Source organism: Hibiscus syriacus, unplaced genomic scaffold (genome assembly GCF_006381635.1).
Source record: "Hibiscus syriacus cultivar Baekdansim isolate YM2019G1 unplaced genomic scaffold, ASM638163v2 tig00111582_pilon, whole genome shotgun sequence".
In the NCBI taxonomy this organism is placed as follows: Eukaryota; Viridiplantae; Streptophyta; class Magnoliopsida; order Malvales; family Malvaceae; genus Hibiscus; species Hibiscus syriacus.
In genome coordinates, this window is record NW_024063126.1 from 7,967,284 (window position 1) to 8,039,372 (window position 72,089).

Consider the following 72,089-nt stretch of genomic DNA (forward strand, 5'->3'; position numbering starts at 1 on the left):
GTATAAAATCAAATGTGACCTATATTCCCTCTAATTACACTTGTACCGTACTCTTTATTCCAAGCTAAAGGAACTCCCATTATAGATGTCGGTAGTTGCGCCAGATCAATTCTTTTAACTTGAAATTGAGAGTAAAAGAGTGCGCTTTGGGAAGCTCAGAAATACATAACTACCAAGTGATGCTGAAGGACATGTAGATAATAGGCAAAATTTCCTTATTGATTCAGACGTCTATAGGTTTTTGGGATGAGCTATAGTTCCACTTATATTTCTTCGAGTAAAAGAAATGAAGATTTTCGTTCAAAGGAAACATTCAGAGGACCAAGTTTAGGAGATCGAAAAAGGATGTCTAGTGTGTTCCAACAAAACAAAGTAATGTATACAAATCATTTAAAAACATTAAGAGTTTAAAACATATTTTAAAACCACAATAATACCCTTCAACCGAACATCTTTATGTAGTTTCCCCCGGAACTGCATCCATAAGGACTTACCCTAAGAACATAGCAAAGGAGCCACCCTAAGGGAATACCTTTGGGCCTATGAGCCTACCCAAGGGTCTCCTTAGGTCCGTAAGGAATTACCAACTTGATCAGAGTTGAACCTCTATACTTCAAAATCTTACCCATACATTATCCAGTTGAAATCATTTTTAACGATAAACTGTAATACCAAGATCGTGATCTAGTAAAATCTCGTAAGAGTGATAATAAAATAAACCACATAACCGCCCTCCATCTATAAACCATATGCAGTCCCATGATTTACCCAAGGGAGTGCCTTGGGGCCTTAAAGCCTACCCAAGGTCACCTTAGGTCCGTAAGCAATTACCAACTTGATAAGAGCTGAACCTACATACTCCAGCCTACCCAAATGATACCATAATAATCGTTTCATACAATAAACAATAGATTCCATGATCTATAAATCATGAACGATTATATTTTCCACTGAAAACATGTAACCAGAGAACACATACTATGTAGCCATAGTTCATAAGCCTGTAAATCAGTAATTTCAGAAAATCACGTTTTAAAACAGGTAAAACATTTACATGTCACATAAGGAACACAATAGAGGATCCATATATTCTTCGGAGGTACTTGGTATTTATAATGTAGGGAGCCATGAAACTTTTGTAATTTAATAGGATTTCATAATCAAGATCTCTATAAAAATGGGTTTGATAGTTAACTGAGTCATCAGTCATTCAGGGAGTAACTTATCAAAATCATATAGTATTCAAATATTTTTTGGAAGCACTAAATAATCAGGAAGGTATTCAGAATCTATTACATCAGAGTTACTTGAGATTTTCAGGTATGTCAGGAGCGATTCCATTATTCAAACAAAGAGGGGTATTTCAGACATTTTGGTTATTGGAGAATTTAACTCAATAAGGGTAAAGCGATGATTCATGGTATTTAAGATTCATTTCAATTTATATGGATATCGAGTCAACTTGAACTGAACAAATCCCAGCACTATGATACTTGTCAATCAGTCAAATCGATGTAATTCAAGGATATATATATTCACACTTTAATACTGACATTACTAGTCAAACTGATCATCTTCAGAATCATCTTTGAATGAAGTTTATGGAGACGAACAAGTATTCCAATTTTATTTATTTAATTTATGTATTGCAACATTATCAAGAAATATCAGCGTACTTGATTTCTGGTTCAAAACCATTATGGATGGTACAACATGTAAGTTCATCAGCGTTTTTAGACTTATTCTAGTCACTCGCTTAATTCCAGGTAATTGAGGGTACTTGGTCATTTAGTAGTCAAGTTTATCTCGATCACTTCAGAGTTTCTAGAGTAATTCAGTCATTTCCATAATTCAGATATATACAATACTTTCATTCAGTTCAATTTGATCATATAATATAGTCATTACGAGAGATTCAGAAGTGTAAGGTACCATCGATAATTTATTCTCTGGGTGTTATCTCAGGAAATAGAAATTTTAGGTCATTTTGGTATTCGAGGTTGATTTATTCATTTCAGAGCTTGATGGTATTTATTCATTCTAGGGCTTGGAGGTACCTTGGGTCATTTTGCACTTCAGGGACATTTGGTCATTTATTTCAATCCAATCTTTCCATTTAATTCAATTTCCTGAACAATTCAAACATAAATAACGCTCTCGATGTTTTAGTCTTTAGCTGTTTGCTGATAAATCAATAATTCTAGGTCTTGTACCTTCACAGATGCTAAGTTCTGATTATCAGCGTCTTTCTCAATATATCAGGAATTTAATAGGTGAAATAGTAGTCTTTCAGATCAAAATAAATTCTCAGGTTACTTTCACTATCACAGTCAGTCCGATACATTTTTACCTCATAGGGGTAATTTTGTAATTTCTTAATCATACGATTCCAATATTAAACCTTTTAATGAAAATAATTAGCATTTAAAGATTCTAAGGTTGACTGCTTTATTGGTTAATCACTAAACCTAAAATTATTCCTTATCAATATTTTAGTGTCATACGTCGAAAAACATAAAATATGACTTTCTGAAAATTTTGACTTTTCGGTCAAAGTCAACGGTCAAAGTCAATGGGTCAAAGTTAACGTGTTGACTCGCACAAGTTGACTCAGTCGAGGTGACTCAGTTTGGGTTAACTTGATTCGTTCAGAGTTTACTCGGACTGGATTGACTCGGTCGGGTCAAACAAACCTAGTTCAGACTGATTCGGGCTTATTCAATTGGGTTGAACCATTTTTAGAAGGGTTCTGGGGCGGGTATAAGCCCCATGCGCATACAACGACGTGTAGCGACAACAATGAGCTCGATCCAGTTGACATATTACTTCACGAGTAGCTAAACACCATTATCAAGCCATAATCAACTCAAACATTAGCCAAAATTCATCGAAAATAAAAGAAAAGGACCGAAACGCTTACCCACACTGGTGGTTGACAAAATTGGCGATGGTGATGTGACCCACCGGTCGAATATTGATCGAAACTGTCCAGGGAGTCTAAAGGTGGCTGGCGTGAGGCTAGCCGATGACTGGAACGATCAGAATCAAAGAGAAAGGCGACGACGAATCTATGGTTTTCTCCTTTCGATTAGGGTCGTTGAAGACTGGGGGTGGATCGCCAGAGGACGCCGGTTTGATTAGTTGGGTCGGAACACTGCAACGCTGGCCAGAGCAGGTGAATTACGGTGGGGGAAATGTTTAGGGTTGGGAATTAGGGATTAATTTAGGGATTTTTGCTTCCGATCGAGGGGATTGGTATTAACTAATCTAAAAAATTGGGAAAATTCAGGGGTAAGTTCCTGAACTTCCTATATCTTTGAAACTAGCCCAAAAAATTCAGAAACGTACAATTTAATCCCTAAAATCACTTAATTTATTTAATAAATTTTCATTTAACATTCAAGGGTGCGACATTAATTGCCTCTTCAACTGAAATAGCCATCAAATCTTCATCTGAGAAATCAAAACTCAATGGTTAATATTCTTTAGAATCCTTACTTGCGATAGAGTCTGCTATATCACTCCCTTTAACTACTTTCGGGCTCACATATTGGATGTCAAACTCATACAATAAAATCTGCCAATGAGCCAATCTTCCAGATAGAGCAGGTACACCCATAAGATATTTCATAGGGTCAAGCCTGGATATCAACCAAGTAGTGTGATACAACATATATTGCCTGAGTCTTTGAGTAGCCCAAACCAAAGCACAACATAAGTTTTAAATCAATGAGTACCTTGTCTCGCAGTCAGTAACTTAGATAATAAATTGCTCTATCTTTTTTTTCCAGTTTGGTCATGTTTCCCTAATACACACTCCCATTGAATTCTCAAAGACTGACAATTAGAGAATTAATCATTTTTCTTAGATATGTGGCACTAAGACTCAGGTATTTAACAAATATCATTTGATTGCTTCAAAAGCTTCTTGGCAATCATCACTCCATACCCCCGAGTTATTTATGTGAGATAAATCGAGCAATGTAATTTAATCTCCCCAAGAATCCTCGTACTTTTTTTGTGTTTGTGGGGGGTGGTAAATTTTGAATATCTTTGACTTTGTCTGGATCTATTTCAATCCCTTTTTTGCTAATTATAAACCCTAAAAGCTTCTCTAACATCATCCCAAAGGTACACTTACTTGGATTGAGTTTCAGTTGGCATTTCCTCAATCTTTGGAAGAGTTTCCTCAGATTCTTAACGCGTTCTTCCTCTATGTTGGTCTTTACAATCATGTCATCGACATAAACTTTTATTTTTTTTATGCATCATGTCATGAAACAATGTTACCATGGCTCTCTGGTATGTTGCCCCTGCATTCTCCAGCTCAAATGGCATTATGTTGTAGCAAAATGTGCCCCACATGGTGACAAACATAGTCTTTTCCATTTCTTCAGGGTACATATTTATTTGATTATAGCCAGATAACCCATCCATGAACGAAAACAGGGAATTTCTAGTTGTTTTGTCCACTTACGTGTTTACATTTTGTAAAGAAAAATTATCCTTCGGACTGGATCTATTGAGATCTCTATAGTCAACACACATGCGAACCTTCCCATCATTCTTTGGTATTGAGACAATTTTTGCCACCCACTCAGGGTATTTGGCCACCTTGAGGAAACCATCATCGAATTGTTTCTTTACTTCTTGTTTAATATTTAACAACATCTCGAGTCTCATTCTTCTAAGCTTTTGTTGCACTGGTATACATTTTTGCTTTATCGACAATTTGTGTACTACTAATTATGTGTCCAAACCCGAAATGTCTTCATATGACCAAGCAAATACATCTTTGTACTCTCAAAGTAGTTCAATCAAACTCTGTCGTCCTTCCACATATAGAGTGGTGCCAATCTTTATCTCTTTTCTATCTTCATATGATCCCAGATTCAAAGTTTCAGTAGGCTCCTAATAAGGCAAAATATGTTTATTCTCCATTTCCACCATTTTCAGCAGTTAAGAAGGTAAGTCACATTCTTCATCACTATCACAACCCTCGATTTCCCCTTGACATATGGGAACTTGAAATCAATCTCTGGGTTAGTGTCATTGTTCGCGTGTTGTGAGTACTATAAAATATACGCAAATAATGTGCAAGTATACATAATCGCCCAAGTAATATAATGATGAGTGAGTATCGTCTCCACTGGGATTGGGTGAAATTACGAAAGTCTAACCAAAGTAACGCACTAAATTATCTAAGTATAGTTAGTCTTGATATATACAAATGTCACTGAGTGAGTATCGTCTCCACAGGGATTGGGTGAAATTACGAAAGTCTAACCAAAGCAACGCACTAAATTATCTAAGTATAGTTAGTCTTGATATATACAAATGTCACGGCAATGGATATGTGTATGCTGGTGGATGCGGATTGATGGTGTGATAGTGTAGCAAATGGAAATGCAGTGGCAATGATGGATGTTTAATATTGAGTATGGTGAAATGTCGAGGAAATAAAAAATGGTAAAAACAGTAAATAAAAAGATAAATAAAATAAGAAGAAAATAATCCTCACGTGATAAGCTTTCAATGAAATGAATGGTAAGGACTGATCTAAGGTTGCTAAACTTATTTCTCAAGTATATTTAAGCTATCTTGTCTTTACTTACTCGACAGGGCTTTCCTAAGGTGTTCAAAAGAACCTAACAGAATAGGATGCCAAGGCATCTTCTCTCACTCAACGATGTTGGACAGCCTACCCTATTGATAAAGACACCCTTTTTAGTCGTTGAAATCCTATCCTAGTCTCTTCCGAGATCTAAGGGATTAAGTTATAATATTCCTAGGCCGGTTCAAAGCCCCTTGAAAATACCATAACCCATTGCTTATGAGGATCTTATCTTGCGTTTCTTCCGAATACTTACAAGTATTTTTAGTTTAGGATTCTTCCGAATACCTAACCTTCATCTAAGAGATGGATATTTCCATGCCTCTTACAAGCCTAGATGGTGAAGCATTCATAAGCAAAGCAAATAAAGAACCAAAATAAACTTAAATATACCATTAACAATAAAGTTTAAACAACCATTAAATCAACCACCACCAAATAAGTTAGTTCATGGTGGGGTTCGAAATATCCAAACACAAAGTCATGAAAATATTCGTTCCAACAACCCACAAAATAATATAAAAATAGCAGCAAAAAGGGAAGTGAGAAGAAGCCTTCGACGCTCCACCGGAGGTCTCCTTTCGGCCACCATGAACCACCTATCTCCTTTCGGCACCTAGCTTGCCACTCCTTGGAGCTTTATCAATGGAGGAATATCCCAAGGAAGAAGAAAGGAAAAAGAGAAAATAAAAATATGATTTTATGCTCTATGCGTGTGCTATCTGTCTTTTTTTTTCTCTCATGAGGTGTCATATATAATAAAAATATCTAGGGGTAATGATGAGGTTGTTGGGTGCAAAATACCCATCATACCCCTAGAATCACATGTTGTGCATGAACCTTATCCTCCAAGTGGCAGTGGTCCATTGGCAGCTCTGGCAGGCGGTTACAGCAGTCCTTCACGTGCAGAGACAGCTGTCCAGTGCCAGTTGTCCTTATGCAGAAATATCTTTTTGTCTTTTTCTGCGCCAGAAATGCCAAGGCATTTCAATCTGCTTTAGCAACGTGTGATGCCGCGGCATTACTTCCCAAAAAATCCTTTTTCTTGCTATTCCCTGCACATCATAGACAAACTGCACCTTTCCCTCAAACATCACCTTTCCCTCAAATAGCACCATTAAGAAATAAAATAGCACAACCACCACAAATGCAACTATATGCAACTACATGATCCTAAAATGACTAAAATGAGCTTTTAAACAAACAATAACTTAAGTGAAAAAGGCTTTAAAAGTAGCCTTTTTAGGAAGTTAACACACCCCCAAACTTAAGCTATTGCTTGTCCTCAAGCAATGGATAGCAGTTACATAAGCATAATGTCATGGCAAAGTTCGATAGTAAGACAGTAGGACAAAATTGAATTTCAACCCTCAGAACGATAGGCTTCAACATGCTAGACTTATCAAGAATTCAAGTACTTTTCCCTAGGTCAAAATCCTTTGTGGTAGTGTGTGTGCGTGATTGTATCCAATCTATACTTAGCGAATTTAGACAGTTTCTAATCAAGTCCCCTAGTTTTTTGTCAAGGCATTTACTTATCATTAAGCACATTTTTACTCCATTTTATTTGATTTTTTTATGCTGTTACGAAGGGAGTCAGTTCATCACACCTACTCTCCCACACTCTAGATGAAAGGGAGCATATCTTCCATCCCCGAGCTAGTTAAGTAGAGTCATCCCGTGACTTCTTTCATTCACTCATATGCACAAGGCTTCCATTTATTAAAGAAAGTTCCAGGAAATGCCACGGCAAAGAGGAGTGTCCCTCTACAGCTATGCTTAAGCATTTGTTCACAGTTTCATTTCTAAGGGAGTTTGTTTTTGATTTTTCTTTTAAACACCATACTATATTTCAATGCCAAGACTAACTAAAGTTCATTCATAAAAATTTCCTAAATTTTCTAAGTATAGAAAGCATACAAATCGTGTAAATATTTTTCATAAAACATCAAGCCCTAGAGTGAGTTCTATCATTCTCAACAGTCATTTACATTCAGATTCTAGCCTAACAAAATTATCATCATCGGGTATCCTCAAAACATTTTATCTAACTGTCCTACCATTTACTGATGCCATGACATAATACTATGCTAATGCTATCATGCATATGACCTAGCAAGAACAATACCTCCCCCAAAATTAAGGTAAGCATTGTCCTCAATGCTTTAAAGAGAACTAAACTAACTATAAACTATATGTTATGCAATGAAATGCAACTAAATGAAAATGGATGCAAGAGAGGTACCTCAATGTTTACGTGGTGGTGGTGCTTTGGAGGTGCTAGCAGCTCCTCGTCGGGTGCGCTTTCGGATAGGTGCTGGGCTGGACTCGGAAGAAGTGGAGTAATAGTGCGTAATGCGTCCAGCCGTGGTCTTGGTGTGGCGACCACTACGTTGTGCATGAGAAGGATTGGGTGCTGGGACGGGGCTGGGTGTTTCTTCGACAGGGACAGTAGGCGGATATTCAGGAGTCTCGGACCGGTGTGTATCCAGAGTAGGGTCAGCAGCAGGAGGATCGGGTGCATCGTGCTCAGGCTCTGGAGATGCCTCGGCATTGAATGCCGGTAGAATTTCGTCTGGGAAACCAGGAAAATTCCATTGTCCGTGGGGAATGATTTCTTGAAAGAATGATTCCACCACAGCATCTCTATGCTTCACATATCCAAAGAAGTTACGGATGTCACTGTGTAAAACATGCATTTGAGCTTGAGTCTGCGTCACAGCTTCCTCGAGAGCAAGTAACCTTGCCTCGGCATTCGATTTTGTAGCACCTTTTTACCCAAACAATCGTGAACTTGCTGAACAATGATACGACCCACATCGATCGGACGAGATACCATTATAGAATGTAAAAACTTGGATGTATTTCAGCTATGGAGAGAATAAGGGAAGAAGATGAGTAAAAGAGAGAGAAAAAGTAAAAGTTAACATGAAAAAGATAAAATGAATAAAGAAAGAGAAAATAAAAAGTTAAAAATTTGGGAGGGAAAAGGGGTGATAGGACGGTTAAGAGAGGAATTAGTGGGTGGGGGGTTGTGCATGTATAGGGAAGGGAAAAAAGTATTGCCAAAAGGTAATGATGGTGATAGGACAAGTCTGTGGAAAGAGAAAAAGAAATGTCAGAAATTAAATTAAAAAGAAACAAATCAAAAGAATATCTCTCCAATTAATGTTTTGTCCTTTCCTCCCTTTGGTAACCGCTCCTTGTACGGTTTGCAGCAATGTGGTCCCTACAAATCAGATCAAAAATTAATTACAAAATAAAATAAAACTAAAGAAAAAAACTTGAATGTTAAATTTTATTTATGCACAGACACAAATTCAATGCTGAGGCATCGAATTTTGGTTCTCCTCTGAGCACGCTTCAGTATCGTGCAGCCGTAACACGTCCTTGTTGTGCGGTGGTGGAATTCCATTGTAGGCTTTCAGACGCTGGCCATTGACCTTGAAGATCTTCCCATTGTCTATTCTCTTGATGTCAACAACTCCATGGGGATAGACATAATGCACCTTAAATGGCCCTGACCATCGAGATTTTAGCTTCCCAGGAAAGAGTTTAAGTTTGGAGTTGTAAAGCAAGACTTGTTGCCCCACATGAAAATGCCGTGGCATCAGTTTTTGGTCATGTCACTTCTTGGTTTTCTCCTTGTATATCCGAGTATTCTCATATGCTTGTGCTCTAAACTCTTCCATTTCATTAAGTTCTAATAATCTCTGCTCCCCAGCTAGTTGAGCATCGAAATTCAATCTCTTGATAGCCCAATAAGCTTTATGTTCAAGCTCAACCGGGAGATGACAAGCTTTACCATACACTAACATGAAGGGTGACATCCCCAAAGGAGTTTTGAATACTGTTCTGTATGCCCAAAGTGTTTCATCCAACTTTGGCGACCAATCCTTTCGCTTTGGGTTCACCACTTTCTCTAAACCGAGTGAAAATATACTTGTGCAAAAACTTGAGTACGGTCTTGGAGTCATTCCTTGATGTTGCTATTGCTTCCACCCACTTTGACACATAATCCACAACAAGCAATATATATAATTTTCCTTCAGAAGATGGGAATGGTCCCATGAAGTCGATGCCCCACACATGAAGTTGATGGTGTGATAGTGTAGCAAATGGAAATGCAGTGGCAATGATGGATGTTTAATATTGAGTATGGTGAAATGTCAAGGCAATGAAAAATGGTAAAAACAGTAAATAAAAAGATAAATAAAATAAGAAGAAAATAATCCTCACGTGACAAGCTTCCAATGAAATGAATGGTAAGGACTGATCTAAGGTTGCTAAACGTATTTCTCAAGTATATTTAAGCTATCTTGTCTTTACTTACTCGACAGGGCTTTCCTAAGGTGTTCAAAAGAACCTAACAGAATAGGATGCCAAGGCATCTGCTCTCACTCAACGATGTTGGACAGCCTACCCTATTGATAAAGACACCCTTTTTAGTCGTTAAAATCCTATCCTAGTCTCTTCTGAGATCTAAGGGATTAAGTTATAATATTCCAAGGCTAGTTCAAAGCCCCTTGAAAATACCATAACCCATTGCTTATGAGGATCTTATCTTACGTTTCTTCCGAATACTTACAAGTATTTTTAGTTTAGGATTCTTTCGAATACCTAACCTTCATCTAAGAGATGGACATTTCCATGCCTCTTACAAGCCTAGATGGTGAAGCATTCATAAGCAAAGCAAATAAAGAACCAAAATAAACTTAAATATACCTTTAAAAATAAAGTTTAAACAACCATTAAATCAACCACTACCAAATAAGTTAGTTCATGGTGGGGTTCGAAATATCCAAACAAAAAGTCATGAAAATATTCGTTCCAACACCCCACAAAATAATATAAAAATAGCAGCAAAAAGGGAAGTGAGAAGAAGCCTTCGACGCACCACCGGAGGTCTCCTCTCGGCCACCACGAACCACTTAGCTCGCTAGCTCCTTTCGGCGCCTAACTTGCCACTCCTTGGAGCTTTATCAATGGAGGAATATCCCAAGGAAGAAGAAAGGAAAAAGAGAAAATAAAAATATGATTTTTCTGCTCTATGCGTGTGCTCTCTGTCTTTTCTTTTTTTCTCTCTCATGAGGTGTCATATATAATAAAAATATCTAGGGGTAATGATGAGGTTGTTGGGTGCAAAATACCCCTCATACCCCTAGAATCACATGTTGTGCATGAACCTTATCCTCCAAGTGGCAGTGGTCCATTGGCAGCTCTGGCAGGCGGTTACAGCACTCCTTCACGTGCAGAGACAGCTGTCTAGTGCCAGCTGTCCTTATGCAAAAATATCTTTTTGTCTTTTTCTGCGCCAGAAATGCCAAGGCATTTCAATCTGCTTTAGCAACGTGTGATGCCGCGGCATTACTTCCCAAAGAATCCTTTTTCTTGTTATTCCCTGCACATCATATACAAACTGCACCTTTCCCTCAAACAACACCATTAAGAAATAAAATAACACAACCACCACAAATGCAACTATATGCAACTACATGATCCTAAAATGACTAAAATGAGCTTTTAAACAAACAATAACTTAAGTGAAAAAGGCTTTAAAAGTAGCCTTTTTAGGAAGTTAACAGTCATCGGCATTCATGTTATTATCTAAGGTCCTGAAAGGATAACGAATGAGAGGATATACACATACATGAGAATCTATCCCATATCAAGATAAATAGAATGAAATAATATATACATAAATAATAAAGAATGAAGAAATGCATGGGAGAACGTTTGCCACTTTGTGAATTAATAGAATCACATCTTTCATTAAAAATTAAAATAGATAGATTAACCCTTTACAAAAGATCACCTATTACCTCGGGTTTAAACAATAGGGAAAGTTTTTGTGTATTACTCAGAAAAAGTTTTGTAAACTACATGTAACTCCTCTGCAGTCCAATTGTTAAGCATAAAGCCTGGCGGTGCGGGATAGATGCCTACATCTCTTCATTCTTCAGCCTCATCATCCAGTATCACATTAATGCTCATGTCTCCCAAGGCATCCTATTGAAAACATTTTGATGTTTCGATATAACAAATTATGGTAAATAAATTTTAAGATTTTACAAAAGATTTTCTAAGTATATTCGACATAATTATTCGAATATCAAAATATTACTCCGAGTATTTCAAAGTTAAATTTCAATCCTTACTAATGTGTAAAATTATGTTTTATACTTAAAATTTTTTGAAACAATTTTCACAAAGTATTTCGAACAAAAAACAAGCCTAAAATCAATTTTTTCAGGTAAGTGTACCGATGCAAGAATCAATGCATCGATGCACCCTTGTTTTAATTGAACATCAAATGCCTTTTGTGTACCGATGCACATACCATGCATCGATGCTCTCCATATATATTAAAACATCGAATTGATTTTATGCACCGATGCACAAGCCATGCATCGATGCACCCAGGCTTTTTCAAAACGTCGAATCATATTTATGCATCGATGCACTATCAGTGTACCGATGCACTAAGGGTCCAACGATCGAAATATTTGAATTTTACATATAGTGTACCGATGCACTAGCCTTATGCATCGATGCACCAGACGCTCCCACTGATTTTATTAATTATTTTCACACAATAACGGCTCCATTGACTCCACTAATCATCCCCAACGTTCAGAATCAATTGAAGGAGTATTTAAACAAGTTTAGAAGCCATTGATTAACAACAATAAACAACAATCAACAAGAATCAAGAGAGAATCAAAGAGAAAGCATCAAACCTCAAGTTTAAGCATTTTCAAGCCTATTTCATTCAATATTCATTTTTTCTTTCAAGAACATTTATTGTGCTCAATTTTATTATTCTCGAGTGTTCTTTCTTTGTTCTAGAATTATGCAAATAGATTTTCCTTGTGAGGTTTTTCATTAAGTTTGCGAATTTGTAATCTTCTCTTTGAGAAAGAATGTTCTCAAGAATTGGAGTATATTCTTGAGGGAGTTGTAAGGTTATCTCTTTGGCCTCAAAAGAAAGAACAAATTAGTGAATTTGTTGGAAAATCCTTAGTGTGGATAGCTAAGGTAGTAAACGTAGACTTTGGTTGAGAAAGTCGAACCACTCTAAATCGCTGTGCAAATTACTTTCAATTTTCTGCAAAAGCTTCCACCAAATTTTTAATTGCCAATTCACCCCCCTCTTGGCCGATTCCATCGATCAATTAACTCAACAATTGGTATCAGAGCTTGAATCATTTGAAGGTTTAATCGCCTCTTGATTAGATCCGGGAAGAGTTACATCAATAATCAAGTCATCAATGGCCTCCACTTCAAACTCCGACTTCGGTCTTGATTCATTGCCCGTTAACAAGCCTCCTTTCTTCAATGGAGCTAATTATGCTTATTGGAAGAATAGAATGATGTATTTCATTCAAGCAAGTGACATGGGAGCATGAAATATTATAGAAGACAGATAATTCAAACCTTCCACTCATCCAAGATTGTGGAGTGAAGGAGAAACAAGAATGTTCCAGCTCAACTTCAAAGCCATCTAACTTATCTTTTGTGCTCTTGGATTGAATGAATACGGGAGAGTTTCATCTTGTACAACCGCCAAGGAAATATAGGACAAACTACAAGTCACTCATGAAGGCACCGACGAGGTAAAAGAATCTAAAATTAGTCTTCTAACTCATAGCTATAAAAATTTCAGGATGAAACCGGATGAAGACATCAAAGCTATGCCGAATAGATTTTCCACGATTGTCAATGGTCTCAAATCATATGGAGAGATCATTCCAAATGAAAAATTTGTGAGGAAGTTAGTTTACTCACTTCCAAAATTGTGGCAATCAAAGAAGACGACTATCATCAAGGCTAAGAACTTAAAGTCGTTAACCCTTGAAGAACTAATTGATTCACTCCTCACTCATGAAATGATGCTTCAAGATGAGGTAGACCTCGAAAAAACTGATGAGATACCAGAGGAGAAGGAGAAGAAGAAGAACGTTGGAGTTGCTCTCAAATCCACAAAAGATGAGAGTGATTCGGATGAAGATGACGATGACGAGGAAATGACATTATTTGCCAAACGGTTCAAAAAATTAATGAGGACCAACCGAGGAAGAAAATTCAAACGAAATGAAGGCTTCAAAATTGAACCAAAGGAGAAGGACCCGATCATTTGCTACGAATGCAAAAATCCGGGGCATGTCAAATATGATTGCTCTCAATTAAAGAAAAAGGGTCAATCCAAGAAGAAGCACAAGGCTCATGTGGATACATGGAGCGATGAAGAAGGTTTCGATGAAGAGGAACAAGAAGTAGCAAACTTGTGCTTGATGGTATTCGGGGAAGATTCTCATGTAACCTCTAGCTCATTTAATTTTGAAGATTATTCGTTTGATGAGCTATTAGAGGAATATAATGGGTTGGCTTCGGATTATGAGAAATTATTTTTAAAATATAAAAATGATATTTTGAAATTGAAAAATGAAAATAATCTCATATCTAAGACCAACAATGATCTTGAAAGTAAAATAAAAAATTTGCAAATCAAACTAGAAGAGTTTGAAAAGAAAAATTTTGATTTGCAAATTTACTTTCAAAGGTCAATGATGATCATCAAAAGAAAATTGATGATCTTAAAGCTTCTTTTGATAAAGTTGGAACAAAACGTTTGAAAATGGAGAAAATTCAAAATCCAACTTTGTTAGAAAAGTTTTAAAATCTACAATTATAGAGGTCCCCAAAGAACCTCTAATGGAAAAATCGTTAGAAGTATATGGGTTCCTAAAGAACTCATTACTACTAAAGATAAGGATATCCTATACAAATGGATACCTAAGGGGACTAGGATTTTGGAAACTAATGAATATGGACCCAAAAGAATTTGGGTACCAAAAATAAAAAATTAATCTATGTTTGTAGGAAAAGGAGCATTGCTACAAGGCACGGGAAACAAATTCAAACTCATGGTACCTTGATAGTGGATGCTCAAGACACATGATCGGTGACAAAAGCCGGTTCATAGAGCTCAACGCCAAAAATAGAGGAGAGGTGACTTTTGGTGATAACTCAAAAGGTCACATTGAAGGTATAGGCATTATAGGTAATACCTCTTCCATGCAAATTAAGAATATTTTATATGTGAATAGATTAATGCATAATCTATTGAGTATTAGTCAATTGTGCGATAAAGGATTCAATGTCATGTTTGATATTAATGGTTGTAAAGTCATTGACATTGCATCTAATCGGATTATGCTTGTTGGTCATAGAATATGAAACATTTACATGGTGCATTTAGATTCCATAAATATGACAAATTTATGCCTAGTTGCTAAAGATGAGCATGATAGTTGGTTATGGCATAGAAGACTAGGACATGCTAGTATGAGTGTTTTGCAACGGTTAATTCAAGGAGATTTAGTTTGAGGGTTGCCTAAACTAAATTTTGATAATGATAAAATTTGTGATGCTTGTGCTAAAGGAAAACAAAAGCGAATTTCTTTTAAATTCATTAATGACGTATCCACTAGTAGGGTATTACAATTGATCCATTTAGATCTTTTTGGGCCATCTAGGACTACTAGCTTGGGTGGAAAATAATATGCATTTGTATTGGTAGATGACTATTCTAGATATACTTGGGTTCTATTCTTAAGTACTAAAAATAAAGAATTAGAAAAATTCATCACGTTTTCAAAAGTAATCCAAAATGAAAAAGGTTACCTTTTAACTAGTGTTAGGAGTGGTCATGGAACTGAATTTGAAAATCTTGGATTTACTGAATTTTGTAATTCTAACGGTATTAGCCATAATTTTTTAGCACCTAGAACCCCTCAACAAAATGGAGTTGTTGAGAGACAAAAATTGAACTTTAAAAGAAATGGCTAGAACCATGCTTTGTGAAAACAATTTACCAAAATATTTTTGGGCGAAAGCCACAAATACCGCTTGTTATGTTATTAATCGAGTAATGATTAGGCCTATTTTGAAGAAAACTCCATATGAACTTTTTAAAAATAAAAAGCCTAACATTAGCTATTTTCATCCTTTTGGATGTAAATGTTTTGTTTTAAACAACGGTAAAGACAATCTTGGCAAATTTGATGCTAAAAGTGATGAAGGAATTTTTCTGGGTTATTCTTTAAATTCTAAAGCTTATCGAGTATTTAATAAAAGAACTTTAGTTGTAGAAGAGTCTATACATGTTGTTTTCGATGATAATCCCCTTCCAATGAAGGATTCTTGTGTGAATGATGATGTAGGCATTATAAACATAAATGACGCTGGACATGACATTGGAGAACCATCATCAAAAAAAGAAACGAAAGATGAGGAAACTCATGATCCCCTCGAGAATCCAACCATTGAAGAAAGGGAAGTATCTTACCCAAGAGAGTACAACTATGTCAAGGATGGTGAGATTATAGGTGATTCATCCAAAGGGGTAACAACTCGATATTCTCTTAGAAATATTTGTAATTATGTTGCATTTATCTCATGCATAGAGCCTAAGAATATTAAAGAAGCATTAAATGATGAACATTGGATTATGGCTATGCAAGAAGAGTTAAATCAATTTGAGAGAAGTAGAGTATGGACATCAGTTGAAAGGCCTAGTAATAAGTCTATTGTAGGTACTAGATGGGTATTTAGGAATAAGCTTGATGAAAGTGGTAATATAGTGAGAAATAAGGCTAGACTTGTTGCTCAAGGGTATACTCAAGAAGAGGGCATAGACTATGATGAAATATACGCTCCCGTAGCTAGGATGGAAGCAATTAGAATGTTATTAGAATTTGCATGTTTCATTGAATTTAAATTATATCAAATGGATGTTAAAAGTGCATTTTTAAATGGTTTTATAAAAGAAGAAGTGTACGTGGAACATCCTCCTGGTTTTGAAAATTCAAAATTTCCAAATCATGTTCTTAAATTGAAAAAAGCGTTTTATGGTTTAAAACAAGCTCCTAGAGCTTGGTATGAAAAAATTTCAAACTTTTTAATTGAAAAAGGTTTTTCAAAAGGGAAGGTTGACACTACATTGTTTTTAAAGCATAAAGGTAAAGATTTATTAGTAGTTCAAATTTATGTTGATGATATAATATTTGGTTCTACTAATGATGTTCTTTGCCAAGAATTTTCCAAGCTAATGCAAAGTGAATTCGAGATGAGCATGATGGGGGAGCTCTCATTTTTCTTGGGACTCCAAATCAAGCAAAGAAAAGATGACATCTTCATCAATCAAGCTAAGTACGTCAAAGACATGCTCAAGAAGTTTGGACTGGAAAATGGGAAACGACAAAGATGAAGAAGGTAAATATGTGGATGTTAAATTATATAGGTCAATGATTGGTTCTTTGCTTTATTTAACCGCAAGTAGACCGTATATTATGTTCAATGTTTGCTTATGTGCTAGATTTCAATAATGTCCTAAGGAATCATATTTACTAGCTGTTAAGAGAATCTTTAGATACCTTAAGGACACTTTTAGTTTAGGACTTTGGTATCCTAGAGACTCTAGCTTTAGCTTGCATGCCTTCTCTGATGCAGATTATGGAGGATGCAAATTAGATAGGAAAAACACCTCCAGACTTGCCAATTCCTTGGAAATATGTTGATTTCTTGGTTTTCAAAGAAACAAAATTGTGTTGCATTATCTACCACTGAAGCATAATAAATTTCAACCGGTAGTTATTGTGCACAAGTTTTAGAATAAAACAATAACTTTTTTATTATGGAATTGAAGAAGGTACCATTCCTATCAAGTGTGACAATACTGGTGCTATTTGTCTCACTAAAAATCCCATCCAACACTCTAGAACTAAGCATATTGAAATTAGACATCTCTTCATTAGAGACCATATCGCTAAGGAAGATGTAGTTCTAGAATTTGTTGATACTTTGCATCAATTAACGGATATCTTTACAAAACCTTTACACAAAGAGAGATTTTGGACACTTATGAGAGAATTAGGTTTAACTTACCTATCTTCACTTAGTGTTTAAAATAATTTTAGCACTTTTAAATTAGATGTTGATAAGAATCACACTTTTAATTGGATTCTATACTAATAGTTAGGGGGAGTTTATCATCTTTGGTGAAAATTGATTATATGTTCAAATGTAGTTTAATGATAAAATTGATTGATTGAACATGATTAATTTTCAATATATGAGTTGCTAATACCACTAGAGCTAAATTATTTAGCATTTTAAGTGTTTAAAACAGATTTTTGTCATTTTTGTGCATAATGCATCGATACACTATGAAAGTGCATCGATGCATCCCTTTGAATGTGCATCGATACATCATGAAGATGCACCGATGCACTCCTTGAATATGCATCGATGCACAAGGCCATGCATCGATGCATCCGTCGGGTTTTAGGTTAAAACCCTATTTCTTCTTTATTTTCTCAAACTCTCTTAAACACTCTCAACTACCGCCGCTCATCTCCCTCTCCTCACTCTTAAAATTGCTCCAAAACATACGTTTTTGATCGGAAATCATTCATATTACTTATCCAAATCCTGCTAACATCATTAAATCGTGTAAAACATCATCACATTCCACTCAATCCGAATTTTTCAAGGTATTTTTCCAAAAACCTCTATTTTATCAAATTTTGATTTTAGAACTAGTTTAGATTAGTTCTAGGATGAACATTATATCGGGCATTGATTATAGTATGATTCTAAACTATATTTTACAGTCAATTTTGACAAAAAATAAACAATTTTTCAAAATTTTCTCTGAAATTTCGAAATATTTTTTTATTAGTTTAAAAAATTATTGATGTTTTTGATTTAATTGTGTTATTTTCATAAAAAATATACGTAGTATGATTATGTTTTTATTGCGGACTCTTTTGAGTTTTAGGATTGATTATATTTCATACATGTTTATAAATTTGCAGGTTACCCATCTAATCCCGATTCCTAAACCATGTCCAACCCGAAACTCCCTAGGACTTCTTCGAGTCGTTCTAACCGACCTCCTAATCCTATTCCTCCTCACCCTCCAAATCCAAACGATCCCAATATGACCATTCTAAACTCCTGTTATAATGTGTCTGGTCGTCATAGAGAAGAACTCTACCATAGGTACATGGATTCTTTCCGAACATACAAAATCTGGGAAGAACGTATTCCCTCTATTCAAGCCATGGTAGATATTAACTTTGAATACCTTCCGACTCTCAAATCCTGGAAGTTTGATAAATTGTTTTACCTTAAACCAATTGTATATCATCAATTGGTCCACATTTTTTACTCTAATACGGTATATATTCAAAACGAGAGTCAATGTGGGACTATAGGAATCAGATCCTACCTTTTAGGACAATATATTCATATTGACTCTGACACTATAGCTAAACAGTTTGGGCTAGATGACAGTGGTTTATATAATGAGAAAGAAACTATGGCATATCCCTATCTTCTGAATACTAGTGTTAGTACCTTACGTACACATCACGATCATTTTCTGCATTTAATGATCTCTTGGTGGTTTCGACCATCCGGAGGTAGGTACTCCACTCTTCATGTTAGAGATTTATGGTGGATACATTGCATCCACCATAATAGAAAGATAAATTTGCCACATATCATTTTTAGTGAACTAGTAGATATCATAAATGTAATTCCATACAAACATGTAGAAACTTTAGTTTATGGGTGTTTCCTTAGTAATCTTTTTATCAAACTCGGTCTTAGAGTCTCTCTTGACAATCTCATCCCTCTTCAAAATGAAATCAATCTCACTTCTTTGAAGAAAGCTGACTGGAAACAGGATGAGGAGACTGGCCGATGGGCTTATCGACCCAATAAGCAAACTCCAGGAGCCAGTTCTTCACGAGCTGCTCCTAGCTCTTCTCGTGCTCCTCCTCCTCTGGCACCAGCTACTGACGATGATCCTGAGCTTCAACATCTTATGCAAGATATTGACGATCACGTACCAGATGATGAGCCAACACCAGATCCAGCGCAACAAGAAGATCAAATACCTCCATATTTGCGATCTTTCGTAGAATCGTTTGATCTGAGGTTTAATTCCATAGAGTCTAAGCTAATTGAATTTCAACGAGAGATGTGTGAACGTATGGACACTCAAACTCTTGAAGTGCGAGCACATTATCCTCCTCCTCCCGACCCTCCGATGAAGTAGATCTTTATTTTCCATGCTTTCTTGGTCTTAAAACTTGGATTGATAAACATTTTGATGTTCTTGGATTGTTTTTATTTTGGATGATTATATGTTTAGATTTATGTTTTGATTGCTTGGATGCTTGAACTTATATTTATATATTTGGTTGTTAAACTCATATTGGTTTATCTTAATTTTTGCATCATTTAGACATATATGACCAATTCTCCATTACACATTTTATATGAATATTGTTTTATGAAACTAATGGCTAACATTTCTCTTGATTGTGATCTTAGCAACTTAAGCTTTAAATATCTAAATAACAATTGGCTAATTTTTCAAAACATTGTTTAAAAATGTTTTTAGAGTCTTTTTGATTTAATAAAAAGGGGGAGAAGTGTTAAAGGGGGGGGGGAAGTGTTAAAGTAAGGGGAGTAATTTCAAAAACTTTATTTCAAAAATCTTAAAATTACTAAAATGGTTTGTTATATAAAAAGGGGGAGATTGTTGAAAACATTTTGATGTTTCGATATAACAAATTAAGGTAAATAAATTTTAAGATTTTACAAAAGATTTTCTAAGTATATTCGATATAATTATTCGAATATCAAAATATTACTCCAAGTCTTTCAAAGTTAAATTTCAATCCTTACTAATGTGTAAAATTATGTTTTATACTTAAAATATTTTTGAAACAATTTTCACAAAGTATTTTGAACAAAAAATGAGCCTAAAATCAAATTTTCAGGTAATTGTACCGATGCATGAATTAATGCATCGATGTACCCTTGTTTTAATTGAACATCGAATAGCTTTTGTGTACCGATGGACATACCATGCATCGATGCACTCCATATTTATTAAAACATCGAATTGATTTTATGCACCGATGCACAAGCCATGCATCGATGCACCCAGGCTTTTTCAAAACATCAAATCATATTTATGCATCGATGCACTATTAGTGTACCGATGCACTAAGGGTCCAAAGGTCGAAATATTTGAATTTTACACATAGTGTACCGATGCACTAGCCTTATGCATCGATGCACCAAACACACCCACTGATTTTATTAATTGTTTTCACACAATAACGACTCCATTGACTCCACTAATCATCCCCAACGATCAGAATCAATTGAAGGAGTATTTAAACAAGCTTAGAAGCCATTGATTAACAAAAAGAAACAACAATCAACAAGAATCAAAGAGAATCAAAGAGAAAGCATCAAACCTCAAGTTTGAGCATTTTCAAGCCTATTTCATTCAATATTCATTTTTCCTTTCAAGAACACTTATTGTGCTCAATTGTATTATTCTTGAGTGTTCTTTCTTTGTTCTAGAATTGTGCAAACACATTTACCTTGTGAGATTTTTCATTAAGTTTGCAAATTTGTAATCTTCTCTTTGAGAAAAAGTGTTCTCAAGAATTAGGGTATATTCTTGAGAGAGTTGTAAGGTTATCTCTTTGGCCTCAAAAGAAAGAACAAATTAGTAAATTTGTTGGAAAATCCTTAGTGTGAATAGCTAAGGTAGTGGACGTAGACTTTGGTTGAGAAAGTCGAACCACTCTAAATCGCTGTGCAAATTACTTTTAATTTTCTGCAAAAGCTTCCACCAAAATTTTAATTGCCAATTCACCCCCCTCTTAGCCGATTCCATCGATCGATTAACTCAACACATCCTCGATAATCAGTTTCTTAACTTGCTGGCTTCTTTGAAACATATGACCTCCAGATACAAAGGTATCATGCAATGATTGGAAAGTCATTGGCTCCCACTTAAGGTCCTATATAGTTAATATTGCTCTTCTCATTTCCTGGCTTTTTTGGATTCCCTTCAATTTTTCCCTCAAGTTTGGCTGATATCCCAAGCCAAAGAGATCAATTTTGGTAGTAGGAAAAACAAGATTAACATATCCCTGTAGGCAGCTCCCTAGTCCTCTTCCAACCTTGGCTCCCATTCCCAATGTTAGCTTTAGTTCCATCCGGGTACATTTGGAGAATCTAGGCTTTGATATCTTTCTTCCCTTAGCCACGAACGTGGCATTGACAAATTTCAGAGATATGAAGTAGCATTCTACAACTTCTTCATCTACCTTCACATAAGGGGCAATAGTGGACATAGAAGCAATAATGTCTTCCTCAGCATTGATGCATATCAATCTCCCCCTCAATCATGAATTTGAGTTTCTAATACAGTGTGGATGGAACTATCCTCGCCTGATTGATCCTAGGCCTTCCCAATATGCAATTGTAGTTAGGAATGATATCCATGACAAGGAACTCGACCTCATAAGTAGATGGGCCAATAGTTAAAGGGATGTAAATATTTTCTAACACTTCTCTTTTCGTTCCATTAAATGCTCGAACGATGCTCTGGCAGTTTCTCATACGTGTACTGTTGACTGGCAACTTCTTCAAGGTTACTAATGGCATTACATTCAGCGCAGATCCATTGTCAACTAGTACTCGAAATAAAATATGCCCCTTGCACCTAATAGTTGTATGTAGAGATCTATGGCTACCAATCATCCCATACGTGATCTCGTCATCAGAAAAGGAAATAAAGTTATCGACTTGAATATTTGCAACCAATCTATCTAGCTTATCTATGGGTATGACCTTTGGTACAAAAGTCTGATTCAAGACTTTCAACAGAGCGTATCGGTGTGACTTAGAGCCCAATAAAAAGAGCAAGTATTGAGATGCGAGCAGATAGCTTGTGCAACTGTTCAACAATACTATATTTATTGTGTTTCAAAAATTTCATAAATTTCACAACCTCGTTTTTTGTCACAAGCTCGTTAATGACTGGCTCATTTTCTTTCAGTAGTAATTCAACCTTATTTCCCTTGTCATTGGTAGGTCTCTTCTCAAGTTCTTTGGCCTGATTGGGAGAGTAACATCTCCCACTCCCGATGAAATAGCCTACTTCACCCACTTCTTCATTCTCTTTCTCCACATTGCTCATCTTGCACTCATACTTTCATGGAACTTGTTTGTTGTCATTGTAAGGGAATGGGGATGGGGGTGTAATAACTACCTTAGGAGTTATTTTTTCTTCCACACGCATTTTTGGTGTGATTATTATTGGAAATTGGCATTGTAAACTCCCCTAGAAGAACCTTCAGATGCACAAACCTCTGTCTCTTCTTCTTCAATAGATTCTTTGTAAAATTCCATCTCTTTGTCATCCATCATTCTTTGCACCAAAGCTCAGAATTCATAACAATATTCTATGGTGTGTCCCTCACAATTTTGATATTGACATGCATGCTTGCTATCAACTTGTTTAACTGCCACGTTAGAGACCAACATGCCTGCCTTGAATATCTGACCCCATATCCATAACATAGGTGATTTTACCTTGCTCACCCTTGTTATGATTTTTTCCCTTCACTACAACAAAACTATTCTACAACGGCGTTTTGAGTGGTGTTTTGAGAGTAAACACCACTAACTTTAAACATATAGCGCCGTTTACATTCCAAATGCCACAAAATGGTAACTTAAGCGGCGTTTTTATACAAAACTCCATGATAGAGTAGTATTTTAGCATCGTTTTTATATAAATGTTGTAATAGGGATATCTATAGTGGCATTTTTTCAACAAACGCCATAATAGAGTATTATTGTAGTGATGTTTTTTATATAAACACCATAATATGGTCATCTATTGTGGCGTTTTTTCAACAAACGCAACAACAAAGTAGTACTTTAGTGGTGTTTTTACACAAATGTCGTAATAGGGTCATCTATAGTGGCATTTTTCAACAAACGCCATAATATAGTAGTACTTTAGTGATGGTTTTACACAAACACCGTAATAGGGTTAATCTATAGTGGCATTTTTCAAAAAACTCCTCAATTTATCAGTATATTAGTGGTGTTTATATACAAACGCCGCTAAAGACTTGTACTTTAGTGGCATTTTTATACAAACGTCGCTATAGACTTGTACTTTAGTGGTGTTTTTATACAAACACAGCTATAGACTCCTACTTTAGTGGTCTTTTTATACAAACACCACTATAGACTCGTACTTTAGTGGCATTTGTGTTTACAAAGGCCGCAAGTTTACAGTTTCCAAGTCTCGTGCCCCTTTAACCCTTTTTCATTTTTCCCCTTCTCCTATTTTTTCATTCATGTCTTTTACCCAAACCCATCTGTTACTTCTTCTCCAATGGAGGGCTCTTCTTCTCAGCCCTTCGATCAATGTTGACGATTACAACACACAACTTCTCCCTCATCAACAAGAAATCTCGTCGTCTTCTTGGTGTCTCAACCTCGACAAGTTTTGCCTTCCCCAACAGCAATGCCTAGACTCCGATCGCGATTCTCTTTCTCATCTCCTTTGTACCCCTAGTAAGTTTTGTTTCCATATTCAGTTTCTACTTTTATGTCTTGGAACTTAATTTTTTACACTTGATTAAAAAATTCTGGTCAGTTGAAACATTGAATTTTGATGTATCTTGGAAGTTACCTTTCAGACCATGGATGCTATAGATCTCATTCAATGAAATAGAAAACTATCACTTGAAAGTTAATCTTTATTCTTTTCTCAACCTCTATTTTATTATTGGTTTATCTGTTTGTTAATATTCTCTTCATTTGTTGTTTTTCTTTTTTCCCTCTTTCTATAATGGCTTGATGTTTTTAGCCCATCAAACTAGAGTCCAAGAAGGTTTATTATACCTATCTATTGATTAGCAAGATAAGATATGTTGTTTTATTTTGGACTAATCCAAAAAAAGTATGACAAAATGGACACTAAAGGTAAATAAGATATTTCTTAACCATGTTAGCTTATAAAAGTTTATTGAACTTGAATGCTAATTCATCTTTCATCATGAACATGCATTGAAACCGTTCGAAGAGACAATTATTTATTGTTCAAAAACCTTGTAAATGAGTGCCTGCACAAAATATTGATTGATAGGGATATTCATGGTGTAGTTCAGTATGTTAAGAATACCTTTTAAGATATTCTCATGAGTCGAATCGATTTGTCACTTTTGGTTATTACTAAGGTGAGAAAAATATCCTTTTTTCCTCGTTTATTGGTACTTTAGTCACTATGAAGTTTTTGTAACGCCATTATATGACTTAACATTTAGCGGTGTTTTTGGGAACAAATATCACTATATGTCAGAAAATTTAACGATTTTTTGGACAAAATGCCACAAAAGAAAAGATAAATAGCGGTGTTTGAAAAAAATGATGTTAAATATCATAACCTTTAGTTGTATTTGTAAACAAATGCTGCTAAATATCATTACCTTTAGCAGCGTTTATAGAAAAATGCCACTAAAGACACAACCTTTAGCGGCATTTATGAACGATAAATGTCACTACCTTTTATGGCATTTGTTTCAGCTGAACTTTTTGCTGCGTTTTTTGCACCACAAAGGTTTTTAACGTTACTTAAAAATACCACTATATGACTAAAAATGCCGCTAAAACCCTATTTTGCTTAGTGCTTTTTCTTTAACATTTTCATTGACCACCAAAGTTGATGATGTTCTTTTACCTTAGCTTTTGAACAATCTTTTTAAAGGTAGTGCAATTCTCTATTGAATATCTCGGAACCCCTGCGTGATACACGCATTAGACATTAGCATCATACCATTTAGGGTAGGGGCGTTGTAGAGGTGACACATGGTAAGGTGACACCACATGTCTATCATATAAGATTTGAAATAGTTCTTTGTATGACATGGGGATCAGGACAAATTGAAACTTCTCTCCCACTTGCCTTGGCTTCCTTGTCCCCTACCTGAGAGAATTCTACGTGGATGATCCTGTGGCTTGAGGTCGAAATACAGTGATGTTATTAGAGTCATACTTTCTCACGTTATTAACTTCGTTATTCTTCTTTTTCACTGGCGGTTTCTTGCTAGATTCACTTCTATCAAGACTCCCACTCTTGATTATCATTTCTATCATCTTCCCTGTTGTAACCAAATCATCAAAACTCTTGGATGAGTTTTCTATAAGGTGTTCAATGAAAGGATATCTTAAAGTGTTTATAAAGAGTGTGTTGGTTTCCTCTTTCTCAAGTGGTAGATAGACTTGTACAGCCACATCCCTCCACCTCTGAGCATACTGTCTGAAGCTCTCATTAGATCTTTTCTTCATGCTTTGCAGCATATTCAATTAGGCCTCACATCATTCACATGCTTATATTGCTCTAGAAAAGATTTAGCCAAATCTTTCCATGACAAGAAGTGAACTCTGTTCAACTGATTATACCATCGAATGGCTAAACCTGTTAAGCTCTCCTAGAAGTAATATATCAAAAGTTGAGTATCCCCCTACTTAGCCAGTCATTTTCTTGCAAAACATAGTGATGTGAGCAGAGGGACATCTCATTCCATCAAATTTTTTCAAAATTCAGAACTTTGAACTTGGGAGGTAGCACCAAATCAGGAACTAAACTTAGCTCCTTGGCATCGATCCCATACATTCTAGTGTCCTTTTTCATAGCTATGATTTCCTCTTTTAATTATTTCCATTTCTCTTCTATCTGTTTATTTTTCTTTTTTCTGTCATCCTCATCAAAATCATGGATGTCTTCAACTTGGTGTGGGTTTACGGAGGTACCAGGTAAGTTTATATGCACTATTCACGATTGAGTAGTTGCTCATTGTTGTGCTCTGACATGAGGTGGTGTAAAGCTTGGAGGGTATAAGGGTTCTTCGGTGGTAACACCAACAGTTGGAACCTTTCCATGATCCGCCCATGGTATAAATCCCGGGGGTACAAAGGTTCTTCGACAGTAGCACCGACAGTTGGAGTCTTTTCTTGATATGTATTTCTTCCATGTAACATGCTTACAAGTTTATCCATCATATCATTTTGAGATTTCAGCATTTGTTCACGCATCTCTTCTTGAGCTTTCCTTATTTTCTCTTGTATTTCTAGTTGGGTTTTCTCAATTTGGGCGATTCTCTTGTCCATTACCTTTTTCCTGGTATTGTACGGGTGCTTGGAAGTTTCCAGTATTATGCCATACAATCTTTTTATTAATGTTGAATATTTTATTAATGATTATGAAAAATATGACTATTAATGAATAAAATGCAATGCGAAAAGTAAATGCAATGCAGAAAGTAAAATGTAGATGCAAAGTGTTAATTCTGGAACGATTCCTTATAACAACTTTTTATATTAGAAACGAATTTTAGTTACAAGGCTTAAATATATCACATATAGATCTGAGCTATCTCCCCTAATTTTTACATATGCCCAAGTAATTCCAAAATCCTTTGAGCTTCTTCAGTTTCGGGTTCCAATCCTTCACTTACAGTAGTAGCTTCATGTGCTAAGTCAACCAAGTACAGAGCCACTCCTTGAGCATGTTCCAGGTAGCTTGCGATGAGGCCATCCCTTTTCTAAACTCTCCACTGAGCATGTTCCCAACGATATCGTCACTGTATAGCTCCTTCACAAGGGATTATTGGCAATTCACTTGCCCTTTTCTGAAAATCTTAAACCATATTCTCAAGTTCATTCACACGCTTCCTCAAGTTTTCAACTTCCCCATGACTTGAATTACCTTCTCAACTTTGGTATCATCTTAAAGATGCCTCTAAACTCCAGACCCTGCCCTTCAGTTTCTCATTTTGGGTTTACTCTCTTGTAGTTGTTGCTTTAATATACTCTTTTCTTTTTAAAGTAGTTTCACATGATGTATTCTCTCCTTGAGCTCTTCTTTTCTTTCCCTAATTTCTTTTTAAAATTGTCACTTCTTGCCTCTATTCAACAGACGATTTACTTGAGCTAGTGGCCAACTAAGTTTTTACCATTCGTTGGTATGATAACTGGAGATCATTAAAATCCAATCAAAGGTTCTTTTCTACCTTCTCAATTTGGTCAGCCCGACCCTTGTGGATATCAATTTCTACTCCTTTTTGGTACACCTCATCCTCAATCTTTTGTAACGTTTCCTTCCACTACTTTCTTTCAACATCAAAATACGCCTGACTAATTCTAACGGAGATAATACAATTCTAAGATGTTCTTCCATGGGCTGAGTATTTTCGGGATTGACCATCAAGATATTATTATTAACTCGATTACTTCTCCATTCCTCGTATTCTTGTGACATCTTTAGATCGAAGGTGAAGAGATTTACACAACGAGTCTACTTCCATGCATCAACAAGCCCTTTGACTTTACTCTTATATTGCTCTACTTTGAATGCGAACTCTGACCCAAATAAATCCCAAGTTGCAGGAATAAACTGTCTTGACCCATATTGCATAGAGACCAGTAAATGAGCATATCCTATAGAACCCCATATACTTAGAAGAGGAACCTAATCTCATTTTTTAAACCTATAGAGTACGTCTGAAGATATATTCCACGAAGCACACCATAATATACCACTATCTCATATATCTTTGAAAATAACCATCTATTTCTCTTCAGTGAAACCCCTAGGCCAATCTTAAGAAATGAAATCTTTAAAGGGCAAAAACCCTTCTAGGAAGAATCGACCAGGCGCCCTCTCATCGTGTTTGAAATGATTAAAGATTCAAACTAGCAATAGTGGTGCACATCCTATAAAGCGCCCTTCTCATTCTCGTTTAAAAGAATTTAAAGAACGAAAAGTCTCGGCTAAAATAGTTAGAACGGGGTCCTCATGTCTGTCCAATCTCTCGAACAAATCAACCACTAACACATCAACATGCCCAGTACCTTGGGGAGTATGAATAACCCATAAATACCCAGAGCAAATAGGTCTATCTTTTTTCTCTCATTGGGATGGCGATCAATTACCTCTCAAATAGTAGTCAAGGTGATGCATTCACTATCTTTTTTCTTCTTGATGCTTCTTATGATCCATTTTTCACTCATCCCAGTCATCAAAAGTAGTTTTTTTAAGGAGTGTTTGGTGATTTGGTGTACACCATGTCTACTTGAAATCTCGGACAACGAATCAAAGCATGATACTCCTCTATGGTAGGTGTCAGATCCACTCTGCCAAAAGTAAAGAAACTATAGGTGTGATTCCAGAATTGAACAAAAGCTCTAAACAAATTTCGGTCAATCGGGACGTATAGGAGATAGGAGATGTCACCATGTAACTGATAGAACAACTACTTATCAACTGCTTCCCATCTTCCCTAGATCTCTTTTAGCTCACTCAAATCATTTTGACAGACATTGATGTGGGTTAAACCAATCAAATCTGACACGTATCCATGCTATAAGCTATCTCCATTGGTAAGTTGGGACTGCTCGGACCATCTCAAAACATCAGCATTATTTTTTACCTCTTTTTGGACCTTTCATTTCATATTACTAGCCTTCTATATGGACATCGATCATAGATCAACACCATGGAATGAATAGTGTAATGCAAAAATGAAAATAAAATAAAATAAAAAGGAAAAAGAAAATTAGTCAATAATCATAAAGAAATCAAGCAGACATAATATAGTTTGTCAATAAAACCTACCAACACATGCTGACTACTCAATCATGCTTTAGCAAATCCTACCAAAACATGATTTCTAACCCCATACTTTATTTAACATAAAATCCTAACCTCATGCCATCTAGTTCGCATGTTTATTCAGAAAAAAATAAACTTAACCACATGGTCTCTAATTCTCATACATTTATCCAGAATGAAAAATTACAATACAAAAATTAAAAGACTCAAAAGAGTTTTTCCTTGTGTACTCTCCTCACGGGATTCTTAAGGTTTGGTTTAGGCTCTACCTAGGTTCAGATTCTAGGTTTACTATATGTTAGGTTTGACTTTAAAGTAAAAGGTTTTCAAATTATAGTTGTCGGGTGCCCCCTTGGGCCGCCAGACTCTTCATCCTGACCCATCATAGGCTTTCATATCGAGTTCAATTCGAGGGGAAACACTCCTTATGTCCATACAGAGGTGAAAACCATCACGATGACCATAAGGCTTGAGCCCCAGAAGGGATCCACTATCCCATATGGAGGTGAAAACCACACAATGGAGTAGTTTCTCACTCATACTTAAATTGAACGGAGCAGAGTTTTAGCTCATGTTATGACAATCAAGTGCACAATATGTGAGGAAAAGCGAAAAAACACACAATCACACAACACACAAAACTCATTTCTCAATTCCCATTAAGACACGTGTAATCTGAAACCATTAGCTAACAAAAAGTACAACTATTTAGTGGTTAATAAACATAAATTTTATTTAAACTAAACAAGGAATCAAAAACTAAATTAGAAAGAACTTCTAATTTTCATTGCAAAGATAATTAATTAATTGACTAACGACATGACTCTCTAAAAAAATCTCAGCAGAGTCGTCGAGCTGTCGAAACGATTTCTTAAAAAATAATTTTTAATTGATTTAAAAATCTTGTTTTGATTAATTTGGGGTTTTATTTTTAAAAATCAAAATAAAACATGGTTTGAGAAGTCACCACCAATCTTTGATTAGGGTGTGATTAGGCATCCAAAATGTTTTATCATTTTATTAAAATTTAATTTAAAAATTATTAAAACAACATTTTAAGGTCTGCGTACCAAAAAATTGAGTTCAGGAGTCGATTATGCGTGAGGAATGATTAGCACCCCCACAACGCCCTAAATTGGTACCTAATCGATTAACTAGTTGTCTTTGCAATGAATCTTACAAATTCAAATTTAATTTAGGATCCCTTTTTAAATACATTCCTTGAATTTTAGGACAGAAAATGACAATATTTAATTATTTCCTATCGAGAAGAAAAGGCCTCTCATGCCTTAAAGCAACCATTTCTTAATACAATTGAAATAAAGAAATATTATTATTCCATTAAAAAATTCATTACTAATTCAAGTTTCAAATGCATGAATAATGATAAAAATAAAGATTAATTAAACACGATTTACCAATCCTTTTAGAAAGAAGAATGATGTTCGATTATTTAAAGACATAGAGACCGAACCTTTTATAAGTTCTAAAGATATTTTCTCGAATAATTTAAATAGACGAACATTTATTTTTCTCTCATTTCCAAATTTTATGAGTAATCAAAATTTTAGGGTTTTTATTTAATGGGATACACTTTCTTTTTAAAATCATCGGAAGTGGCTTTCTCATACATTAAGACAGTTACTTCACAACGATCTTAAAATGAAAAGGTATTGCCCTTAGTCCAATTATTTGAATTGAGTTGAGTTATGCTTATGAGGGTTTCATACAAATTGATCAAAGGATGAACTTAGATCGAATTAAATGATATTTAAGGGGCATACATGAAAAATATAAATTTAAGATCATTTAATCATGTGACATATTCACCATTAACACACGAACAATAAAATAAAATAAACTCATAAACATGCATCAATACCTACTTAAAATTCTCTAAATAAAGCACAGAATACACCTACCATATATATATTTTTAAATGTACATTATGCTAAAAGAAAATAAAGAATCCATGGCATGATAATAACCATAATGTAATATTAATATATGTATTAAACACAGGCTAGGCTTAGACAATTAAGTAATGACAGATAAAAACGTGATCGAATATATAAAAATACATAAGAAATAATATACATGTAAAACAAATGTATGTATTAATATATGCATACATGTATAAATAGTAGAGTCAAAATATATTAAATATATGTATAGTACCAACAAAAAAATATGTGTAAAGGCTCAAATATATTAAGTATAGATGAACATATATTATATGGTATACGCGTGATATGCATCAACAATAAAACGTAACTTATATATTTATATATATAATGTGTGAAAAATAGAACAGATTTAATCACAAATTCAACAAGGTGATATATATGTAATATACATGTACTAATATATCATGATGACCGAACTTAAAAGTAGGAATTATAGTCATAACAGCAACTATGGGAAAGAACAAACACCAAAAGCAAGATAAGACCAATAACACACATGATCAAAATGAGAGTGTTGAGAAATTAAGGTGCATAAACAGAAAATTAAATACTGAAAATTAAATGACTAAAATGCAAGTGTTATAAATTGAAGAACAAAAATTAAAATAATCATAAAATAAAAGGATGGAAATGTAAATAACATATGGTAAAACCACTGAAAGTATAATAAACTCGCAAGTATTTAGGACCAAAATAAATGTATTTAAAATTACATGCAGAAAATTAAAATAAATAAAAAGCAAATAAGTCAAGGTGACTAAAGTACAACACACATAAAATAAAAAGGCAAAATCAGAAACTAAAAACACTTCAAACAAGAACTAAAATGAAACTTCACAAACTTAGAGACCCCGATCGAGTAGTTTACCCATGCACGAAATTGGTGGTTGCCCTAGAGCCCTAAACGATATCGTTTTGACTTTCCGTTATATATCTCTTTTTAACCCTTTAGAAATCTTTCCCATTTTTTTTCTCTCTTCAGCCGCTCCTCTCTCCCTTATCTCATTCTCTCTCTTTTCAACTGAAAATGGGGAGAAATAAAATCTCCAGCCACCATCTCGGACGGCTCAGACGAGGGGTCGGTGACCCCCATGACCTCCTAATCTCCTCTTTTTGAACCCTTTTTACACAAAGCTAACACACCCAGATGAAACCCTTACAAACCCTCACCAAATCTAAACCCGAAATAAAAATACTACCTTTGATGGTTCCTCACTTCGGCGAGATTAGGTTATTCAAACCCATAAGGTATGACTTTTCTTTCCTTTTTTTTCTTTTTCTTTTTTATTTTTTCGGTTCTGATCTCTCTTTTTTCTTATTTTTTTCTTTTTCCTTCTTTTTAAAACCCCTGCCCCTAATGCCTCATGTTGCATGTTATATTTCTCACATTCTCTACTTGTTTAGTGATGATTTGGTGAGGCAGATGGTAAGGGAATGATTTCCCTAAGTCCCCTTTAACAAATCCATATTTTACGGTTTTATAAAAAAAATTAAAGGGCATTTTCAGGTTTGGTTTAGTTTGGAAGATTATCTGACAATATTGATTTATTTGTTCACTATTTTGCTGGATTTGTTGATGTCAGTGGCTCGAAATCTTTGTACACGGCGACTGGAGTAACTCTGGTGATAACACGGTGTGAATGGATCTCTTGGCAGCGACTACAGTGGCGACGACATGACCTAGAAATCCTAGGGTTCAAAAACCCTAATTGTTTTAGTTCTATTAGACTAGGGTTTAGGCTTGTTGTAGGGTTTGTTTGGGTCTCGGTTGGGCCTCCTGAGTTGTAACTGGGCCCAATTTGGGCTTTTGTAATGGCTTGGAAAATAAGGAAGTAATATTAATATTTAATATTTAATAATTATAAATAAAGATAAAGATAAAAATAAGAAAAGATAAAAAAAAACCCGGACAAAACATGTATCTACAGGTTCATTTTTTTGTTCAAAAATAAGTTCGGTTATTGACTCGTTTATAAGTTTGTCTACTTGATTCTCCTTTTTCTTTTTTATTTTAAAAATTAGTGAATCTATGGATTAAATTGAATATAAGTGAACTTTGGGATTCAAACTACGAAGTCTAAGGAAATTAAGGATTAATGATGTAATTTTACATTTTTGGCTTGCAAATAAAAGATTAAAAGAGTGTTGGTTGTCCGATATTAAACAAACATTAAACCAATATGTTCACGAATGTTAAACAAACAAATACATCTCAAGATAAATAAACAAATACGAACACTAGTGGTAAATCCAAATATATTTTTCAGGGTTGACATATATATATATTGATAATAGACTTTTTTTATGGGGTAGGCATCAATAAAATTTCAAGTTGGTATCACTAGTAAAATGAACAACAAACATAAAAAAAATTTAGTTTTTAGGGTGTGCACGTGCCCACCCCGGGAGTATACATGCATCCACCACTGTGGAACACGATACTAAAAATTTAAACAAACACAAACTAAATATAAACACCTTCAAAAATAACAAACGAATAAAAATATAATTTTATTCGTTCAAATCCGATTTATATTCACTCCTAGACCCTAGTGATCTTACTATTGTAAACAATATATCAGTCGAAAATGTTTTGAGATTTCCATATACAATTCACTGTTGTTTAGGTGTCATGATAGCAATGTTATTTTGGGTGCAATTTGAGTTTGTTTTTGAGACAGATATAGGTTACTTCTCCTTGGTTCTCATGCATGCAATCATAAAGCTAAATGCTGTTCATCCTTGAGTGAAATTACAACAGCCAACATGACATTTAAATAAAGCAATCAGGCCGTCCATGTACATGTGTAGTTTATGACACATCACAGGAATTCAAAATTTGAAGGACTCGTATATTAATGTTATTCGGGCCCATCAAGTATAATTTGTGTGCCTTAACGATATTTTCGTTCGAATGAAAAACACGGAAAAGTATAAGAGAAAGTTACAAACGAATATTTTGACAATATCTTTTAATCGTTTTTCATTATGAATTTTGATAAAATGACCTCGTAAATCTCTCATAACTTTAAATTTGAGAAATTAATCTTATTATAAAATATTTGAAAACCTCATTTTAAACAGTAGCACATGACTTGTTCGTCTTTTGAGTCAGACCTAAAATGAATAAATAGGGTTTTTAGGGATTATTTTCTTTCCTTTTCTCTTATAATAATTATTAATCAGTAGCTTTTCAATTTAGTAATCATCTAATTGTAATGCACACACCGTTAATTTTAACTATCTATTTCATCTAACGATCATAAGTATGTGTAAAGCTAAAAGAGTTTTACATTGTGTAACAACATTTTATCATATATATATATTAAAATTAAAACTCTTAAATTAAAAAAGATATCTTAATTTTTCATAAAATATTTTATTTTTTTAATATTTTTTCAAACATTTATTTTCAATAGTCTATCTATTAAAAAATCATATAAAACTAAAATATTTTATATTATATCACTGAATCATACTATACATTTTTATTTCTAACAAATTCAAGCTGTCGGTTGATATTTGATTTTTTTGCTTTATGAAAAGTAACTTTACTGGTAATTAATTCAAAATACATGCTCAACATTTCTTTTGGTAAAAGTACTCTTCAAGTCCTTTCAATTTTGAAAGTAGGCAATTAAGAACAATTAATGTTAGCGAATTTTACATAGTCAGCTAATTTTAAATAATTTTGATTAACATAATAATACATTTTGTACTCAACGTTGAAGTATTATGTCAATTTCATTATAATTCTAAAAAAATCCAACACATAATGTATACATTTTGGAAATTAATTTTATTGAACTGTTTAAAATAAGGACTAAATTGACAAAGCATATAAATAGTTAAAGTCAAATTTATTACTATATTAATAAAAAAATTACATAAAATTTATTATTATATGTTCATATTACTTCTTGTGTGGGTTCGAATTTTAACATTTATCTTAAAAATATAATATATATCTACTTAATAAAAAATATTTATATTAAAAATATTGAGTTTGTTGAACTTCAAAATTGAAAATAAGATAATTTGTTGTTTTAATTTCTTAATCTATATATTTATGAAGAAATCCATTAATATAAGGCATAATGTGAAAATTAGCTCTCAACGTTTATCAAAATGATCATTTTGCCCATATTCTATTTTTTGGATCATTTTGGCCCCCCAAAATTTCATTTTAGGACAAAAAGACCCCTAACATTTGACAGAATGATCACTTTGTCTCTTATTCTTTTTAGGGCATTTTAAACCTAAATGTTTCATTTTAGGTTAAAATGCTCCTAGGTTGGAGTGTTAATCGTGTGTTAACTAATAGTTTTCATCTATAGATGGAGTTTTTTACCCCAAAGTGAAACGTTGGGATCAAAATGCTCCAAAAATAAAAAGAATAGGGACCAATATGACCATTTAATAAACATTGGGGGCTATTTTTGATATTATACCTTAATATAAATTAGTCTTGCTGACTTTGTTTCCACTTTATTTTTTCCCTTTTCCCTTTTCTTTCTTCCTTTTTAATGAATTGACCTGCTGCTCCTTCTTTTAACTTTAATAGCCTCAAAATATGACCATTTTAGTAAATGTTGGGGGTTATTTTTTATATTATACCTTAATATAAATTAGCCTTGATGACTTTGTTTCCACTTTGTTTTTTTCCCTTTTCCATTTCCTTTCTTCCTTTTTAATGAATTGACCTGCTGCTGCTCCTTTTAGCTTTAATAGCCTCAAGCTTGGGATTCAAGCTTGGCATCACCACTTTTTATGAAGGTTCTTCACCAGTTTCCATCATTCCTTTACCTGCCAATAAAAAACTCGTATACACACTTATAAGCATGGCCTGATTCGTTTTGGATCTAATATGAATTCGAGGGATTTAAATTGCAGTTGTGGTCATGTTTCTGGTTACTTTGTGTTTATCAGGATTATAAACATAGTAGATGTTATTGTGGTCATTGTGTATCACAATCGTATAATAACAATTTTGACAACACCATTACTGTTATATAAAGCTCGCTATTCCGGTAGCAACTATTTAAAATTTTAAATCCTTGATGAATTCCAACTTTATTTCTACTAATATTAATGACATTTTAAACCAAGCTTTGCAGATCATGCATGTTAAACCAAGCTCTTTACCCTTGCAAAATTCTATACTAAAAAGCAAGTAGTTGACAGTACACTAATGGCGGTGCCTAATAGTCTAAAAGTGACTTTTCTCCTCCTTTTTCATCAGAATAAGTGACTGCTTTCAGTTGACCTGAAAATATTCAATGGAAAAGATGAGAAAAACATTTATATGCACCCAAGAGGGAAAGCATTGGTCAAGAAACGTGTAGGACCAGAACAAGAATAGAGCCAAGATTCTAGTTCAATGGGAACAAAGTATAATTAATAATAAAAATTAAAATAAATCAAATCTTGAAGGTCTAATTAAGTATTAATCATCGTATAAATTTTAATAATAAAAAATTGAGGGGACAGTAACCCCTCGGACTACATATAATTCCGTCCCTGAACGAGAAATTCAATGGCATTCTTGTGAAGTAGGTGTGCAGTAGTGTTTAACTTGTTTAAAGACCCTCCTCCCCAACATAAATTATATACCAAAGGACTTCTGAAAGAATTCGAAGCATTTTCGAATCTCCGATGCCTCATGAAGACATAAAGGAAATGTCTCTCTAGAGAGATGATCTCGAAGATTTAAGTCTCGGAAAAGTGCGACTTAACCTACCAAAATCAAATTCATTGTCACTTAATCGTATCCATTTCGTCTGCTAAACCTACAAGTAGTTATTGTGACCCTACAGCTAATACATACGTTAAAGAGATGTGACTTTCATGAAACTACCTTACCTTTATTCTGGTTTGTTCTATCTCCTCATAGAGACAAAATATTTTGACACCCGCCATAATCCATCTTATCTCATCAACAAGTAGTAAAGTATATTATATTTGCTTATAGATAATGTTGTTGAAAGTATAAACATGAACTCTGGACATGAATGGTAAAACATACAAGAATACACAAAAAAAAAATTAACTCTCCCTTTGGTGTGTGAAAACAAGATGGTTTAGGGTGACTCTATCAAGCATGTGAACCCTTGAAAGAATCTGCCTTCATCACAACGTATATATAAGGACCCCATGGGGAAAAAGGTAACGCATTGGCATTCTTCTTATCTCTCTATCTCTGTAAACTCTTCTTCATTATCCCATCTTTGTTATGCTCTTCGGGCAATCTATAACATGAACTGTTGCGGGGAATGTTGTTTGGTTTGAAAGCATTCAAATGAAATCTTAATTGTGTTTTGTCCTTTGAATGATTTCGGACCAGGCTTCATTCCCCCCAACTTGGTTTTATAGCTATGTCTTTTCACAGCTTCACTGTCCCAAGGATCGATCCATGGCATTGGAACCAGTGAAATGAAAGGTAGAAGAAATCCTTCATCCTGTTTTGCCATGTTTTTCTCTCTCTTTCTACTAATTAATATGTTATCCCATGATCGTACTCAGATCTGCCGCAGGTTGTCAGTATGTTTTCCTTAGAGCTGATTGAAGAGAACATATGCACTACTAGCAGTATTTTGTAACAGATGAGATGATGATAATGATGATGAAAAGACCATTCATATATAAAATTCCATGCAATAGACAGTTTTTGTTGGACATCACTATCAGTTGAAGGCATTGTTATAAGAAACAAGTAGGTAGATGACTCCATCATAGCTCTTTCCATGGTATAAGTTAACAAAGAATCACATGCTGCATAATCAGATTACATGCAACTGTTCTTAAACTCATGCTTTACATTACATCTGACCTCAGCAGCAGTAAAGCTTAGCCATGAGAGCTTGATCATAAAGATCAGTAGAGAGAAAGATCGTAAATGATTGATAATTAAAGGACGGCTGGTCATATACGTGGCCCAAGTATCATCAGCAATAATCTGTCGAAAAGATTAATCAATCTAAGGACCCCCACTATTATGAAGAACTTGCATAGTCCTAGCTAGTTTGGCAACAGGCAACAAACTTTGAAATTTACAGGGTTTCTGAGAGCAGCCATGGCCATGGGTTGTCCTTTCCAGTAGTGGGTCCTTATCGGTATTGGCATACGAGGACTTCGATAAAATTTCATTACTTGCATGACAATATTTTTCCTCGATAAATATGATTGAAGAGTAAATGAAGAAAAACCTTCCTAGTTCCTAGTCCTAAATGAAGGGGAAAAATACAACTCAACCAAACGAGAATTCTAAAACAATGAAGAAAACACCCAACCAAAGAGCTGCTGATGGTCTTTGCACCACAAAACAATGAAAACAGTATAAAAAAACTAAATATACAACCAGGAACAAAGCAAAAATCTACTAGTACAGATTAATAACACCGACTAAATATACAACAAAGAACAAATCACGCCGACTAGATCTCCACCACGCCTTGAATAACACTTCTTTACTCATACTTTCCTTTGCTAGACTTATTACCATTCCATTTCTGAAGCGTTGAACATGGTAGGAACTAACATTTTCAATCCTAGAGCAGACTTATTGCAATTCCATTTCTGGAGCTGTGTGGTGCGCACAGAGCAAACAATTCTTTCACCTTTTGCAGGTTCGTATTCTTTTGTTTATTTTATGAGGTATTCATATTCGGTTTATATTCGTTTAAATTTTTAATATTGTGTTCGTATTTATTTATTTATTGTTCGTGAATATATTTATTTAATTTTCGCGAACGTGTTTATTTATATATTCATTAATGTGTTCGTTTAGCATTTACGAACATATTCATTTAGCATTTAGTGTTCACGAATATGTTCGTTTATCGTTAGTTTATATATTCAATTTTTAGTTTTATTCTTTCATTTACAAGCTAAAAAAATAAAATAAAATTACATCACTAGTGCTTAAATTCCTTAAAATCTACAATTTAAATTTCAAATTTTATCATGTGTTCAATTAGTTTATTCCTTTCACCAATATTTGAAGGGTAAATTACACGCTTATTCATTGAATTTTACTCTCTCTCCTATTTCACTAACTGTATTTTTAATTTCTTTTAATTTATTCATTGAACTTTATACATTGAATTTTTTACATTCGATCGTTACTTAATTACAACTTCATGACGTGAAATTATTTATTATTAAAAGGGTCACATCAGATTGGCCATATCAGATTTTCAATAAATAATAAAATAATTTTGGTTAATATAAACATTTGTGGATCAAAATCCCTAACCCTAAAATTATACAGTATATAAAAAGAGAATAGGATAAGGAGGTGAAATTGGTAGCTTCACCCTTTCAACGGCGGACGGTGACTCATTGATGACCTCACCTGTGGGATGGCTAATGACGGACGGTGGCTCCCGCTCCTCCTCTTTTTCTTCTTTCATTTTTCCATTACTATATTGTTTCGTAATTTGGTGCTTTTTGAATTCAACATGCATTTCTAATGCAAACAATGAATGCCCTTTTAAAATTGCAGTGGTGATTGCTGCACTGTTTCTATTGCATTTCTAATGCCATTGTTTTGTTTGTGACTCGCGAGTACCATGTGGTTATTGGAGTTCAGGTTCCTCACTACACATTGTAAAATCAAATTTGGTAAATTACACGTTTACTCACCGTAGAAACGATTTTTCTTAAAAAAATAAATTTAAATTTTTTAAAAATGTGATTTTAAAAGATCATGTATCGATTAATTTGGGGTCTCCTTTTAAAAATCAAAATAAAAAGTGGTTCTAGGAGTCGTCACCAATCTTTGATTAGAGTGTGACTGGGCACACAAAACCATATTTGTCATTTTAATAAAAATATTAATTTTAATTAAAACAACAATTTTACGGCATGCATTACCAAAAATTTGAGTTCGGTAGTCGGTTACGCGTAGAGAATGATTAACACCCCACAACGCCCTAAATTAGTACCTAGTTGATTAATTAGTTGTCTTTGCAATGAAATTTACAAATTCAAATTTAATTTAATTCAAGGTCCCAAACAAATAATATTCCATGAATTTTAGAACGAAACACAATAATATTTAATTATTTCTTATCGAGAATAATCGACCTCTCATGCCTTAAAGTAGTAATCCCTACTCCAATCGAAATAAATAAATATTATAATTTCATTCCTAAAGTTCATTAATTTTAAATTCAAATGCATAAATAAAATAACATAAAACAAATTAAATCTAACACTTATTTTTTTAAACCCGTTCTTTGAATTTTAAAAGGGAAACCGGCAATATTTAATTATTTCCTACTCCAATCATTTCTTACTCCAATCTATATAAAAAAATATTTCTATTTCATTATAAATTCATTATTAATTCAAGTGCAATTTATTTTAAGATTCCATTAAAACACATACAAAATAAAACAAAAATTAAATACATACGTCAAACAAATATGATTAATTAATTATTTTACCAACCTTTAATGAGAATAAATATGTTTGATTATTTAAATACATCGAGACGAGACATTAGATTTGATCTAACAGTCTTTTCTCAGTGAATTTAATTAAAATAACATAATCTTTTTCTCAGTCTCAAATTTTAAATATAATCAATTTTATGGGTTTCACTTAATAGGATACACTTTTATTTTAAAATTATCGACAGCAACCTTTTTATACTTTAAGAGAGTCACTTCACAACAATCTTGAAATAAACGAATATTATCCTTAATTAAATTATTTCGATTCGAGCCAAGTCATGCTTATGAGGGTTTCATACAATTCAAATTAAAACCTAAACTTTGTATATATATGCGTCACATAAATATAATAATATATGACACTTAAGAATAAATCAATACATAAAATATGTAATAAAAATTAACTTATACATTACCTTAGTATATTACGTAAATAAAATAATAATTTAAAACAACATAAATATAACTTTTATTATATACACGTAACTTATGTAAATTTAAAAATATTACAATCAAAATAAATCGAAAATATAAGGATTATAACATAGTATATATTTTGATATATATATTATACTAAAATCGTATAAATATACATAATATAATAAATTTATGAAATAGTATATAAATCAAATGTATAATCTTATGATTAAACAAATAAAAAGAAACTAAAACTTTTAAGGTAAAATAACAAACATGGCAAAGATAAGGATCTAAATATAAATAAACTAACATACAAGGACTATGAAATGAAAATAAACCATAAATATTTTAGGACTAAAATAAAAGTATTTAAAATAACATACCAAAATTAAAAGAAACCGAAGTAGGATTAAATATGTTAATGTGACCAAAATACAATACACACAAAATAAGAAGGCAAAATCAGAAACTCTAGAAAACCTTTAAACAGAGACTAGAACGAACATGTGAAAAATAAAATATTCAAATCATAAGGTCAACAGAGTCTCGAAAAGTGACTAAATTGCATTAAAGTAAAATAAGAAGGCCATGAGAAACAATTTCTCCCAAATCTTAATAATTAGACATGTGGTGACTAGAATGAACTACGCATCAAAAATCCAAAGACGGTGGAAATAATTTAAATATTTGCTAATTACAACCTAGTCCCCCAATAAATAACCCAAAAATCTTTTTTCATTTCATTTTTCACCTTCCTTCTTAAAATTCATCCCCCAAAACTCTCTCAAACTTAACTCCCCCAACCTAACCGACCACCTCACCGGCGCCTAGCTCCGTTGCCTACCGTCGCTCCGACCACCATCACCGGTGGCTGGAATCCTAGAAACTACCCCAAAAGCTTCTCTCCAACACCATAAACCCGAATCCGAGGCCCCTTTGCCTAAAAATCTCCATAGGAGTCTAGATTAGGATTTTTCCTTTCGAAAACAAAGAAAATCGGCGTCTTTTCGGCTTCCTAATGAACCCCAAACCAAGGTAAGCTTTCTATTCTTTCTCCTCTTCCTCTTATTTTTGATTTGGTTTTTTGTTTTTTTGAATGTTTTTTCTTCTGTTTTTTTAGAATTGCCTTTTTTTTTAAAAAAAAAACTTATCATTTTCTTTCTTTTTTCTGTTTCGAATCGACCCCCTTTCTCCCCTCTTTTTTTGTTTCAAACCAAACCCCTTTTTTTTCTTATATATTCAAAAATCCCTTTAAACTGAGTGGTTCTCCCTCCTTTGCGTGTTTAGTGAATCTACTGGCAGAGGGGTGACGTCTTGGTTGGTGGAGATGATGATGTTTGGTTGGTGAAATCCCGAATTTTTTGGGTATGGCTCTCGGATTTTCCGGGATTATTTGGGATTTTATGCATTTTTTTGGATGATTAATTTGATTTGTTGATGGTTAAACAGGGGTGTCTCGGCTGAGGTGGCTCTAGAAGTGACGCAAGAATGATCGGCAATGTCTACTGTTAATGGCTAGGTTTCAAAAAAAAGCCTACAACATGTGGGCTACTTGTGTTGGGCTTCGGATCTGGGTCGGTTGGTCATTTGTAATTGGGCCCAATTTGGGCTTGTAAGGCCTGTTACCTCAAAAACAAAATAACAATAATAATAATAATAATAATAATAATAATAATAATAATATCTTGAACAAAACGGGTGTCTACAGCTGCCCCTCTTTGCCCATGCTTGTGTTAGCAAGAATAGGGAAAAGATAAAAAGACAACGTGTTGTTATTCGGTTCCATCTTGATGCTGTCTCAAGTGAGACTAACAGATGACTCGAAGGATTTAATCATCATGCTCGAAAGACTTACCAATTGCCCGAATGACTTATCAATTTTGACTAGGTAAGAAACTTTGGAAATCATTTTCTTACTTTTCAAAATTTTCATTTTCTGAAAATACTAAATGAGAAACTTTGAAAATCGGTTTCTCATTTTTGAAATTATCTTATGAAAGCATCTTGCCCAAAGGTCTTATAGATGGCCTGAATGACTTGTCATCTTGCTCGAAAGACTTATAGATGACCCGAAGGATTTAATCAATTTTGGAAATAGTTTACTAGGTAAGAAACTTTGGAAATTACTTTCTTACTTTTCAAAAATTTCATCTTCTAAAATACTAAATGAGAAACTTTGAAAATTGTTTTCTCATTTTTCAAATTATCTTATGAAAGTATCTTGCCCAAAGGTTTTATAGATGGACTGAAGGACTTATCATCTTGCTCGAAAGATTTATAGATGACCCGAATGATTTAACTAATTTTGGAAATAGTTTAGTAGCTAAGAAACTTTGGAAATCACTTTCTTACTTTTCAAAAATTTCATTTTCTTAAAATACTAAATGAGAAATTTTGAAAATCGTTTTCTCATTTTTCAAATTATCTTATTAAAGTATCTTGCCCAAAGGTCTTAAAGATGGCCCGAAGGACTTATCATCTTGCTCGAAAGACTTACAGATAACCCGAATGATTTAATCATCATGCATGAAAGATTTACTAGTGGCCCGAAGGACTTACTAATTTTGGAAATAGTTTACTAGGTAAAACACTTTGGAAATCGCTTTCTTACTTTTCAAAAATGTCATTTTCTGAAAATATTGAATGAGAAACTTTGAAATTGCTTTCTCATTTTTCAAATCATGTGAAAACATCGTGTCCTAAGGTCTTTTAGATGGTTCGAAAGACTTATTATGTTGCACGAAAGGCTTACTGATGGCCTGAAGGACATACTAAGAAACTTTTGAAATCATTTTCTTACTTTTCAAAAAATCACTTTTTAGAAAAAATTTAAAAGGGAAAGTTTGGAAATCGCTTTCTTATTTTTAAAATTATATAAAAAATAACTTAATGGTTGGGTAATATGCCCCACTTTAAAGTAATGCTTCTTCTGTGGATTGAGGCCCCCCTGTTCTTCAGGTGTTGCCTCTCTTAACATGATTTGTTGTATTTGAGGTTTGAATTCTAGCTTTCATTTGTTGGAATTTTGACATCATGTATCTTCTCTTTTCATTGGAATATCTGTAAAAACCATGTGTTTATGTGTGAAACGCGAATGTAATTAAATGTATCAATGTAACACAGTTCCTTTTATGCAAATGATGTTCTCATTAATGCATAAATATTGATTCAATTTTCTTTTGACTCCAAAGTGGATAACTCGGTCTTCTTCCACTTGATCACTTCTCTAGGGTTTACTCAGATATTAGTTTAGCAACTTATAATTTCAATTTTCATTTTTGAAGAGACATATGATCATCTTATGTCTTTGTGTCTTCTTTGCCTTTTATCTGCATTAAAGTCTAAGAAGAAATGTTTCATTTCTTGGATTCTTGCAACGGTCAGAAATATAACCTTGGTGCCCCTTTCTATCCTTAACTCAATTGCGTGATCAAAGTTATTTTTCCAAGACTTTACAGTTAATTGATGCTCGACTGGTTTGTTCTACAAGGTAAGCTCTTCTTAAATTCATGTTCTTCCCTTGACACTCCAAGTTGTGAGGCTTATTCTCAATGTCTTTTCTGTCTGAAACTTGTTATTTTAACATGATCTAGGTCTTTGGTCATGCCCCAATGTGGGTACTTTCATGACTCATCACTATCTAGGTGCCAAAATTTCATCATTTATCAAAAATCGCAAGCCATTCTTGTTAAGGCGATTGTCTACTTCATGATCCATTACTGATGTGATGATGTCACAATAAAGTATAAGAAGTTTTGTTATTGAGTCTTTTGATCTTTCAAACTTCATTGCTTCGAAAGAAAATGAAGAATGTCTTCATTTCTCCTATGTCGTTTATTTTTCTTACTTTGGCTCTTATTAAAATGAAGAATGCCTTTATTTCTCTTATGCCGCTTATTCTTATTGTTTTGGCTCTTATTATTTCCTCTCACTATTCATTTGAGGAAGAACAAGTCTCATCATTCAAGGACCTCCTTTATTCTCGAGAGATTGTCCTGTTTGAAAATGTTTTTCTTTCTCTTTCAATTTTTCAAAATGTGAAAACATTTGATGAAGAATTTTTGAAAACCGGTGCCCCATGAAATGGGCTCACAATTGAAACAAATTATAAAACAATAGTTCATTGAGTATCAAACAAATCAATTACTATTTTGATTCTTCAATAATTATAGCCCTTTGACAAGTGTCAATAGTAATGACAAATTTGAGGTATAGGTTGATTCTAGAAAGGTAAGATCTCTCATGTTGACCTTTTTATTATATCATATTTGGTTATTTGGTATCAACTGACTTGGGGAAGTGGTTGTTATGTTCATCTTCTAGAGATACTCACCGATTCCAAACTCTCAGGAGTTAGAATGTGGGGTGCTTCGTCAAGTGATTTGTAAGATCGCCCCTTATGTCATAGTTGCTCAATTTAATATTTGAGTCGCCTTTTCATGTTTTCAACTCGAATCCTCCTTTGGCTTCAAGACGTCTTTCAAAATTTTACATCTTAAATCCCTTGCCATTTTTCCTATCATGCATTAAAGATTTTAGAAAACTTTTTGCAAATAAAAAGTTAATACTGAAAGGCGGAATGAAATTTGAAGATAGTCTCTTCTGCTTAGAACTCTATGTATAATTAGAAGGGACTTTTTAGGCACATAATGTAGGTTACGGTTCACAGTTACGAAAGAAAGAGATAATTAGGCCAAACAAGTGTTTAAGGGTGATTGAACCAAAGATCAATTCAATCTGATGCCTTCAACCTCGTCTTATCAAATTTAAATATGCTTGCCACTTATCTTTTATTTTCGTTATTTTTCTGGATCCCTCTAGACTGACCATTTTTGGGTTTTCACCCTAGAGTTCATCTTTATTTTCCTATATCTTCAACATTTCTTGCTCTTCTTGTTGAATCCGGATCTTTGAACCATTTGTACTTGATCAACCTTGTGGCTTGAGGCTCAATGAGTCACTCATCTTGAAGTACTTGATTTGTTCTCTTTTTTCTTTTCCATTTTTTATCTTTTCTTTTTCTTCTTCTTTTTTCCTCTTTTTTTCTCTTTTTGTTATTTTCTCTCGCTTTTTTCTTATTTTTTTTCTCTTCTTTTTTCGAAAACGAATTTATTGGATGAGTTTAGGACTTAAATTGCTTTGAGCACCTTCTTGTCCCCTTTATTTAAGAATTTAACACTTCTATCTGAGTACAAATTGTTTCTCGTAGTTGGACATCTTTTTTTTGTTCTTAACCTGATTTGATCTTCGCACTCTGCATTTGATATACCTTGTGGTTCCTTGTTATTTCTCACTTGACATGAATTGATGATCTTCACTCCTACAAGCAGATTTTCTTCACTTTTACCCCCCAGTGTGGAGGGTAGTCCTTGGTTAGGGTTGAATCAGAAGGAAAATAATTTAGGCTCAAATGGGGACGACAAGGGATATATATTTTCTCCTTTTATGAATGGATATTGAAAGAAAGCCATTCATTATTTCATACATAGAAGTCCTTGCAAAAAGAGGTGTCTTCAGGGGGATAAATATTTAGGATTACTTTTATTTACATGAAAACAATGTAATTAATACATGATAAAATTATTTAAATCATTCCTTTTTATTTCCGTTTTTCTTCTTGCTTCGAGTATGCCCCGTTTATTTGAGCTTATCTTCAGAAAGTTGATCTATGATGCCCCATCTCACTTCTTTTTGCAGGAAGATTCACGAACAAATGAAAGTTTTGCACTTAAGGCCTTCAGGTTTTATTGGCATAAAAAATGAGGATTTTGTGTCTGAGAAGACGATAATGTGACTTTACTACCTCAAAGAGAGGTAAAGGTATGATTTTGAGTGTGTCAAAGAGGTGTAATAGTATGACTTTGGTGACTCAGATAGATGTAGTGTCAAAATTTGGTTTTAGTAGTGACCATGGATTATTTAAGGTAAAGAATCGAGTAATTGTGCTTTTTCCTTAGGACGTGATATGAAAGATCTAATTTTGCCACTTTCCAAAGATCCATAATTCTTGAAAATTTAAAAGAATATTTAATTCATTTGATACTCAAAGAACTTTAAGATCATAGTTGTGGGCAGAAGGGTTTGGTGGCTCTTTCTTTGGCCTCGGTGTGAGGTATTGACCTTTAATCAAATGGGGGTATAGATCTAAGATAGAAGTTTGAACACCTTTAAAGTACTTCTTAATCGTGAGACTTTCTTTGGTCGGTTTGAATGACTAACTGCTCCTTTTCTTTTACGGCTGTGGGGGCTCTAGACGTGACATTAATTTACATCATCATCTTTCGTTTCTTGATCTTGGGCTTTTGGAAGTGACTTTCAAGTTTCCTTTACTGATTGCATTTTCAATTAACTCCCCACCTGTCACAAGATCCTCAAAGTCCTTTGTTGAGTTTTCCAGCATTAACTCGAAGAAAGGAACTGGAAGAGAATTATGAAACATGTATGATATTTCTTCTTTTAACATGGCAGGATGAACTTGTGATGACATCCCTCTCAATCTTAGGGCATATTCTTTAAAGATCTTAATAGATTTCATCCTTATTTTTTGAATATCTTGACATTTTGTGGCTAAGACTTTAACATATCGATATTGCCCCAAAAAGGAATCAGCTATATCGACCCACGTCTTAATCTACTATCTGTTCAAACGCTTATACTATACTACAACTGGCTCAACAAGACTATCATGGAAGTAATGAATCAATATATTATCATTATTCAAATATCCTTCCATCTTTCTACACAACATTTTCAGATGAATTAGGGGACAATTGGTGCCATCATATTTCTCAAAATTAGGTACCCTAAATTTATGTGGGATGACCAAATCAGGGATCAGGCTAAGTTCTCTCGCTTATAGTTCTTTGTGGGAGGCATTAACACTTTTCATATATCCAATTGCTTCCTTCAACCGTTTGAATTTATCTTCAAATTGCTTATGATTAATGAAGCTCTTCCCTAGGTTTGAGTGGGATGCTCCCGGTTTCATTCTCGATGTATTAGTCCAACAACACTGATATCTTTTAGCAGCTATTTTCTTTCTATCAGCAACCTTGGTTTCCATCACTTGGATCATTTTATTCGATACATATTGTAGAGAACTCGATGCTTGATTTCTCATATCTTATTGTAACCTGGTCAACTGCTCTTGTAATTGATCTTATGATTCCTCATGAAATTACTCTATTGTTAGCATTTATTTGTTCTTGATGATGAGGAAGTAGAATGAATGAATGATCTTGGTATTAATGTCACATAACCCTCAATAAATTATTTTCATGTTTTCATAGCTAATGCATGTAAAATGCTTAAATAAACAAATGCGATGTAAATACATGTATGTAAAAGGTGTCATTCCATAGTGACCATCTTCAAACAACTTTCACTGAACACAAAGGTTTTAATACATTAAACAAACTTTATATATAAGAGATATATTTAACTCATAACTTCTTTATCTCTCTCAAAATCCAAGTTAATTTCCACTCATGCTCAAGTGTTGAGTTGTCAATCTGCTTCAATTCTCTTGCAAATCTAGCTAAATCAACAAATTTGTGAGCCACATTGTTCACTTGGATCATAGCTTCTTTCATTACATTGTCTTTTTCCTCCATCTTATGTGTCAATTCTCAAAGCTGTAGACAATGTTGTTCATTTTTCCTTGTAAAAAAGTCTTTGTTGTTACGAAATTCTTGTACAATATCTCCATAATCATTTACAAGCATCATCAATGTTTTGTTCTTGGCCCTAGTGGCTTCTAGCTCAGCATCATTTTCACACTTGTGGCGCGGATTTGAAGCTTCCATATTGGCTATAGACATATTTAACATCTGATTTTCGGCTTGACATGTTTCCAAATCATTAACGATTGTATTGTGCCTTTTTTCTACAATTTGTAAATCATAAGAGAACTTCTTGGCTCGACCTTCATACACCTTGCAACTATTTCTCCATTGTTCAGTATCATTTTTTAATTTAGTGACCCCTTTTGCCCACTTCTCTAGGGAATTTCCTATACCATAATTTTTAAAGGATTGATTGGTCCTTTGGAAACCATCACACATGGCTTCCATCTGTCTATTCAGTTTATCATTTTTAATCCTCAAATGGCGCAGTTGAGCTTCGTATTTAGCAAACCTTCTTCCTCCTAGATGCCCCCACTAATACCCTTACCTTTAAACACTTTTGGCTCTATCTTAACAGGATAATCAATTACCAAATTAGGTCAACCTTTCATCTCGATCTCCAATACTCCATGATCCAAAAGATGTTGAGATCGATGCTTGAAGCCAATGCAATTCTCAATAGAATGTCCTTGAGCTCTGACATGATATTCACAACAAACATTAACTTCATACCAATTTGGATATGGAGGTTGCCAAGGTTTCACATAATGTGGGGTCACCTCTCGAGCTTCTAAAAGCTTATCATACAACTTCTTATATGATATAAGTATATAATCAAAATGAGAGTCACCTCTCGGCTTGGATTGAACTGCAGTCTCCGGGTTTATTTCTCCTGAAGTTGGGAATATACTCTCAAATACCAACGAGTTCTAATTGCATGGATTCTTTTCATTTTTCTGAACTTCTACAGTTGTCACCATTTCCTTGGTGTCTCTAGATAACTTGTTGATATGAATGGTGGTTGTGAGTGATTTCTCATATTGGCTAGGATCAGTTTGTTCTAAAGTAGTCCCTTGTGTATTTGACATCGCAGGATTGTTTTCATCGAGCTCTTTTCTTTCTTTTGCAGAAGTCTATTTTTCTTTAGCCAAAGTGGTTATTCTATCGATCATCTTGGACATTTTCTCTCTTATCTCTCTTATATCATTTTTATCTTTGTCGAACACACGGTCTTTGGGTACATAGATCTCCACTATTCTCAGAGCTTCCTCAAGATGTCATTCCCTAGCTGTGTTATAGTCTACTTTATCATGAAACTCTTTCTCCATCATGAAAACCTTTTACTCTGATGACCACTTACAAATCAACACCTTTTGATTATGTCATGATCATGTGATGCAAGAAAAAAAGAAAAACAACATAAAAATAAGTTAGTACAAACAAAATGACAAGAATTATTATAAAAGTAATAATAACAAAATAAATATATTAATAAACTAATGCAAAACAAGAATGCAAATACAAATGCACAAGGTGTTAATTCCAAAATAAACCACCATAGAACAACCTTCATCAGACCATAAGTTCTCGTTACACTAGACAGACGAACTTCATTTTCTTTATTTACTTGATCTAGTCCTTTCTCTTTATAGTCATTATTAGACTTCTCGAAGTGTTGATACGCTTATCTTCATTTTAATTCACCTAGTGTGATTGTTGGATCTCTAGACCTCCATTTCTGTGGGATTCTCTAATAGGAAAGTAGCCTTGATATCTCGTGAAGGATCTCCTCATTCTTGATTCAACTAGCATCTGACTATTTGGTACCATCTCGATCTTTTTTTTATTTAATACGAGTTGTTCGACCAACTTTGAGCTTTTCTCTCGTCGATCAACTTTGTTTGTAAGTCATCGCCCTTACAGATTTGACTACCTAGTTATGGAACTCTTATATCGATATGAAAACCTTCTATTTTGGTCAATCACATGGAAATTAACACCTTGTTTGGTTTATGTTAAAATGAAAATACAAACAAAAGAACATAGAAAAATAAGATAAAACAAAAAAATTGTTAATACCACTTAACCAAAAAATAGAAAAAAATATTTATGAAAAGAAAATATCCTATCTAACATGGTATCTACCTGACATGCTTTTATAACATTTCACATTCTCATTTGAAAAAAATGAACCTAACCGCCTGATCTCTGGTTCTCATACATTTATTCAAAAAAAAAGAAAATTAAACTACAAAAATTAAAAGACTCAAAAGAGCTTTTCCTTGTGTACTCTCCTCAAGGGATTCTTAAGGTTTGAGTTTGGCTCTACCTAAGTTCGGGTTCTAGGTTCACTATATAATGGGTTCAGCTCTAAAGTAAAAGGTTTTGAGTTGTCATTGTCGACGACCCTTGGGCTGCCAAACCCTCAATCCTGGCCCATCACAAGCTTTCAGATCAAGTTCAATTCGAGGGGACACACCTCCTTATGTTCATTCGGAGTTGAAAACCATCACAACGACCAAAGACGTTAGCCCCATAAGCGATCCACTATCCCATACGGAGGTAAAACCACACGATGGAGTAGTTTCTCACTCTTACTTAAATTGGACAGAGAGGGGTTTTAGCTCATGTTATGCAAATGTAGTTGTGCAGTGTGTGAGGAAAAGAGAAAACAATATAAACAACACAAAATAGAGTTCTCAAATTCTTGAACATTTATTTAATATGAAAACATCAGCAAACAAATTAGTACAACTATTTAGTGGTTAATCAAATTATAAACATAAAATTTATTTAAACCAGACAAGGGATCAAAAACTAAATTAGAACGAACTTGAAATTTTCATTACAAAGACAATTAAACAATTGACTAATGGCTTGACTGTCTAAAAAATATTCCCTAGTGGAGTTGCCAACCTGTCGAAATGATTTTTCTTAAAAAACAAACTTTAATTTCTAAAAAATGTGAATTTAAAATATCTCGTCTCGATTAATTTGGGATCTCCTTTTAAAAATCAAAATAAAATGTGGTTCAAGTAGTTGCCACCAATCTTTGATTAGAGTGTGATTGGACACCCAAAAATATATTTGTCAATTTAATAAAAATATTAATTTTATTTAAAAAAAATTACGGTTTGCGTTACCTAAAATTTGAGTTCGGGAGTCAGTTACGCGTGGGGAAGGATTAACACACCCACAACGCCCTAAATCGGTACCTAGTCGATTAATTAGTTGTCTTTGTAATGAAATTTATGAATTTGAATTTGAATTTAATTTAATTCAAGATCCCCTACAAATAATATTCCATAAATTTTAGAATGAAACACAATAATATTTAATTATTTCCTATCAAGAAGAATCAACCTCTTATGTCTTAAAGCAGTCAATCCCTATTCCAATTAAAATAAATAAATATTATAATTTCATTCCCAAAGTTCTTGAATTTTAAATTCAAATGCATGAATAAAATAACATAAAACAAATTAAATGTAACACTTCTTTTTTTTAACCCATTCTTTGAATTTTAAAAGGGAAAACAACAATATTTAATTATTTCCTATCGAGAAGAAATAACCTCTCACGCGTTAAAGCAATCATTTCTTACTCTAATCGAAATAAAAAAATATTACTATTTCATTCTAAATTCATTATTAATTCGAGTGCAATTTATTTTGAGATCCCATTAAAACACATACAAAATAAAACAAAAATTAAATACATGCGTCAAACAAATATGATTAATTAATTATTTTACCAACCTTTAATGAGAATAAGGATGTTCAATTATTTAAATACATCGAGACGATGTCTTAGATTCGATATAACAGTCTTTTCTCGGTGAATTTAATTAAAAGAACATAATCTTTTTCCCAGTCCTAAATTTTAAATTTAATCAATTTTATGGGTTTCACTTAATGAGATACACTTTCATTTTAAAATTATTGATAATAACTTTCTTATACGTTAAGAGATTCACTTCACAACAATCTTAAAATGAACGAATATTACCTTTAGTCAAATTATTTCGATTCGAGTCAAGTCATAATTATGAGGGTTTCATACAATTTAATTCAAATTAAAACCTAAACTTTTTATATATATGCCTCACATAAATATAATAATATCTAACGAATATGTAATAAAAATTAACTTATACATTACCTTAGTATATTACGTAAATAAAATAATAATTTAAAACAACATAAATATAACTTTTATTATATACACGTAACTTATGTAAATTTAAAAAATGTATACTCAAAATAAATCGAAAATATAAGGATTATAACATAGTATATATTTTGATATGTAAAGATATGTATATATATATATATGTTATACTAAAATCGTATAAATATACATAATATAATAAATTTATGAAATAGTATATAAATCAAATGTATACTCTTATGATTAAACAAATAAAAAGAAACTGAAACTTTAAAGGTAAAATAACAAACATGGAAAATATAAGGATCTAAATATAAATAAACTAACATACAAGGACTAGGAAGTGAAAATAAACCATAAATATTTAAGACTAAAATAAAAGTATTTAAAATAACATGCCAAAAATTAAAAGAAACCGAAGCTGGATTAAATAAGTTAATGTGACCAAAGTATAATACACGTAAAATAAGAAGTCAAAATCAGAAACTCTAAGAAACCTTTAAACATGGACTAAAATGAACATAAGCAAAATAAAAGATTCAAATCAGAAGGTCAACACAGTCTCGAAAAGTCACTAAATTGCATTAAAGTGAAATAAGAAGGTCATGAGCAACAATTTCTCCCAAATCTAAATCATTAGACATGTGGTGACTAAAATGAACTACGCATCAAAAATCCAAGGACTACGAAAATAATTTAAATATTTACTAATTACAACCTAGTCCCCGATAAATAGCCCAAAAATCTTATTTCATTTCATTTTTCACCTTCCTTCTTAAAATCCATTCGCCAAAGCTCTTTCAACCTTAACTACCCCAACCTAATCGGCCACCTCATCGACGCCTAGCCCTGCCGCCGACCGTTGCTCCAGCCACCATCATCGGTGGCTAGAATCCTAGAAAACTATCCCAAAAGCTTCTTTCTAACCTCGTAAACCCGAATCCGAGGCCCTTTTGCCTAAAAATCTCCCTATGAGTCTAGATATAGGATTTTTACTTTTGAAAAACAAAGAAAATTGACATCTTTTCAGCTTCTCGATGAACCCCGAACCAAGGTAAGCTTTCTATTCTTTCTCCTCTTCCTCTTGGTTTTGATTTGGTTTTCTGTTTTTTCGAATGTTTTTTTCTTCTATTTTTTTAAAATTGCCTTTTTTTTAAATCTTTCTCATTTTCTTTCTTTTTTTTGTTTCGAACCGACCCCATTTTTCCCCTCCTTTTTTTTGCTTCGAATCGAACCCCTTTTTTCTTGTCTGTTCAAAAACCCCTTTAAACCGAGTGGTTCTCCCTCCTTTGTGTTTTTAGTGAAGCTACTGGCAGAACTATGACGTCTTGGTTGGTGAAGATGATGTTTGGTTGGTGAAATCCCATATTTTTCGGGATTAATTTGGATTTTATTGATTTTTTGGATAATTAATTTGATTTGTTGATGGTTGAATAGGGGAGTCTCGGTTGAGGTTGCTCTGGCAATGACGCGGGAATGATCGACGAGAGTGATCGGCGGCGGCGACTACTGTTGATGGCTAAGGTTTCAGAAAACCCTACAACATGTGGGCTATCTGTGTTGGGCTTCAGGTCTGGGCCGATTGGTCCTTTGTAATTGGGTCCAATTTGGGCTTGTAAGGCATGTAACATATAATAATAATAATAATAATATCACAGATAAAACGGGTCACTCACATTCAATGATTATCCATAGTTCGTTCTTCATCTACCAAATATGAGATTCTATAATACCATGATGAGCCACCGGTCATCGGTGAGAAGGTGAGGGTAGGGTGGGAGTTATAATTTGGGATTTATGGTTTGCGTATAATTTGGTATTTAGGGTTTGAGTGTAGAATTTAGTGTTTTTAAATATATATTTTTATTATAATCCTATATAATATTAAAATATTAATGAAAATATGACATGCCATATGAAAAAAATAATAAAATAATTCATGAAATCATTTATGTATTCCACGTCATAACGGTGTTACAAGTTTAACAGTAAAGTAACAAAAAAATCAATATATAAAGTTCAGTGAGCAAATTGAAAAAAAATTAAAAGTTCGATGAGTGAAATAGGAGAGAGAGAGTAACGTACAGTGAGTAAGCGAGTAATTTACCCATATTTAAAATGAAAAAAGAAATCACTACAAGAAAAATCATTTTCAATGATACTAAAAATGGTCACTAAAAGTATCAAATTTAGTCACTAAATATCATAGTGACAAAATTTTTGAGTCGTCACTAATAACTCCATCACTATTATATTAATGATACTAGTGATGACTTTAATGATTTTTTTCACAATTACTTATGTTTTTTTGGCTACGTTTTTGGAATAGAGAGATTAATAATGGTGACAAAAATTTAGACATTAATATTATCCTTATTAGTGATAGATATTTTATCACAACTACATAATTAAATTGATTAATTAAAAATTTTATTATTAAATCAATTATAGTACAATCCACAAATATCCAATTTTTATTAATCGACAATCCGGATAATGTACTACATATGCGGGAGTGACCCTCCCAACCCAATTTGCTTAAGTCACAATTACTTATTTCAGATGTGACAAAAATAATTTTTGTCATAAATAACCTACTTTCTGTGATAAAATTCTTCAATGACACAATTAAATGGTCACTAAATATCATACTTATTGTAGTTAATAAAAGAAAAACGAGAACCAAGTAAACGCGCTTGTTCATGGATATAAATGAACAAGTCGATAAACGAGCTTGTTCGTGAATATAAACGAATCGGATACACATTTGTTTGTATCCGTCCGTTTATTAAATAAACATAAAAAATTTGTTCATACTCGTTTATTTAACTTAACAAACGAACATAAATGAACATTATACAAACTATTCACGAACAGTTCACCAAAAATTCTGTACATTTACACCCCTGGACGATTAGTGAAGGATATAAAAGGAGAAGGTTTTATATCCAAACTTGAATGGATTTGTAGGATGTTAGGTGATTAGGGTAAGTGTTAGACTTGAGATTCTTTTGAAGATTATTGTCGTCTCTGTCTGTTGTTGTAGTCTAATGATGATGCTATCCAAATATGTGAGAATAGTTCTCCCCCACTTTCAATTGTCAACAAGATTTGTACCAACGACGATGACAAAGCGTGCAATCATTGAAGTTTTACGACATTTTTTTTGGCATGGAACTTGTGTCATGACAAGCCTATAATCTGCACCATTGATCTTCAATTGCTAACTATGCAAGTTATAGTATAAGTGTGTTGAATAAGAAACGAATAGTGGAAAATAATGGGATTTTTTTTAAAATGATGCATATTATTTATTTGAAAGTAGGAGGTTTGAATCAAAATTTATGATTTTATATTTTACTTAATGATACCTTTAAAACGATATATAATATACTTAAAATAGGTAAATGATAATGAGAAAATTTATGCTCAAAATACTTAAAATAAATTTATGCTCATTTACGCTCCTCTCTTTCAATTTAAATTGATAGAAATTTTTTTAAGATATTTTTGAAAGTACTTTTGAAAGAGCATGAATTTTTTTATTCTAAAAATTCGGTTTATGTTCTGGTGATAGAAAGATATAAGATAGATTTTGATCTATTCATTAGAATAGCGTTGTTTCTAATGAAGGGTTGTTGTAGTATCCTGAGATATAGACGTTCAATGTTTTCAAGTATCAAAAATATGACAAAACTGTCGTAAGGAATCTATTTATACATGTCTCAAAAAATCCTGCTATCAGTTCAATTCTATTGTCAATTAGTTTATACTTCAGGAGTTATCACCTCACTACTATATCGTTTGTTCAAGTGTACTCCAGACAAGTTCCTTTCAAGCTTTCTAGAAGATCCTTTACACAAGTTTTTTTTAAGTCTTCAGAAGATCCTCCTCTCGAGTTCTTTTGAAATCTCTGAAAACTTGACATCATCTTAATTTTTTTAATTAATATTTTTTATAATTATATTATTTGCACTTAATAGTTATTGAATTAATCTTGCATTATTTCTAACATAAATTACAAAATTTGCAAGGACTATGTACTATGACATGACCTAGTTAGCCGGATCGTATCACAAAATATGGAATTACTTTTTATGAGTTTCTCTATAATGGATAAAAATTAATCTAGTAGATGAATAGACATTAAGTTTGTAAAGATTAAAGTGTACTTGTTGATCGAAAAATAATTATCATGGTAGTTTTTGACGATTTACTTTTCCTAATTTGAACAGAAAGTTGTAGTCAGTGATTCAAGTGAGATGAAAAAGATAATATACGGTGTAGAAAAAGATGTGAAGAAAGAAAAAGAATTTATGATTCCTCCTCCAGTCATGGATATGGATTTATATACCGACTTTTCATGTTAGAGTCAAGTCTAGGATTATGATGGTTATCTACAAACTAATGGGACAAATAAATATGACTATTACATAATAAATTTGACTATGATAGATTATGTAAGTTTGTTAATGGTCATTTCAAAAGATTATAATTAATCAAATGATATGAAACTCTGGAGGCTCGATCATTGGAGTAATAACTTCCAAAGTCTTCGATAGATAAAAAAATAACAGTAAAAATACAAATTGCGAAAAAAATCCGGAGAAAATACAACAATATTATTATATGTTGTGTTCCTAATTCTAATTTATTGACCTTCACTTGAAGGTGGCAGTCAAAGATCAAGGGCTGATAGGAACTTGACCCAGGGACGGATGTTCTAAGTCCTTATAGGTGAAGTGCATCCTTATTATTTTTTTTAGAAAAAAAATTAAATTTAGTTTAATGTGTTGAGGAAAAAATAAAAAAATAAAAATATTGCATATCTATTATTTTTAAGAAAAAATATAAAAATTTGAAATTCAATTCATAAATTTCTAGATCTGTCGTTGCCCGACCCTGGGTTGGATCACCACAAATACTACTTTTACTCATATTAATTACCATAAATTTAAAAAGATAAAAAGTAAAAACCAAATGTTTTATTATCTTTTAATGAACTTTTTCCCAAAAAAGGCAATAAGGAAAATAGTGACGCGCGTACTATTTCCATATGTTTAGGTATGGTGTCGTAACTGTTTTTTGGGTGGAACAATTGTTAATTGTTTTAAAATAGTTACGACTTTTAATTTTGGAAAAATTGACGGTTTTGAATTAATTTTGATAGAATTGGATAGAGTCGCCATCAACCTTTGAACTAGGTAGGTCGAATACCTAAAAATATCTTTTAAAAACAATTTTATGAAAAATCAATTTTTAAGATAAAAATTGGTATTCGTTTTCCAAAAAATTTGATTAAAACGGGTTCGAAAGTCGGTTACGCGTGGGGAAGGATTAGCACCCCCACAACGCCCAAAATTGGTACTGTGTGGCATATACGTTGTCGTAATGGTGAAAATCCTGAATCAAATATCAAGTTAAAATATGATCCGTTTATTGAAATTTAATTAATTTACTTCATATCAATAACTTAAAGAAAATAAATAAAATAAAATAAGTAGTTAAACTTATAAGAACCAAAATAATTAGAACAAAAACTTAAAGGGTTAATAAACCAAAATCAAAAATTACAAACATTAAATAACACATGTACTAAAATGAAAATAATCCAAAAATGAAATTTAGAACTAAAGTGCAACAAATCAAAAACTTGAAGGCTAAATAACAATTAAACCAAATTAAAACAAGGACTAAAACGATATATTTACAAACATCATAGCCAAATTTGAATAATATCAAAAATACACAAATACATTAAATCAATGACTAATATGTAATATTTATAAATATTATGCACAAAATCAAATATTAACATAACATGTAATAATGTCGAGTTATGCACATGAAGATAACATACAATATTAATTAAAAGATGCCTTATACCTAATTTATTAATCAAAATGAATAAAACTATATATGTAATTTATAAACAATCAAAAACTAATAATAACTAAATATTGTTAAGAAGATATACATACACATTCTAATAATAACATACAAAAGAAATAAACATTAAATATATACATGCGATTTAATTTAAACATATTATTATTATTATTATATCATTCAATAACACATAAATTTGACTAGGTTTAATGCAATATTTTATATTTTAAACGTGTAAAAACAATAGTAATTAGCTTTGGGCACTAACTAACAAAGATAAATGAATTTGGAGCTATCCACGTGGTAAGCAAATAAATCTAAGGTTAAAACCATAAATTAAAAAAAACAAAAGTTATAAAACACTAAATGGAGTGGCCACCCACGTGGGTTTGATTAACCCCCAATTTTAGCCTTAGAATATTAAACAATTATTATCATATTACTAACCCAATTTTAACCCATTTTATTTTTCTTGCACCTGGTTCCTTCTCTGTTGCTCTCAACCCCTTCCTTTTCCTTGTACTCTTTCTTTCATTCTTTCTTTCTCCAAACCGATTACCATGCACTAGTAAGGTAAGCTAAACTAAACTTAATACTTAGTAAATCGTTCCCTTTATTTTCTTTTCAAATCGGGAGCTCCAAGGTCCTTCACACCATGTACTTACCCGCGTTATTTTCTCTTCACAGTCACCAAAACGACCGAGCAAGCCTAGACCTAACCAAGAGACCTCTTCTATTCTAATGGTCTTGATTCCAATGAAGACACCCATAACATAGTAACCCCAAAACCCTCTCAATCAACCTCTAAATGACCAAAACCAGTCCTTAAACCTCTCGAAGCCAAACCACAACTGTTCGTCTCACGATCAAGGTCAGTTCTCTCTATCTCGCTCTTTTCCGTTTCGAAAAAAAATTTATTTACCAAGACTAACATCAATTATTCTTCTCAGAACCCGAACAGTGATGGAGTCAATGAGACTTCACTGGAACTCGCACAATTCAGGTAAATTAACCCAAATCCCTCTTTTTTATTATTATCTTATATCGACCTACTTATTTTGCTTATGATCAAACATGCATTGATTTCTTTGGATTAATTACTGTAATAAATAACAGATTGTTCTACTGCTAATTTGGGTTTGAAAATAAAAAAAACAAATAAAGCAACATATACTGGAAATTGAAAACAAAACTAGGAATACCTCAAAATGCTTTTATTGCTTTCGAATGGAGGGATGGAATATTTCCCTTGTTTACAATTGTTTTCTTTTCGAAGAAAAATAAACCCCCCTCTCTGTTACCAGTATTTTGAATATGTTCAGGATTTTTCCTCCAATCTGAGCTTTTTTTTCCTCTGTTTGTATTTGTGATCTTTTTTTTTTCTCTTTCTCCTCTACTCCCCCTTTTATTGCTCATTGTTCTCTGTCCTTTTATGGTTGCAAGTCAATAATTTGGTGATGACTTTGATCGATGAAATCTGGTTGTAGCAGGTTGAATCCCGGATTATCCAGGATTTATTTTGTTTTTTTAAACGTTTTTTCAATGTAGTGGTTGGCTCATTATTAATGATATTTTATCCCCTCCCCTTTGTTATTGTGACTTGCATGTTCTTGTCTTGAATGTAGGAATCACTGTGCCCTACGAGCATGACTTTATCATGGTGAGTCATATAGTTGTTTGATATGGTGATTGCGTTGGACCCATGAATGGAATCAACCAGACCATCATTACATTTTGACAAGGAGTTATGATCCACCCAAACATGGCTACCACCAAAGATGGATACATTGTCGGCATCCGATATTGTTCACCAAGTATAATGCTTAGGAAAGTCCCTCACCATAGCATTTCCTCCTTGCTTGCAATCATGGATGTTTAGGCTCGGGTTATATTGGGTCTGCAACAAAAATATAATAATAATATTAATGATATAATAATAATAATAATAATAATAATAATATATAATTAATATTTATAATATTTTTTTAATCCCGATCAAAAACGGGTGTCTACAACTGCCCCTCTTTCTGCATTCTTATGTTAACAAGAATAGGGCAAAGATGAAAAAGGCAACCGGTTTTTGTCCAGTCTTCCTTCGTTGTTGGATTGAACAATTTAATCTCATTATGAACTTCTTATCTCTTATGGACGAGTTCTTCTCATTATGAACTCTTCACTAAAAATGTTGATCCCTCAAGCGAGGCATCACTGATTCAAAATGCCGTGAATCGAGTGATAGGTCGAACAAGCTCTTCCCATTATGAACTTCTTCTCTCTCGTTGGATGAGTTCTTCTCATTATGAAATCTTCACTGAAAATGTTGATTCCTCAAGCGAGGCGTGACTGATTCGAAATGTCATGAATCGAGTGATAGGTCGAACAAGCTCTTCTCATTATGAACTTCTTCTCCCTCTGTCGGATAAGTTCTTCTCATTATGAACTCTCCACTGGAAACACTGATATGAGATCGAACAAGTTCTTATTATTATGAACTTCTTCTCTCTCGTTGGATGAGTTCTTCTCATTATGAACTCTTCATTGAAAATGTTGATTCCTCAAGCGAGGCGTCATTGATTCGAAATGTCGTGATTCAAAATGTCGAACAAGCTCTTCTCATTATGAACTTCTTCCTCTTTCGGATGAGTTCTTCTCATTATGAACTCTCCACTGGAAATGTTGATCTGATTATCTTTTCTTTGAAGATTTTCAAACATGCAAAAGATTATCATGTGTCAGTAATAAAAGTGTTTGAAGCACCTAATGGTTCTCGAATCTTTTTTGAGATCCATTTCTTTCGATGGTGAAAAATATGGATTGATTCTTTGCTGAAGTTGTGAAATAAAATCTTTGTTGGCTTTTTGAATTCTTGTCAGAAATTTAACACTTGATGAAAATTAACAAGAAACTTGTTTTAAGAGAAGCTCTCTCGAGTGAGATAAATTTTATTTTGAAGGAAAATTGTCTCAAGGGTTTTAAGAAAAACCATCTCAAGTGAGATAAATTTTGTTTCAAATGAAAACTGTCTCAAGGGAGACTGTCTTAAGCAAGAAGAATTAGGTTTTAAGAAAAATCATCTCAAGGGAGACAAAATTTTGTTTCAAGAGATAAATGTCTCAAGCGAGATGAAGTTGATTTTATGAAAAACCATATTAAGGGAGACAAAACTTTGTTTCAAGAGAAATTGTCTCAAGGGAGAAAAAATTCGTTTCAAGGGAAACGTTCTCAAAATTTTGTGTTTCAAGAGAAACTATCTCAAGGGAGACAAAATTTGTTTCAAGGGAAAATGTCTCAAGAGAGACAAAATTTGTTCCAAGGGGAACGTTTTCAAAGTTTATGTTTCAAGAGAAACTGTCTCAAGGGAGACAAAATTTGTTTCAAGGGAAACTATCTCAAGCGAGATAAAATCTTCTGTTTCGAGGGAAACTATCTCAAGCGAGATAAAATCTTTTGTTTCAAGGAAAACCAATCTTGAGCGAGATAAAATCTTCTGTTTCAAGGAAAAACAATCTTAAATGAGATAAAATCTTATGTTTCAAGGAAAAACAATCTTGAGTGAGATAAAATCTTCTGTTTCAAGGAAAAACAATCTTGAATGAGATAAAATCTTCTGTTTCAAGAAAAAATAATCTTGATTGAGATAAAATCTTTTGTTTCAAGGAAAAACAATCTTGAATGAAATAAAATCTTATGTTTCAAGGAAAAACAATCTTGAATGAGATAAAATCTTCTGTTTCAAGGAAAAACAATCTTGAGTGAGATAAAATCTTCTGTTTCAAGGAAAAACAATATTGAGTGAGATAAAATCTTCTGTTTCAAGGAAAAAAAATCTTGAGTGAGATAAAATATTCTGTTTCAAGGAAAAATAATCTTGAGTGAGATAAAATCTTCTATTTCAAGGAAAAACAATCTTGAGTAAGATAAAATCTTCTGTTTCAAGGAAAAACAATCTTGAGTCAAATGAAATGTCTTCTTTCAAGTAAAACAGTCTCAAGTGAGACAAAGTCTGTTTTAAGAAGAACAATCTCCAGTGAGATGAATCCTCTGTATTAAATGAGACTGTCTCAAGCGAGACAAAATTGTCTGAAAATGTTGAATCTGAAGATGATTGCTCCCTCTTGCTGAAGCTGTCTTGTTGTCTTTTACTCTCATTTTTTCCTGAAATATCTGCAAAAATGTAGTTGAATGCAACTATTATGAATGAATGTTTGATGCAAAGATGCAAATTCATGTAGGTGTAATGCATGACTTTTTTATATGCAAATGATGTTCTTATGAATGCAAAAAATGTTGATGCAATCTTCATTTAACTTCAAAGTGGCTATCTCGGTCTTCTTCTACATGATCACTTCTTCCCAAAGTCTACTCAAATATTCATGTAGCAACTCATAATTTCCAACTTGCATTTTTAAAGATCTATCCAATCTTCTTCTCTCTTCTTGTCGTCTTCATTTTCTTTCTTCATTTCGGAGAAAACATTTTCTTTCTCAACTTCTTGCTACGATAAAAAATATGACTGTGTTGCCCTATTTTCAGAGACTATGCATATGACTATGCCAAACTCCATAAAGATCAAAGGGAGAGTTGTGTCAATTCTGATTTGACTCTTGAAACTCGACATCAGGAGGACTTATCCAAATTTCATGTCACCACATCTAGTCACACATAAAATGAGGCTCGTTTTTAACAACAACCCATCTTTCAGCCTTAGTTGATACCACTAGTCTCTTGCTGTTAAGATTTTATCACCTCTTTCGTGGAAAGAAATCTTCATCATATCTCACTTCTAACCTTGGGGTTGAAGAAGACAAACTTCATAAATAGAAACATAATATGATCACAACATTTGTTCAGCACCATAATCACTGGTTCGTAAAGCATTTGACACACATTCATCATTTCCTGTAGCTTCTGCTCAGATTTCTCAATCAATGATGCTCTTTGCATAGTGTTTGGAGCTTTTGTAGGACATCACTTAAGAACAAAGCTCAGTGAGACCGCAAGTAAGATACTTTAACTGCAGTATCAAATCACCAGAATAATACAACTTCCTGATGAACAAAGCAATTATGTATAGTTAGCTCCACTGTCACTGATTTATCATTTTCATTCTTCATATCTTTTTATCTCATTGGAAATATTTTATCAAATCAATGATCTTAACACATGATGATATGGGCCTTCAGTATGCCCCAACATTTGCTGATATGAACGTTCAAAATGTATTCAAAATTGTTTCTTGTTGATATGAGCCTTCAAAATGAACTTTCAAAATGCCCCCACATGAATCATTTTTTTTTCTGAAATGGGCCTTCAAAATGCCCCAACATTCTATTTCTGGTTGAAATGGACCTTCAAAATATCTCAACCTTTCCATGCTAGTGTGAGCCTTCAATATGCCCCATATGGATCATTTCTGTCTAAAATGGGCCTTCAAAATGCCTCATCCTTCAAGTCAAAAGGTTCATTCTCGATGTCCATTGAATTTGAATCTCATGATTCCCACGAGGTACAACTTTGATAATACCCCTATTTGTGGATCATTGTGGCTCTATTCATTCCCAAATTTATTTATCTTGAATGCTCTCATTCTGGTGTTACTAAACAACAGTGTTGTCAAGTAACTTCGAGGGATTATCTTCATGTTATCATAAACTTAAGAAGTGATCAATATTTCTAACAAAAATGACTGAGATATGTGTTTCTTCTGAGTAAGGTGGTCATCTTCTGCTTGACTGGTTGCATTTTTGCTTTTTTTGCTATGCACTGGATATGTGATATTTTTCGAAAGAGACAATCATCATCTTCTTATCAGGTTGCTGATAATGTCATGAGAGAGTATTACAAATTCTCTCCTCCAGCCCTCCTAATCTTCCGGACCACTTGCTTTCAAGAATGTGAAGTGCTTCATTGCTCATTATTTTTCTCAAGTAGAGGCATAACATTCCTCAACTTAATTCAAGAACCTTTCTCATTTGAGACTGTCCTATTTGAAAATGTTTTCCTCCTTTCTTTATCAAAGAATAAAAGAAATTTGTAAAGTATTGTTTCTTACAGGTTCAAAATAGAATCAAATCATAAGCATGAGTTTAAAGAATATCAAAAGAATCAACAACTCTTTAATGTTTTAAAGTTATATAGTTCTTTGACAAGTATCAAGATTTATATGTAAATTTCAGGTTGGCTTTCTTATTTTCTATGGTTACATCTATTGAAGATGTCACTCCTCTCTCATTCTTTGTGAACATTGCTACATGCCTCACTTTTATGACTTGGTATTTTAACCGGATGCGGACAAAATGACGCAACTAGCATAGCCAATTACTAGACCATCTAGAATACCTCTATTGCACTTCTCTGAAATCTTCCCTTTAACCAAAGCAATGCGAAAATATCGATCTAAAAATGAAATTTATGTGTGTGCTCGTGTGTATTTGACTATAACAGGTGTTCCTTAACTCCCTTAGTCCATCTTTACCGAAACTCTTTATTTATAAAATTTTCCATGGTCTGGCTAGTTGAGATCCGCTTTATTGTAATTTGCGTTTATCGGGCTAGCTGAAGAGTTCATCTCATCACAAAGTCTTCGACTTGACAATCGCAGTGGAGCATACACCGAATTGTCAAGTACTCGATCAAGGTCATGGTTTGAATATAATCTATTCATAAAGCCAGAGCTTTCAAGTTTCCTCTATAACCAATTGCCTTAGCAGAATAACTCAGCTTTATTGTATACATATAATATAATAAGCTAGCTGAATATTATCCATAAAGTCTGGGCTATTAACCAATTGCACTAGAGGGACAACTCAAGCTTTATTGTATATATAATAATATAACATGGATATATAACTCTTAAGAAAAACCTGTTATAACCTAGGTGGTTTGGTGGAAATTAGAAAATCTCATCGTTAGAGTTCAATTCCCAAGCAACTGACTTTACCTAATTGTGAAGATTTCATCATCGAACGTCATCAATAGAAAGTAATCTAGACAATTTTGCAAAGTCACACAAAAGATGCCCCATGTTGTACGCTCATATATGTAAATACCAAGCCTTTTATCTAATTCCTTGCACTAGAGAAGGAAATCTCATATTTGTAGAAGAGTATAATATTTGGGCATATTTCATCTGAAGTCAGGTCAAGGTCCTTGTTTTACCAGTTTTCTATCTTGATAATTTGTCAAAGATGTGTAAATCTAATCATAAAGAGTTTTTAATCCTGTTGATATTCAAAGAAATCCAAGATTGCAAAATTGATTCAATGCTCATAACCTTAAAAGCAACAAAAATTTATTTATTACACGAAAGGCAAAGAAATGAACAAAAAACAAGTTCAAACAAGATACTAAAAATAGAAAGTACTACAGTGGTAAATAACAACTTTCACTTATTTATTTAGCATGCTCCATTACTCCTAGAATATTGGGTGTGTAATTGAACCAGGGTTCTTGTCCTCATTTTCCCCCCTTTCTTAATCATCTTTTGTTTCAACTTCTTTAAATGCACAAATCTCTGCTTCATTCTGAGCAGTCTCCATCATCATCTTTTTCTTCCCCGACTTGAAATTAGGCTAAATTTTAGATCCAGAACAAATTTCCTTGGTGATGGCAGTTTTGTCTTGGTTCTGAATGCTCATTGCAGCTATGATTGGGGTAGTATTCACCAGATTCCTTATATTGCCCCTATCTCACTTGTTTTCAGAAAATCTGATATAGGTGTCTGAGGTGTCTTCTGGGTTACATCTGCCCCATTCCTTCTTAGACCTATGGGCCAATCTCTACCTTTCCTTTTATTTCTTCATTTCTCATCTCTTTCTCATTCTTTAGCATCAGAGAAGTATTGAGAGTTAAATATGCCATACATACTTCACATTCCTTAGTTTTGCCTTTTTTCTTTTCAATATCCTCTGATGTATGAACTTCACTTGTTTTGACACTATCAACTTTATTTTGGGGTTTGAATCCCAATTATCTGATCAACAGGGATTGACTGTTAACATCCACTTCTATGAACTTATGAACCAAAAGGTCTTCAACTCGTCGTTTGAAGTTACCGCAATTCTCGATGGAGTGTCCTCGAATTCCAACATGATATTCACAAAAGACTTTCTCATTATACCATCTCGGGTAAGGAGGAAATAAAGGCTTAGCCTGACATGGGGCAATAAGTTGGGCTTTGAGTAACTCAGGATATAACTTGCTGCACGAAATTGAAGGAAACTTAGGTAGAATTTCCTTTGACATCACTGTCTCCTTACAATCGTTTACTTTGCTTTCTTGAAGACCTTGTGACTGATGACCAAAATGTTTGCTTTGAATGTTTGATCCTTGACCAACGTTATGAGAAAGACAATAATTCAAAAAATTATCTTTCTCGACCAGTTTTGAGTTTTTGAGGAGCCTAGGTTTCCCATATTCAAAACATAACAACCCTTCTGTTATAAGATATTGGACTTTTGATCTCAGAATTATGCAATTTTCTGTAGAGTGACTGAAATCTCCAGAATGATAATTTCATAAATCTTTGACATCTTGCCAATTTGGACGTAGATAAGTACTAGGAGAAATGGGTGTTACAAGACCATTTTTAAAGAGAAAGGGTAACAAGTCTGAATATGTGTTTGGAATGAGATGTGTCCTCTTCTTTCCCTTCTTGCTATTTTTATCCTTCTTCATTGGTACTTGATCCTCTTCCATGCTTCTTTTCTTTGACACCAGCTCAACCGATTTTTGGAGTTGCATTTGATTCCCACGTTCTTCTACAAGTTCTTGGTTATTTGTCATTCTTGTTTTGGTTATAACACCAACGTTCATATTTTCCTTCAAATCCTTCGTAACTGGATTTTCTAAGGGCTTTTCTCCATGGATCACCGCATTCACCATGCCCATTAATTTGATCATTTGTTCTTTTGATTCACTTTGGAACTTCTCCGCTTGATTCATTTGTTCATTTGAATCATCCTGGAACTTTTTTGCTTGATCAATCATCTCTTGTTGAGTCTTGATAATTTGCTCTTAGAGTTTCTTGATTCTACAAACCCTTGCTAAAATCTCATTCATGGTTCTTATCTTTCTCTAGGAGACCAAGTTAACTCCAATTTGATTTCGAAATTTCTATCATGGAACCCTCCACGAATTATTCTCATATTTTAATGATTAATGCATGTAAAATAGTTTGAAACAAAATGTAAATGCATAATGTAAGATTGAAACTATAAATATAACTATGCAAAGATGCAAATGCAAAAAATGAAAATGTAAATACAAACGTAAAAATGCAAAGATACAAATACAAATGCAAATGCAAAAGGTATCGATTTCCAAAAGTAATCATTCTTAGAAAGTGTTTCATTCTTCCAAAAGAACTTTCATCTTTACAAGGAAGATCAATTCTACAAATACGGTTTAGCCTTTTTATTTAACATCTTGATCTCAGTCATGATCCCAATAACTTTCTCCTCTTTCCAGAATTGATTCTGAATCCAGATGGTGAGTATTTGAGTACAACATCTGAATCGCCTTTTCTCTAATCTATGGTAATCATTTAGGGATCAAAAAGTCTCTACCAATATAGCCAGTGCAGGACTTATACCTTTCTCCAATCTGTCCAAGAAATCTGCAACAGCAGCCTCAACATGGAACAAAGTCTTTGGAAATATCACTAGACCATTCATGAAAAGAGCAAATATGTCCAAGCTCTTATCTTCATCTATATGCTCGAGTATCACCTTCTTGAGATAATGTCATGAAAAACATTTACTTTCTACTATTTGTTGCATGTGTTCTACTATCAGTAATCTTGTAATCTTCACAAGCTTTCTTTTGAAGGATTGGACTTTTAGAAGACTGTAATGAATTCTATCCCCCTGAAGGCTTTCAAAGTTAAATAGAGAAGTACTCTTCTATTGTTGGTGTCAAAGTGAAGCATTTGTGTGTGGAATTCCGGCATCAGACCAGAGCTTTAAGCAATGACTCATCTATCTTTACGCAGAGGAGAAAAACCATGTCACCGTATTTCTTGTGAAATTTCTCCTTGGTAACTATTCTCTTAATATCCCAAATCTTTATCAGTTCTTGTAGATCATTTTTTTCTTGAGATTGACATTTGTGAGCATTTGTGATATGAAATCCCCAGAAAAATTATCTTTTTGCCCTTTGTGTTTCTTTAGATTAAGCTCGAACCATTGGATTAGATTCTTCCTTGTTATGAAAATTCTTTTCCATTTCAATGATTGCTCTTCTAATGTGATTATTACTTGGTTTAATCAACACCTTTCTTTTATTCATGATGATCATGCATAATGCAAAAAATGCAAATACAGATGCAAAATGATGCAATGCAAAGAATGACAAAAATATGGCATACGCAAAAGAAACGAAATAAATTAGTATGAGCGAAATAATCAATAAAATTAAAAGATGCTATTTAAAGATAAATATAACACCCACCCAATCATGATATCTACCTGATCATGCTTTTATTAGATAGCGATCCTACCCAAACATGCTTTCTACCCAAAATAATTATTTTCAATGAAATGATCCTAACCGCATGGTATCTAGTTCACATGTTGTTATTCAAAAAGAACAAATATAATTTGTTGAGTTAATTGATTGACGGAATTGGCCAAGAGGGGGGTGAATTGGCAATAAAAATTTTGGTGGAAGCTTTTGCAGAAAATTGAAAGAAATTGCATAGCGATTTAGAGTGGTTCGACTTTCTCAACCAAAGTCTACGTCCACTACCTTAGCTATCCACGCTAAGGATTTTCCAAAAATTCACTAATTTGCCTTTCTTTTGAGGACAAAGAGTAACCTTACAATCCCTCAAGAATTATACCACAAATTCTTGAGAACACTCTCTCCCAAAGAGAACAATACAAATTTGTAAACTTACAAGGAAATCCTCACAAGGTAGATTGTTTTCACAATTCTAGAACAAAGAAAAGAACACTCAAGAATGAATACAATTGAGCACAATAAGTGTTCTTGAAAGCAAAATGAATATTGAATGAAAAATAGGCTTGAAATGCTCAAACTTGAGGTTTGATGCTTTCTCTTTGATTCTCTCTTGATTCTAGTTGCTTGATGTTTCTTGTTCTTGATCAATGGCTTCTAAGCTTGCTTAAATACACCTTGAATCACTTCTGAACATTAGGGATCATTAATGAAGATAATATAGTCGTTTTAGTGTGAAATCAATTAATAAAACAGTTTGGAGCGTGGGGGGAATCGGTACCCCTTAAGGGGAATCGGTTCCCTAAGTGTAAAATTCAAATATTTTGACCGTTACACAGGGGAAATCGGTTCCCTCAGAGCATACTGGAATTCTCAGAGCCAAACCATTCAGGGGGAATCAGTTCCCTCTGAGCAATCTGGAATTTTTGGCTTTGAGATGGTTCAAAATATTTTGTAAAATCGTTTTGAAATTATTTTAAGATTAAAACTTAATTTTACACTTAAGTAATGATTAAAAATGTCATTTGAAATATTTGGAGTATTATTTTGATATTCGAATAATTATATCGAATATACTTAGAAAATCTTTTTGGAAAATCTTAAAATTCATTTAACTTAATTTGTTATATCGAAATATCAAAATGTTTTCAACAATCTCCCCCTTTTTGATATAACAAAATATTTTAGTAATTTTAAGATTTTGAAAATTACTCCCCCTTACTTTAACACTTCTCCCATTTAAAACACTTAACACTTCTCCCCCTTTTTGTTAAATCAAAAAGACATTTTAAAAGAATTTAAACAAGGTTATCAAATTATTTAGCCAATTATATATAGTTTAAGCTGCTAAGATCACAAGCAAGAGAAACGTTAGCCATTAGTTTCATAATCAATATTCATAATTAATGTGACATAGCAAAATTGGTCATATATCTAACATGATGTAAATGATGCAATAATGAATAAATTTAACCACACAATATATAAGTTCAAACATCCAAACAAATCCAAAGTTTAACAATCCATAAAATCAAACAATCCAAAATATTCAAAATGTTGAAACAATAATCTTTTAGTTCAAAGTTCTAAAGCTAAACACAGAATTAAACATTCGGATCGGGAGGAGGAAAACGAGCTCGCATAGCGGCCATCTCGTGTGAGAGTGCATCAATACGTTCATTCATCGAAGCGTTGTTTGTGCGCATCTCTAGGAGGATTTCTAATTGTTGAGCTCCCATTGTGGATAAATGGGACTCTATAGAAGTAAAGCGCGAATCCATGGTAGCATATCGGAAATCGAATGTCTCCATAAAAGATTAAAAATATGGAGGCATTTGATGCGTTTGTTGTGCTTGTTCCTCGGGCTGCTCCTCAGGCTATTCAGGCTCATCTTTGGCTTCTTCGATGTCTCGTATTAATTGTTGAAGCTCGGGATCGTCGTCAACTTCTGGTTGAGCTCGTGAAGAACTAGCTCCCGGAGTATTTTCAAACGATCGAACCCATTCACCGGTTTTCTTATCCTTTATCCATTCTGCTCTCGTTAAAGAAAGAAGATTAATTTGTTTCTTTAGAGGAAAGGAGGCATCTAGATGAAGAAACCACCAAGAAATAATTAGATGAAGAAAATATTCATGAAGGTCTAAGACACTCGTACTATCTCTTCTTTTATAACAAGAACCTAAAAAAAATTTCATTTGAAATACCATAATTATCTAATCCGAATGCATTGGCTATGTAAGTCGAGTCAATATATAAGAATTGTCCTAGGAGGTAGGAACGAACTCCTATGGTTTCGGTTTCAGTTCGGTTTTTAACACAAACAGCATTAGAATAGAAGATACGAACAAGTTGATGGTAGACAATGGGTTCAAGTTCAAAGAGTTTGTCAAATTTCTACTCTTGTAAAAGAGGAAGATATTTAAAATTAATATCTAACATAGCTTGACGAGAAGGGATACGTTCTTCTCTAATTTTGTAAGAGTCGAAATATTGATAATACCAAAAACGATGATTTCTAGGACCAGGATGATTGAAGCACGAGTTTTGAATAGACAAATTAGGATCAATGGGATTAGGATTAGGAATTGGATTTTCAGGAATAGGAGGAGGATTTGGAGGAGGGTTGGATTGACGGTTTGAGCGACTATAAGATAACCTAGCACGTTTAGGATTGGACATTGTTTAGGAAATCGGAATAGATGGATAACCTGTAATTTAGAAAACACATGTATGCAATTCAATCAATCCCAAAACTCAATTGAGTCCTCAATATTTCAAGGTTCTCTAAATCAATCCTAATGGGCAAAGTTTTTGAAAACTTATGAAAAATACGGTTTTGAGAAACAATATATGTATAGTTTTCATAACAACAACATAATTCAATTAAAACACAATAATTTGAAAAACAAT